Source organism: Ostrinia furnacalis, unplaced genomic scaffold (genome assembly GCF_004193835.3).
Source record: "Ostrinia furnacalis isolate ACB-3 unplaced genomic scaffold, ASM419383v2 OfSCF0154, whole genome shotgun sequence".
In the NCBI taxonomy this organism is placed as follows: Eukaryota; Metazoa; Arthropoda; class Insecta; order Lepidoptera; family Crambidae; genus Ostrinia; species Ostrinia furnacalis.
In genome coordinates, this window is record NW_021130393.1 from 155,765 (window position 1) to 227,853 (window position 72,089).

The 72,089-nt window shown below is 36.8% G+C and overlaps 1 protein-coding gene across 2 annotated transcripts; it reads right to left on the reverse strand.

Moving 5' to 3' along the window:
• Positions 1–9,864: 9,864 nt before the first annotated feature.
• Positions 9,865–46,174, reverse strand: LOC114352881 (protein eva-1). 2 transcript variants are annotated; one of them, XM_028304636.1, is made up of 9 exons: positions 45,790–46,174; positions 27,698–27,894; positions 24,052–24,190; positions 16,957–17,103; positions 13,823–13,966; positions 13,215–13,325; positions 12,800–12,832; positions 12,328–12,462; positions 9,865–11,373 (listed from the first exon to the last, which is right to left on the reverse strand). In XM_028304636.1, the coding sequence occupies exons 1-9, from the start codon at positions 45,872–45,874 to the stop codon at positions 10,901–10,903; spliced, it is 1,464 nt and encodes a 487-aa protein (XP_028160437.1). In that variant the 5' UTR covers positions 45,875–46,174; the 3' UTR covers positions 9,865–10,900. The 2 variants fall into 2 exon arrangements, with proteins under 2 accessions (XP_028160437.1, XP_028160445.1); XM_028304644.1 differs by lacking the exon at positions 12,800–12,832.
• Positions 46,175–72,089: the final 25,915 nt, after the last annotated feature.

A 72,089-nucleotide genomic window follows, 5' to 3' on the forward strand; every position in this document is an offset into this window, starting at 1 on the left:
TACAAGCTTTAAACTAATGATTCCCATTTGGCATAAAATGCTGAGAATCCTAGTACTAGTGATACGAGCATGCCAAATTCAGTTACAGTCGTGGTCGCTTACTATGGGCCTCAAAAGAAGGCTCAAGGTCACCCAAAGGGCGATGGAACGTGCTATGCTCGGAGTTTCCTTGCCTGATCGAATCAGAAATGAGGAGATCCGCAGGAGAACCAAAGTGACTGGCATGGCCGCTGGGGCAGAAAGGTTCTAGAGTGGCGAACACGAGCCGGTAGACGTAGCGTGGGCAGGCCTCCCACTAGGTGGACCGACGATCTAGTGAAGGTCGCGGGAGGTACCTGGATGCGAGAGGTGCAGGACCGATCTTTGTGGTAATCCTGGAGGAGGCCTTTGTCCAGCAGTGGACGTCATTCGGCTGAAACGAACAAACGATCCAGAACCACATTGTCGAATGATTCAGAGTTAAACATTTTCTGTGCTCAAAGTAAGGCTACTCTAAACACTTCTATTACAATTTTGCTTAATACCTACCTACTCAATAAGGAAAGTTATATTACTTTTGTTCGATTTTGCCCCGATTCAGATTAGGTAGGTGACTCTATCCTCCCTTAATCCGCCATTCGGCAACGTTTTCACTTTCGAATCTGTAAAGTTTTAATGAAGGGCAGAGCGTTTTGATTTATTTTATGTGAATTGAACAAATTGTATGGTGATAAAAATAAATTGGAGTCTGAAGACGCATTTAAATTAGATTATTTGGTTACGTCCATAACTTAATTAGATGTATTGAAATAAAATGTCCCCAAAGGCATGATATTTATTAGTCTATTAAAGAATTTAAAATATTAAATAAAAATTTATTTAAAAAAATTGTGACTTTATTTTAAATATTGTTTTTTCTTACATTTCACGTTTAAACTATTATTTTACGGTCTTCTGTTTGATCGTGGAACTCTCTTTTTACTTAGAATTTGTGTTTGATCCAAAACCCACACGAACGAAGTCACAAGTACCTGGTAATAAATTGAAACTAAGTACAAAGCTTAAAAACGAATGAGTTCGTGTAATTCTCAGCTTTTTGTAACAGATATTTCTTTATCAGAGGTTACACTGAAGGCCACTGCAAGTTGACCAGCATCTTAACTCGCAACTTTATACCCGACCTCGCGCGAAAGTCTCTGTGAAAAGAACAACAGAGTAGAAGTGAGGGGACCATAATTTTGCTGGGTTATGTGCCGTGCGTGCTTCAGCATAGTCTTTAAGACCTAAGTCTAAGACAGGAAGTCTTAAGAATTAAGATCGTTTAACTTTATTTTTTCTGCTCTTTTGCAATTACTTTAAGTACAGTAGTTTCAAATTGTCTACTAAAATACACGACCACGACCGCTCTGCCAAGAGCGAAACCAACTAGTTAAGAAGAAGAAAATACGCACGGAATACAAGTAGGTACCTACTTATTCAAACCGCTAAAGTTAAGTTACAACGCCAATCATTGTCCTCATCAAACGATTAAATAGAAAATCCTCCGAAAATCTTTTTGGAACAATCAATTTGATTCCACCTTTGATTGGAGCCTGCAACCAAACTGATAACCAATACATAACACTAGTTATATTGTTTCACTTACCTCGAAAATCCTAATCATAATGGAATCTTCAGGTATTTGTCCCATCTGGAACTCGAGCCCAAATCCTCCATCCAAAGGAAGCCAACTCACTCACTCAACTTGTATCTCAAATTACCAATGAAACTCGTATCCTCCCTACACTTACGGCTATTGTCTTTTGCCCTCTTTATTAGTTCAGTTCACAAGCCCTCAGAGATCCCACCTGAGTTCCACTCAATCTCTCACATCACAATAACACATCGAGTATGGCATTTATACAAATGCCGAGCCTTCAATGAACAATAAACATTCCTGTGCCACAGTTTAAAAATTCGCACAGTATTTGACGACAGAATTTAAAGTGTTTTATTTGGATCAGACTGAATTTTATCAGTTTGTGAATGAAAAGTAACGAACGAAAGCATATCAAGCTAAATACTTCTGGCATCTTTTGTAGTCGTAAATGTAGTTGCAACAAACATTTTTAGTATTGGGTGTTTCTAGGTAAACAAGGAATAGGACATAAATAGGAGGATTTATTTTGAGTATCCTTTATTTATTTTTTAGGATATTTTACAATCAAAATATTTTATAAATCTTCTTTACTAAGTGAGAGAATTCTTTGGATGTATTACGGACGTGTATACATATGTATGTGTATGTGAGTAGGGTTCGTACTGAGCTTACGTAACTAACTCAAGAGAGGATAGGTAGGTACCCATTTTTACTAATGATCGAGCCGAGCAAAAATTTCAAAGACAGCCAAAACACTGCCTACATAAATTATACTGTGACATAGATCCTAACTAGAGGTATATGCCTCTCCTAACAGTGATAGTTTCAATCCGACACGGCGCCTGCAGGTCACGTTCAGTCTTTGGGGCACTATTATACCTGAATTCCGGCGTAGGTTGAACAATAGCACGTTTGGGCAGGCTTTACCCTGCTTACTGTGGGTAATTTCTACCAATTATTTTGATAACGACGTATTATTGGCATACAAGGAACATGAAGCAATTCCCAGAAATACTCTTGAGAATTGCGTCATTGCGATGTCAATATTATGGACATGCTCAATTGTCTCTTAAATGTTCTTGTAAACTTACTTAATACTGAATCATAGTACGTTTACGTACTATCGCCAACAGTGTTAACTACCCATTGAAAGTCATGTCATCTCGTTCTATCGCAAAGAATCGCCATTTGATTAGAGCGAGAACAAAAACGGAAATGGATAGTTAACAGTGTGGGCGTGTGTACATACTAATTGATTTGTAATCATACAAATCTATACTAATATTATAAATGCGAAAGTAACTCTGTCTGTCTGTCTGTCTCACTTTCACGCTTAAACCACTGAACCGATTTTGATGAAATTTGGTACAGAGATAGTTTGAGTCCCGGGAAAGGACATAGGATAGTTTTTATACCGGGTTTTGAAACAGGGACGCGCGCGATAAAGTTGTTCTGTGACAGACAAAATTCCACGCGGGTGAAGCCGCGGGCGGAAAGCTAATTACTAATAAGTAGTCCTGTTAACCCCTCATGGTATTGAGATAATAAGGTAATTATGCTAGTGTTACGAGTGGTTTTACCTCAATAGTCCAGCAGCAACGGGTATCAAACCCGCGTTCCTCGGATCTCGATTCGGCCAGTCAGATACCGACGTCATTCCGCTATTGTCAGATCTCGTCCCGAAAATGTTAAATTCTTGAAGCAAAAAAGGTACACGTGGACACAACGAAACAATTTAATTAGTTTATCAATAAAAAATGTATTTTGTCAAGAAAACAAAACCATCAACACTCGAGGTTGATTATTCGGCCGCAGGCAAACAGGCTAATAAATAAATAAGGACAAGAATCCATCCATCCATGTTTATCCTTATTAATAATAGCGTGGGTAAGATAATTAACAATTAAAGTGTATTAAATTCAAGAGCCTATTAAAATAGTAATACAATATATTCATAAACAGTAATAATAATTATTAGCCTAGTTTCGTCTCTTACAAAGGAGAGCTATGAGAGATTAGCCATGTCTGGATTGTTTATTAATTGAGTTACTGAAGAGTTTCATTATGATTAATTTACGATGAAAGGTCGTATTAGCAGCGTACCTAGTCTGTTAGTAAAATATTAAAGGTTTATTAAAATGTTCCACATATTGAAATTACGTGAAAGTTAATCTTTAAGGCTCGTGAATTCACATTGAAGTAGGTAGGTTTTTCAATTTATGTATTACCCACCTACTTTACCATCTAAGCTGTATTACAAACTGTCTGAAGTAGCAGGTGTGTATACCCCGCATTGACAGCATTTTGTTTTCTTATACTTCAATGTTTACAACACAAAGTTTGTATAAACTTATATTAAAAGAAACGCAATTCGTACTTTTGTTTTGACTGAATTTCAGCTTGGGAACAAGTTTCAGTTCTATTGGAACTGTTTCGCGCACAATATTGGATCCCTGAATACATTATGCTAAGCGCAAACCTCGGACGGGTTTAATCTAAGAATTTCTTTCGATATAAAAAACACATTAAGTTTGGAAAGAAGTTACGAATATCTAACCTGTTTATAGACCGGGTGCCCGAGATTTTTACTGCGAGCAAAATGAATCCGATCTCTTTTTAGTATACCACAAAAATATTGGCATATGACTTGCGTGGTGAAGTAGAAATGACACTGAAGCTCGGTTTATGAAACGACTCTCAACTATAAAACTACACTCCGGAATAAATTCAAGCTGTGATAAATCTACATATTATTCAACCAATGCAAATGGCTTGAATCTTCCGAGTTTGAGTTCGAATCGAGCAATGAATCTAAAATATTTTTGTCTAACCTGAATTCAATTTATACTGAAATTTAGTTGAAAAACTTTTTGACAGGAATACGTTTCTTCTCAATTCACTCTCAGTTTTAAATATTTGAAAACATTTTGAATGAAAAATAATGACTCCGCCGCCTGGTCTATAAAGTTTTTGCGCCGTAAATACAAATTCCATGCACACCTGTCTCATTTGCTGTCGCATAAAATTGGATATGAAATTGTATGTTATTATCTGAATAACCTCTCCGCATACATAAGCTAAGGCTATGTGTAGTTATACAGCAATTTGCGTTGTAGTAGTTAGCAAAATAATAGATGCCTATGCCTACTGATGCACCTATATGGCATCTAAATATAAAGGCCCTTATAGTCTGACACCAAGATTGTCTTTCAAGTTCTTATAGCCGATACGATAGAAGTTTCTAATTAATTATAACAGTTCCAGTTCAAACACTCGATATAAGTTACCGGCTGCAAGAGGTAGAACTTTAAAGCAAAATATGCGCAGCGCTAAAAAAACAACCTCCACCGGAAGTTGCGAACTCCATCCGAGCGCGCATCGAGATCGTCACCGAACTTCGAAAGTTCGAACAAAGCTTATGACTTTAGAGTTGTGTACGAACGCGGTGGGAATGATAACGGAAGCAGAAGCAACGGAAGTAACGGAACTGCCGCCAGGGTATCGTTGGAATGGTAACGGAATGGAAGATAATAAAGGATTTATTTGTGAAAGCTCGGCTTTTGACAAGGGTAATCTGCGATTGTTGGTTTTATATTCCGTCTTGAAAATTAAGGGTCAGAGTCATTAAGGGTATTTTTCTTGTCTTTTAGAGTTCCATAAACAACTTTCCGATAATAATACCTACTGGTGTAGTCATTTTTGAGTTTTGTCTTTCAAGTTTGGTAGGACAACTTACTTAAGTAGTACTAATACCGATGTCAATCATTTCAAAGATAGGTATTCCTAATGTCATAATGTCATAATAGCCTTGGAGCTCAGTGGGTCTAGACAAAGTGCAAATTATAATCGCAAACCAGTCGAAAAGTGGTCGAAAAGCCCCTTTTTTGTATGGAGTTTTGACGGATTCGATTTTCGATTCGATCAAAAAGTGCGTTTTGTCTAGGGGGGCTGAACTTTCAAAGTTCAATAAAAACTGTGAGCACATTATTAGGTACTTTAACCAAAATCGAAAAAGTGCCAAAGAAAAAAAAAATAGCCAGAATAAAAAAACATTAAAAACTTAACACCAGGTGCGATTGTGGTCAAATACCTGCCTTGTTATGCATTAAAAAAATAAGACTATAATATAGTAAAATAAATATTATTTACTTTAGGTACTACATGTTGATATTTGTGTTTAATCCCATGTTCCTCTACCTCCTCTAAGCTGTATAAAATATTAAACTAGTTGATAAAAATAAATATCAAAATTTTATTTTCTTCTTGAACTACGTAAACTTATAACTTACTACCACAAACCACTTTATTTGCCGATTCAAAACAAGACAAGAGCTGCTTACGGAACGCAAACGGAACGCTCATGGGCGAGTCCCGGGATAATCTTAAAAAACCAAATGGTGCCTATAACAGTAAATAACTTTCTTTAACGACCCGAAGCTCCCGCGAACTGGATTTGAATCGGCCTCTTATGTAACAAGCCTCGTTGTATCCACATTCTCCTTTGAATTTATATTTTTAACATTCTCGCGACATTTTCGATGCCGGAAAGGAGTTTTTCCCAACTATTGCTGACGAGCGATGTTTTATGGGTCCGTGGCCGAGTCCCCCAGTGTTCGACGCACCCGTGGTCGACGCCCCCGGTCAGTTAAATTCAATTTGAAGTAATTATGAGAGTCAGGCACAAAAATGTTTATAAACGAATAAATATTTATTAGGCCAGTAGAATTAAACACAAAAATGAATCTAATGAAATGAAAATAATTCCTACAAAAGTTTTTTGTTTCTTACTACTGCTGGTTTTGGGTTAAAATTTTGCTCTCGGATTGTATAAATAGCGTCAAACATGCATAATTAGCTTGTGAAACTTTTTTCGTTCACTGTACTTAGTGCAAAAGCCGAAAAAAATATGATATTAAATTTATTTAAATCGGGGGCGTCCACCACGGGTGCGCCGAACACTTTTTTATGATCACAGATTTTTAAGCGGATAAGATACCTACTACCTACCCTCTAAACATAGTACTAATAGCTTAAGCTTGTCTTTACACTAATTGCTTTTAAAAGAGATCTTTCTGCAATATGAGCTGGATTAGACACAGAAAATAACTTACTAAAGGTTATTTCAATTCCATGCAAAACATACAATTACTTATTGATGATGAAGCTGCCTCCCTATTGCCATCATCTCTTACGAATATTCCATAATACTGGGCCATTTCTTTTGTAATCTGAACTAGGGCATGCAAACCGGTTAACCGGATAACCGAAAAACCGGATAACCGACACAATTTGGAACTCGGTTTTTGTCAGTTATAAATCCGGGTTTTTCGGTTATTTCGGTTTTTCTTCTACGATTTTAGATAATTTAATAACTCATACAAGAGCATGCTTCTTTAATCATATCAATAAAAACAATTATTGTAATGCAATGTNCAAGTACCGGTGAATCGAAGAATTAGGTACTCGATACGGTCCTGTATATTGGTAAGTTTGAAAACGTAACTCTTCCACGTATTGCAACTTGCAATGCTTCGACAAACATTTTCGCTTTCCTGATACATGCATGCCAGTTTATTAACCGACTTCAAAAAAGGAGGAGGTTATATGTTCGACTGTATGTATGTTTTTTTTTTTCTATGTATGTTCACCGATTACTCCGTCAATTGTGGACCGATTTTCAAAATTCTTTTTTTGTTTGATAGGGTAATAATCCACCATTATTACACATTAATAGTCGCCCACACACGAATTTGAGGAAATAAAACAAAACCGCTAACATGACGCTTCAGATTCCCGCCAAGAAGTCCTGACCAAAGGTTTTGCTTTGCTAATGAGCGAAGTATCCTATTGTTGATCTCTTTATATTTGATTTTTAATTAAACTATTCAATTGATCTCACAATATTATGTTCAAAACATGTAACTTCATCTTGTCAAACTAGAATATAAAAGAAATAAAATGATTTTTATTATAATTTGCAGCATTTTTATTTACTTACAAACAGTCGACCCGAAAAACCCGAAAAAACCGGTTTAGTTCGGTTTTTAAAAATAAAAACCGAAAAAACCGGTTTTTCCAAACCGCTCGGTTTTTGCATGCCCTAATCTGAACATCAATCTCTGTCTATGGTTCATTGCATATCGTTATTGATCGATAAATGTACCTATACAAATAACAATATGGGTACCTTTTAATACCCAATATAGGATAATAATACCCAAATATATAATACCCAACTAAGATTCTGTAACTGTCAGCTAACGCGCTATTTTATATTTGCTTTTAATTAATAAAAATTTTAATATTCATCCATAGGTCAGCAGTAATTATCTAACTTTCGTCATGAAAATAAATAAACAATCACTTACCACTTAGATATCCAAGAGTAAAAATGCTCGTTCTCAGCATCATCCTTATAGGATTCAAATTCCCGACCTGTCTAAAAATCCCTTGCCGTGCCGTCCCGATAATGTGCACAGTCCCTTATCAAAGAAGGAAGTGCAAGCCATTTTGTTGTCTGTATGCTGATATAATTTAACGACTGTCATTTCTCTATGGTTAAATTTAATACCCCCACCCATGTCAACCAGGGTTAATGACCGCAGTCATGCACATCCCTCATTAAATTATTTTTATGTTCCTAAACACTCCGACACATGAAGCATCTTTTTCATTTGTAGTAGAGGCCATTTTGCAAGACATAGTAGGTCACAAAAATAATATTTTATATGCTGGCGACTTTAATATCAATCGAACCCCGTAAAACTAAGAGACCCCACGTGATATAAACAAACGGTCTATTCGGTATAAACTGGAGTCCACTTTGATCACCATGGTGATCAAATCCAGGTGATCAATGTGGACTCCAAACGACAATTTGGTGTCCTTTGATCACCCATGGATAAGATGACCTGGATGATCAAAGTGGACTCCAGTTTAATTATTATTTTAGTTTCCTTTGATAGCCTATAAATAAACCACACCTCTGAATAGTCACCATAGTACATATCCAAATTGTTTGTTGCATTGTTTAGAAAATATCAAAAATATTACAAAACAAAATATTATGTAGGTACGAGTAAGTACGACGATTGGACATGTGACTATTCAGAGGAGGTGTCATTTATTTATAAGTGATCAAAGGAAACTAAAATAATAATTTAACTGGAGTCCACTTTGATCACCCAGGTCATCTTATCCATGGGTGATCAAAGGACACCAAATTGTCGCTTGAGTCCACTTTGATCACCTGGATGATCAAAGCCAGGTGATCAAAGTAAAATAGACCGATTTTTCAAGACATAACACGTCACACAAAAATAGTATTTTGTATGCCGGCGACTACCCCGTGAAACTATCACCATCAATCCCTTTTTTCAACCGACTTCAAAAAAGGAGGAGGTTCTCAATTCGACCCGTATGTTTTTTTTTTTTTTCTATGTTTGTTACGCGATAACTCCGCCAATTATGAACCGATTTGAACAAATCTTTTTTCGGCGTATAGGTAATACCTCAAGGGTGGTCCCATTTAAATTTAATAATAGAAAAAACAACCCCCAAGGGTGGAAAATTGGGGATGAACTTTTTTATACGCAATATCTCCGCCGATTATAAATCAATTTGAACGATTATTTTTTTGTTGAATAGGTATTATCAAAAGGGTGGTTTCATGCGAATTTGAAGAAAATATTTCACCCCCAAGGGTGGAAAATTGGGGATGAACTTTTTTATACGCAATATTTTTAATTTTTAGTTTTTTTTTGTGTTCACGCATTTGAAGTCGGTTTTTTTTTTTAAAGTTATTAAGTGACCTCTTTGAAAAAAAATCCTGTTATGTGTTACCATAGAGGACACTTACCCTATGGATGGATGGTGAAAACAGGCATTAGAGACCCCACGTTTCGTTTTGTCTCAGGTTTTAGGGAATTGTTTCGTAAATTGTCTGAGGCCTGATTTTTCAATCATCCTATACTGAAACTGTCAATGTGCCAAACTTATTCTCCAGTTAAAATTATCTGGTGATTGAATAATCAGCCTTGGTGAGACTACGAAGAATCCTCTTAAATTAGTACGAGCCGGTGTCTTCTGGGAGATGCCCCGCCAAAAACAAGTCTTGGATTTCATAATTTAATTTGAAACCATGATAATTATAATTTTCCGGTGCATTAATTTGAACTGGTTGTCCCATGTTCTCCTATTATAGCGTTGAAGAATGGATAAAATAAAACACAAACTTTGCAATGTTTTATTAAAAAAACAATACAAAAAGATTACAATTGTTTGTGATTATTACAGAAACATAATAAATGAAAATCATAATTATGTACTACTAAAGTAAGTAACGAAACCAAAGTTAAATGACATAGATTTCACAGATTAGTTTTTTATATTATGTACTTAGATTATAATTACAAATTACATTTGAACAGTATAATAGCTTAAATGCGTATTATTTAAACGTATTATTAATCACAGCTTGTTATATTCATGACGTACGTGCTAGTAGATATTTATTTTTGACAATAATTTCATTATAGAGGTGCGTCTAAATATTTGCAATATTTAATTTAGTGAGATAGAGGAAAGAAAATAGGAAGTTTATTATTTTTCTTGAATCGTAGACTATACATTGATATTATTATTTATAGTTATGTTTACCAGCTGATTTTTACACATTCGTGCTTTGTAACCCCAGAACCTATTGCACAACTGATTCGATTCTACTATCTCTGTCTCTCTTGTGTCAGCGACTTTAGAGTGATAGAGATAGAAAAATTCGCTCAAAGACACATCCATTGTCAATCCTAGTTGACCGTATTTACACATCCTTAACCCAGTTTTTATTTCGAGTCAGCTGATATCTTTTACCTACTTATTTAGGAAAAGAAAAGAACTAAATATTTATATCACTGTAATTTCCACTACTTACAGCCTAACAATATTAACATACAATAAAAAAAACTCAAGCAATATTGGGCGCGAATGAACCGACGAATCAATCAAGTTGTATATTGACACCTGTCACTCTGTCTGCAAAGTTCACAAGCTTGAGCTACGGCTCATTGGCCACATAGAAAACTCACAGATAAGAAAACTTTTTAACAAAAAATCTCCGCAATTTTGCTCACTCGAAATAAAAACTCGTTTTTCGTCCCATTTAGACTTTGTCTTACAATACGAATTACCCTTTCATCCCCTCCTCATATTTACACGTAGAATATATCAGCAGGATCAAAAACAATACGTTCTGGAGGCATCCTCGCTGCCCCCTGGCTCCTGCCGTCACCCATAATATAATTGCGAGTTGGAGTAGGTACCTAAACTCTTTGGACTCCGCACCCTTCCCTCGTCTTCTTCTATCAAGGGTTGAATCACTCTCGGTGGAGGCACGTATTCGTTTCCATACATACTGACTCCAGAACAAGGGTATATAGTTGAGAGGGGCCTCATGGCTCTGATAGAACCCTTGTTCCCTGGACAGTCTCTATACAGAATCATGTCAGGATGTACAGGATCGTAGAAGGTTCCAGAAATGTGGCTGACGTCAATATCATTGTCAATATCTGACGCGCCATCGCTGAAAACGTTCGGTGGTTCCGTAGTGAACATGTCCCCGTTTTTGGAGTGCTCGGACGTTCGCCGAACGTAGTAATAGTAGCGAAACCCAAAGAGAGCGGCTACTAATATTATGAGTATTAGAATACCGATGCCCATGTAGATGAATATCTTCTGTTTTATTTGTGTTTGGGACGATCCTGTAGGAAAAATAGGTATTATTAACTACGGAACTCAGCAGAAAGATAAATACTGTCACGTCTTAAGTAATTGTACTACTAGTGCTATTTCGCAGCGAAACTGAGTGAAAGAAAATTACGTTATAGTTTTCTCTTTTCTGAAATATTTTTTATGAAACGATGCTCTACAAATAATAAGTACGAATATGACTTTTTATGGACCATGACCACTGGTTTTAAAAAGAATGGTTTAATGGTTTTTATTGCATCATATTATTTTTATGTTGAAATGTGATCTAGGCATGCAATATTTGCATATTGTCATGGAAAAACTTATATAAAACACGTTTCATTAAACCGCAACGCGCGAAAGCATTGTGGGAGTGTCATAACATTAATATTGCATCGTCAACAAAACGTTTTAACGCATCACGAAAACTGATAAGTGTGCAATATTTTAAAACCAGGTAATTAACCGTTTTAATCACACTTGTACAACACTATGTTTCAATTACCTACGGCTTAAATACAATATTGGAAGCGAACAATGATTTATTCGATGATTAATATTCGAAATGCATCGTGGACGAGATTTAATTTGTTTGAATGAAATTGATCTCATAACAAATTTATTATTCGGTGGTAACTGAGTTAAATTGTGATTTAATTACGAAAGGCATAAAAACTACAAAGCGCATACTTAGGTATGTCTATCTAACGAGTAAATACTTATCTTACTGTTCAAACTGAATAAAAATAAACGCTTCTTTAGATGACCGTGGCATGATGTCCTACTCCTTCCACTCGGTGGACTTACGATCTCTATTGAAGGTCGTAGGAATCACCTAAATACGGGCATCGCAGACCCGGTCACTGTAGAAATCCTTAGGAGAGGCCTTAGCTTCAGACGTCCGTCTTTTGGTTTAAAATAACTCATCAAACCTGCCTCGTCATGCTTAAAAGAAAAAAGATTACCTGGACCTATATCAGATTCCTTCCTATTCTTCTGGGTCGTCACTTCCGCACTGGCTTTGGTGGTAGTAGCGACCGTCGGTTCTTCAGGCATCGGCAAGGCTGGGTTGATTTGCTCCCACCTTTCGCCTGCCCATTCTAATTTGAAACAGCACATTAGTTTATAGGGCCCCATTGTCACCAAGACACGATCTGATGACAAACTAGGAAAATCGAGGGCGACACTCAAATTTTATAGGCGCGTATTACGTTTTTCATATTACTAATTAACCTGTATTTTGTAGGGAAGATTATTTTACACTTAACATAGAAAAATATTGTTTCAAAATACTGCTCACCTTCATTAGTGGTATCAATGAGGTCTAAGTCAACTAAAAAGCAAATAATAATAATGTTAACAAAAAAATAAAACCGACTCCAAAAAAATTCACTAAAAAGTTAACATGGCAAAATATAGTTTCAAAGTACTGCTCACCTTCAGTGGTGGTATCAATGAGGTCTAAGTCAACTAATAAGCAAGAAATAAATTAATTTAAAAAACCAACTCAAAATGCACTAAAAAGTAATCAATAATTACGTTATTAATTTATTTATTACGACAAAATAATATGAATCGGTGCCGGCATATGTTTTTCTTAACCTTGGAACCGACTTCGAAGGTATCAATCATTGGAAGTATTATAATTATATTAATTTGTCGTATAAAAGTAAATAACATAATTCATGATAGTTTCAATCAAATAATTTTATGGAAAAAGTCTTTTTCACGCTTAACTGAATATTGAATATGAAACAAAACAAAATTGTATTCAAAACATTGGAAATACAAAATCAAAATAAACTTTATTATCAAAATACAAATATTTTATAGAACAGTTAAGCTTGATTACCTGTTTCGTCGAAAAAGTTATCATTGTCAGTTTTCATTTTGTTTTTACCATTCGGTATTTCGTCTTCTTGTAATTTGCTTTCGTGCTTCGGCTTGAGAACACCTAACGGCACTGAAAAATTACTTGAGATTAGTATTTTGGCGACATTTTATTTGTAAAAGTACTAAAGATTAATATTATATTTAGCTAAGGAATTTCTTGTAGTCCTTCAAGCTGCCGCACAATTTATAAACGCAGTAAGTAACACGTGAACAGTTTCGAGAAAAACGCGATCAANACTTTTTAGTGTATGTTTTTTGGAGTCGGTTTTTTTATTTATTATTACATTATTTAGCCGTTACATCTTTGGTTTCAATAGTGTCTTAAATCCTCTTGAGGTTTGTCTAGACACTATTGTTCTCTATTATAGTTGCCATTGCACGTGCCACCAATTGTTATGTGTTTTGGGCACCGCGTTTTACGCCGCGAAATAATTCATTATGGCTGAGTTGCATCACCTAACTTTAACCGTATATGTTTAACGATAACGGGTGTTTTTGCATAGATTTTTGACGTTTGTTAAAGTTACAGATGGTGTAACCCAGCCTAAGGTACATAAATTAACTTACCACAAGCGTAAATAACTTTCAAGTAGGTCCTCGTAGACGAGTTGCATGGCGCACCAAACACCCTATCGCTGGCTTCGATCAGGCACCTTCGCTTCCCATGACATATCTGCATCACGGTGTCAAGGGTATGAGGCGCTATGCATGCTAAAATTAAAACACAACATTTAACTTTAAGACAGAGACTATAAAGTCCTTTATACGTTGTTTTAAAAACAATAAATTAAAAGACTCCGAGCGACAGACAGCAACTGAAATAAATTACGTTCTGAGAAAAGTAAAAAATAATGTTATTAAATTATTTCAAACAAATTATTTTCAATTATAAGAAACACTGGTACCTACATTAAACACTGTAAAGCATTTTAACAGGTATTATTAAAAGATTTATATAGGGTTGTCTTTAAAAACAATAAGGGTTGAATCGCCTCAACTCAACCTCTAGTTTTAAATGGAACAGCTGATTTTTCCTCGTTGAATTTATTTATCCCGTAATATTAGGGTTGTTCATAATCATACGCTGAGCCGTTCCTGGAAAGGACATCATCCACGTTTCATACATTTTTGGTCCAAAATCAAAAGTGCCGGCCAACAAAAAAATGTGCTGTATATTGACAGAATACGTCCGCCTTAGCATTTGTTACTATGGCACCAAAGCTGTAGCACCACTGTGCGTCGTAGTATTTGAGTTCTATAAGTCTGTCTTTTTAACATTTACGATTAGGTAAACTATTTACTAAAACAAATGAAGTATCTTGCCGAAACATGGCGTTTTTAATATGTTCTGGTCAACAGGATGTACTTATTGTGTTCATATACACTGCATACCCAAAAAAATGCACCATGAGTACCTACAAACAATAAAACGGAATGTTAAAACTAGACGCGGCTTATCATTTCTAGGAATTAGACCAATAGCCTTACCCTACCGTCATACAATGGGCACACCGCCGCACCGCACCACAACACCCCTTTTTTACGGGTAAAAATGCGTTGAATCGCATACCTACCCTGCGGGGACAGGCTCAGAAGGACGAGGCATACCCACTAAAAAGACCCCGGTACCCCGTCGCTCGCCCTAAGTGGCAGGAAACTGTGGGTCCTTTGGCAACGATTTCAAAAATCATCCTGTATGATCACTTGTAAACAAAGAAAACGTCATCAAATAATAAATTCATTTATCTATCAAATACACAATTAAATTCCGCGTCTCCCAGCCCCCTTTATCCATCGCAGTAATTTTTCTCCTGTCATAACTACTGTTATTTACCGTTTGTTGCGACGACTTTATTACGGACAAAAACTGAGTTAGTAGAGAGCTGTCAACATCTATTTTGCAGGAAGCAAGGTGCAGACAACAACACAATATGTACATCTTATGTCGTTGAAATAAGAGCGAGTTTGGAACAAAAATGTATAGTCTGATGTGCCGTCGACTGTTTTGCAGGAGGCAGGCGAGCACTATTAGTCAAGCTAAAACATACGCCAGCGACACCTGGCGAACGGCTATCGTTTAAATGTTTCTTGTATGGCCCTGACCGTTTAGTATAGTTATTTGGTAAAATGTCGCGTGACACCTTAAAAACTATTGTAACTGTATTTTTTTTTATTCAATGCGCAATAACTAACGCCCGTATTCACAACCGATGCTTGCTTAATTCAAGCAGAAAATCGAACGCACACCGTTGAATAAAGTTCTTTAATTGGTTCATGTGTCACCATTTGCGTCCACGCGCACTGTGAGAATATAATAGTAATCTTTGTGAATACGGGCGTAAGTTGTGAATTACACTTATTGCATATTATACCCTCTTACTCAAAAACATAATAGAGAAAGGACAGACATACTATTTTCATTCGTCAGTCCCATGTCACGATAACATACAAATCTTTAATTTTTTTGAGGATCAAACCAGTGATCTTTGGCATAAGGATCGAGTTCTGAACCACTACGCCAAATAAAAATCCACATTCAATGAGTATCAAGATAGTAAGAATTTATAATAATAATAATATATTTCCGTAACTTTCACTGCTTCGGTATTGTTATACTATGGGAAGTAGCGTAAGAAGAAATTCCGTGCTCTGTTGTCATACCTATCTATTTTTTTAACTGTTTGTATTTCTTGAAATTAGCGTTCAAATTAAAGATCGCTGTTCCCTTACATAATTTATGCTACGCTCATGCATACATAATAATTATGTTGATCTTTTCATGCGTATCGGTAGGCCGTTTGTAGACATTCGTTTTTTCACCGGACAAACCGTCAAAAACGGATCCTTTGTTTGCTGTTAATTTTCTCGCCGGACCTGTGTCCGATGCATGTGCACATGTTCATTATAAACCATACACCACCGCGAAATCAGATGAAAAAATCGGGCCGTAGTTCGGTCTAAAAAACTAAAGTTTACAAGCGGCCTCATCATTTAGCATACTGAGAATTTGATATGACAATGAATTCGCAATTCTAAGGATTGTAGGCGGCATTGAAATTATTCAAAGCGTTCTGAGAATCTGGGTAAGATTGAACTTGTGATAAGATGTGCCTTTCACAAAATGGAGCTTTTACTTTTTTAGGAATATCGCTGTCGGCTCTAGTAGAGAAGTTGATGTGATTCCAGGGATTTGTCAATCCTATAGCGTACGTCTTTGAAATAGTAATAGGTACTTTTTGAATAAGTTTCCGTCCATAAGTACATGAATAAAACTTTAGGTATACTTATACGGTACTTGAATTGGGCTGGGTATTATTTTATATTACAATAGTATTAATAATATAATTCCAAAATACTTTCATACGATGAAACTGCATTTTAGAGCATACCTACCCCTAGGGACGCATAAATGGGGAACTCTTATCGCTCCAAAGATCGCGGTTTCGATTTCTGCACAATTCAAATATTTTTGTACATAAACATAATAACATTTGTCTGATGTTTTTAGGACTAGGTAGCTTAGACAGTTTTAATGTACACCTACCACACAAAAAATTGACAATCATTAGCAGCGGTAACAGTAAAACTTGAAATATGTAGGTACCATAATTTATGCGGCCATATCGTTAGGAGTCCATCTTTTCCAAATTAGCCCGGGAAGAGGTTTATTCAAACGAAACATAAAGTTATAAAAATCTTACTTTCATTGTGCATTCCAGTCTGATGGCACGTGATTGGTTCGTACGCGTTTCTGCCGTACAAAGCATCGAATATCGCCACTCTTGAGTAAGGTTTGCAGCTCAGCTTGATATGGTCATCTTGACAGCAGGTCCGGCTGCGGAATTCGTCTGTAAAGAAATTTATTCTTTAGGTGACATAAGATAGAGTCCCAATTTGACTATCTTCATCTCTTGAGGGTTTAAGCAGCTAACGTTATAATCGTAGTCTAACGGACTTTTCATTCAGAGCGATCGTTTATATAGATTAACGTGGCTTATTCAGATCGACTACTTGCCCTCGAAGAAATTATTCGTATTTTGCTTCGAGCAGTTGACAATTAGGTGCGTACTAATAAACTATTGAGTGGCTTCTCCTCACTGAACTAGAAAAAGATACATAAAGTGCACCAAAATCAAGATCATTTATACGATATGTAATCTCCTACATGAAAATTGGACCCCGAACCTCACACCGACACCACAACTTAAAAATAGTGTTTAAAAGAGGCCCTAGAAATATATTCGACAATGCCCCTAAATAAAATTCTAATTGAAGATTACAATCAAACTAATTCGCAGATATTACAAAGTTAGAACGATTTTTAATAATTAATACTGCGCTTCATTCCCATCCACAAACAGACAATAACGAACAAAACTGAAACTCATTTCCAATAAAAACACTGGATGCTTATAAAGGCGACAATAACCATCAAAGTAAAGAGTCAAAGAGTTTATTGCTTTGTACTTTATCCGCCATAATAGCCGGGGGCGATGGCAGCGCCCTCTATTATCCAAATGAGTTGTAAAACGAAGGCATAGTCCGGACTGATAAGCTAGCCCAGTGAAATTTGATCTAATCAGGCGACTTACGAACAAATATTACGACAGTGAACATATCTGTCAATGTCATGTCAAAAATAACCAATTATGCAGCATTTGGACCTCCCGTCTACGTATTGCCATCTGGCGGATTTTTTAATCGTGAAAACCCTCATTCGTCGATATCATTCACTCCCAACTCGAACTAGAGATTTTATCAGTCAATAAAATGCAATACAAATATTTAATACTAGCTTTTGCCCGTGGCTCTTCCCGCGTAAAATTCAGTTAGTCACATCGTTATAAATTTGCCTATGGCCTATGCTATATTTCTGTTGAGACAATAATACAGTAAAGTTTCATCAAAATCCATTCAGTAGTTTTTGCGTGAAAGAGTAGCAAACATGCATCCATCTTCCCATCCTTTCACATTTATAATATTAGTAGGCCTAGGCAATCAAAATAGGGCATAAAAATCTAAGTAGGTATGCCGTATATTATTACGGCTACCGCGCGTACAAATAAGTAGGTACATATCACAAAAACTAATATCCTATTTTTTCTACCTATTTGTCTTGGCACAAGACAAATCTTTCTTCTTCAGTCCGCAATAATACGCCAATAATACTGTCCGCGCCAATAATAACTAGTCACAACACAAACAAATAAGCCCGATCAACATTAATACTGGATTGCCTAGACCACTAGTGATGTGAAATGAATAACTTGTCTACTCGTATAATAAGATTATAATCAAGAATGGATATAGTGATTATTAGGCCCAGGATACGCGCGGTCGCGCCACTATAAACTTGGCATTTTAACGATTTGAAACGATAAGCTATTTGATGTCGCAAATCGTCGATAAAATTTTATCATAAGTGCATCCTAGCCCGGAAGTGAAGCAGCAAATCGAATGCACAACGTTGAATAGAGTTCTGTGACTGGTTCGTATTTTACCCTGTGCGTCAACGAGGAATGTGAGACCTCATAGTAATATTTGTGAATACGGGCTTAAGTTACTTCAGTATCTTTTTTTTTTCTATTAAAAATAAATACTAATTTAAGGGCATTATCAAGTTCTAAGAGATCGGACTATATTGTTAATCGTTCATTAAAAACTATTTCAAAATCAAAATAAAAAATATTTATTCAGTTTAGACCCCAAATGGCACTTATGATCTTTTCATGGCGGCTGTTCTGTTTTCCTGTTCTAGCATTCTGGCTCTTCTTGTTTCTCGTAACAAGCGCCCTCTTTTAGCGAAATTAGTAGTAAACATACCACAACCCTTCCCTTCCATTAGACAGCAACCCGAAACCATCAATACGATAAAAGCTAGCGTACGTTTTTCAATTATTCGATAGTGTCCGAACATTGTAGCTCAACGTGTAGGGGAATATTAATGGGGCGGTGCAGACGGGCGTGTGACGGCAGTAAAAACGCAGGAAATGGATGATTTGATGCATGTGGAAGTGAGGGGCAGGTATATTTTTATGAAATGGGGTTTTTTTTAAATAATTTTCGATTTGCTTCAGTTTTTGCCCGCGTTTTCGTCGACGTAGATTTTGACGAAAATGCTAAGCAAGAATAGAAAAGATTCGTTCGTATAAAAATATTGATAACTACATAAACTAGTCATTCCCTCAAAAAGTAGGAGTTGAAGTACCTTTACATAATCAATATAATAGTCACGACCCAGTCGATTCTAAACTGCTCGCTTACGTCCCGCATAAAAAAAACCAATCATAAAAATGACATTTCCGCGTTCCAAATTCAAACCAACATTTTTGCCGCAATATCTGTACTTGGCAGTACTTAACACAAACAAAGGCGTTTCACCCACGTTTCACCCGCCCGTCCGTGCACTAATGAGCGCCGCACCCCGGCACTCCTGGCCGCACCCTCAGGTATGGTGCTCCAGGAATTTATTAACGTGACGTAAATCACACCGATACAGGACCCTCATAAAGGCGCGCCACGGTATCGTCCGGCGATCTCGTGATATTAGGTAAGTGATTTTTAGAGCGCAAGTGATTTTTGATTGGTCACTACGCAACACCGTAGTGACCAATCAAAAATCACTTGCGCACACAATCACAGCTCTATAGCGATGGACAGTGTTAGTGTTGGACAGGCCATATTTTTATTTGTTTCATTTTTTTAGAGTGTGCGTGAATTTCAATTACGATTAAGAGCTGCAATACTTTACAATTATTTTATCATAGTCAATCAATAAATTATTGTGGTGTAGACATATTTAATTTGGTACTTCAATTCAATAAAATAATTTACCTACCTACTTACCTATTTCCCGGCACATTTTCCTGGCATTATAGTCCCTGTGCCCTCTTGGAACTAGTTTATTTCCAGTTCTAACATTTAAGACTTTTGGGTTTGATGAAAATCGACCGGTTTTTGAACCCGCGACACTTCTACCAAATTTTCTAAACTCCTGAGCTGTGGAGTCATTGGTAAAACTGAAGAAATCTACGCGAGCAAAAATTTGTTTTAATGTTGTAGTTTATCTGTAGAAAGTAATGTCGGGACCAAGAAACTGATTTCGAAATATTTTTCACGAGTAAAAAGCTACGCTAGTTAATTCACGCGAGCGAAGCCGCGGGTTAAACTATCTCTGAATAAATAATGTTGTATTCCAAAGATCAACAGTAACACACTGCCAGAACCACCCATAAAGTTACACGCAATACGGAATTTAGCTTCGAGGGCATTACTATTATCAGAGTAAATACAAATGAGTAGGTCATCTTCATAGAAACGCCCGAGCGCGGTTTGTATGTGAGCGCGCGCCAATAAGTATGCGGCGCGCACGCACACACTGACAAAATTCGGGGCAACTCACCGCTAATCACAGCTAAATTTTGTCAGTGTGTGCGTGCGCGCCGCATACGTATTGGCGCGATCACATACAAACNCACCGCTAATCACAGCTAAATTTTGTCAGTGTGTGCGTGCGCGCCGCATACGTATTGGCGCGATCACATACAAACCGCGCTCGGGCGTTTCTATGAAGATAACCTACTCATTTGTAATACTCTGCTATTATCTGGTTGTAATGGCATGGCGCGAGGGTGGCTAAGTGATTTACTTAAGTACCGAGTGATGATAGCGTAAGTTATTTCGCTGTTCGACAGTTCAAGATGACGTGTTGTTAACTTTAACTTTGATACAGCCAAATATTAGGTACTTAATAATAACTGTCTGTGATAAGTAGGCGGAACGGAGGTGGTACGTTTTACACGTGTTTTAGAAATACAATCTTATTTTTCTTGCGTAATTCGGAAGTTAAAAAAATAGTAGGTAGTTATGACGGTACAGAATCCTATTAGATGAGGACTGATGATTTTTTTTCGTATATTAGATGTTGAAGAAAATCGCCACACATATAAAACACATTTAATTTTGACTTTCAATGAAATTTGATGAGTTATCTTCACCGAAATCACTTTGCAAGAATTAATTTTGCCACAAATTCCTCTCCAGCAACAACTTTTAAGTTAACATAAATAAATTTTTCATTAATGACTTCAGGAATGTTTCATATTATCGAGCATTTAATATTTCATGTGAATTTCATGGACCTAATTAGTACTCATAAAGTATTCACAGAACGTTATTGTTTATTTGAGAGTCAGTTATGCCTTTCTGAAGTGCATTTTGCGTAATTATTCCGCGAATCCATCATTCAAACCTTACTCGTAAATGTTGACCATTCATTACGGATTGGCTTCTCAACTACCCAATCCGGCTTACTCGCCCAATTACTCTGTAAATGATCACACGAGCTAAAATCTCTTAAATCGAGCCGGAACGTTCGAATGATCGAGTCGAACGTGGAACGTTAAATCGATGTGGTAATCAAATCGAGTCGGCTGTAATCGGTACAACGGTTGTGGATAGAAGCAGCGTGCCTGGAACGATCTCTATGGTTCGGACTTTGATGTATCCTTTTGCTGGGTCAAATTGCGCTCTTCGGAGCTAGTTTTGCGGTGAAAATTGAGACTTTGAAAGCAATTAGCGACTTTACAAAGGGAGTCGGGCTGTTTGTGTACTTAGTTTTGATAAAACGGTTGATAGCCTAGTTATGCTCTGTTTTTTGTCGAATCTTGTGAAGACAGGATCTAATGTTGTTCCTTTGAAAAGTGTTACTAGAAAATAGGACTGAATTCATTTTATTGATTAAAGTTAAACAAAGACCACCCATTTAATTTATAGTTAGGTTTTACTTTGTTAATTTAGGACTAGATATTTAGTAAATTACACAAAATATCAAATGAAACAGTTTTTTTTTTTCAACTTTAAGCTCTACTTCAGTTAACAATAACTGTGTAAATAGTCCAATTCACTGAATTGAAATTAGTTAGTTTAGTGTAAAGTTAGTCCAAAACTTTTTAAAAATTGTAGCTTTATTCCGATTCGATTTTGTAAAATCCAACTCTCTCTTTTCCCGTAATCGATTCGACGTAATCGCCGACAGTTGCGGACGAGAGCGGTGTGATTAACAAATATGACTTTGTTTAATTCAACTTTAGTTATTAATCCTACTGTCCAAGTTTTATTCCTATCCACAGTTGCTTTGCGAATAGTTATTTTAAAATTCATCGCTCTCGACTATCAGAGTAATCGATTCTTTTAAACCCAACGCTCGTCTCTCGTAATCGATTCGACGTAATCGCCGACAGTTGCGGACGAGAGCGGTGCGATTAACAAACGCGACCCCACGTTTGCGGACTTTGATGTATTCCTTCTGCCGGATTGTTCCCCAAAGCTTCAACTTTCGGGTACATACTAATGATAGGAAATTGTAGGTCGGAGAATTCTGCTGTTGTGTCCGGAATTACATCATATTCTGTCCTGTCGTGTGTCGTGAGTCGTGACCCTTTTTGGGTAATTTTAAAGTTTAAAACTGTTTGAGGTAGAAACAGCAAATCCTGTTTGTCACGGTAATATTAAGCTACGCATAGGTATTACGTTTGTGTACGTGACTGTATTAGGTGTTAAATCCATGTCTCTAATGTTTGAATTATGGTAATTTCGTCTTTAACTTTTCAAAAACTGTCAAAACGCAAACCTAGATTTGTATGGCAAAGATAATATGTTTTGACGTCACTTTTTCCCTGTGTCAATTGATTTACCATTTATTGTTATAAAATCAAATTCAACAGTTAATTAAGAACTAATTAGGTTTCCAGGTTTAGCATTTATTGTTCTTTGAGAGAAGTTGTGTCAAATTATTCGTTAATAGTGTCAATTGCCCAATAATTATTTCTCCAGAACATTTACTATCAATCCCGAGTTGGCGGCTGAGTAGGTGATTATGGCATACACTAACATTAATCATTCGAAACTATTGATACGTATCCGGAAAATATTCCTATCGTGATCAAAACAAAACTAGTGGACGATAACTCATTGTATTGAATGAATAATGGTATGCTTCGGTTAGCTATTCGAGTAGGGTACACGTATACAAAGTTTCTTAATATACAGCCTAGAGTAGACGAGATATCTTTTTTTTAATATCCACAACGAGTAAGCTCTTGGCCTGTATCTCACCTGATGGTAAGTGATGATTACGCCGAAGCGAAGGTAGAAGCGAGCTTCACCCGGAATCCTCAACCACGGAGGAACTCTTACCTCTAACTGCCGGAACACAACAATGCTGTTAACATTGTTGTTATGGCGACAGACTTAGGTAAGATGGTGGTAGCTAGCCAGGCGGACTTAGAACAAGCTCTACCACTACCCAAACCGAACAGAAAAATCTGCCCCCACTGGGAATCGAACCCGGGACCTCTGCGTCTGAAGCAGGTGGTCTTATCACTAGACCATAGAGGCGGTTAAAAGGCGGTCTGATATTATATTGCCTGCCTATGTACTTAGTTTTCACGCTCCACGTTGTAAACTCATAAAAAACAATTTAAAATAAAAATGTATTTAAACAAAATATCACGATCTCAAATTCAATCACTATTTCCATATTTTCAGACTTATAACCCTCTCATGGGATCTTCTCAGGGTGAGTGAAGGGAGAGAGAGTACGAAAGTATGGAATTTTTCTATTTATCTGAAATTTCAGTCTTATACATTATGCTTTAAAATGATGCTCTAGGAAACGTCATTAATATCGGTAGAAAATCCTATGAAAAAGAAATGACTACAATGAATGAAGACACTAAATAAATGAATTTAAATTCACCATAAACTCCAAATTAAGACCTTATTATAATACTCACAAGGTCTGCACTTGTAAGCCACGTCGACGAACTTCCTAGTATGAGGACATGGGTCCTCCAGCCCTGGTCTTGGCTTGGTGCTGAACTTGCATTCCGGTTTCTTCTGGCACGCCTCCACGACTGTTTGTAGCAGCGAGTACTGGTGGGAAAAGATTGTGTTAATAGGCATTTTAGTTATGATGATGATTAATCATCATCATTTCAGTCATAGGACGCCCACTGCTGAATAAAGGCCTCCCCCAATAAAGTGGCTTGATGGGCCTAAATCTTGTGTAAATGTGCTTCGAGGTTCCGTAGTTAGTATAAGTAATAATCGTTATGTGGTAAAAACGTGAATAAAATATACAATAATTACTATTTACTAGAATCGAGACTAAACTTCTAGATTGTATTGCGTGCAAATTCAAGAGTCGAGAGCGGGAAAAAAACAAAAGAGCATCAATATTGCTCGAGCAAAAAGAATTTATTTTTCCTAGTGGCCAGTGTCGCGCGGCCGAGGAGGCAGCCGTGTGCAATCGCATCAGGCATTTAAAAAAAGTAATTTAATATTTTGATAAAAGAAAGAAGGTCAGTATTTAAAACTGTTCATACAAATAGGTATAGAAATTATTCTATCCAATATGTAAGGCATTTTGTTACACTAACCACTAAGCTAGAGAGAAATTGTCATTACTTTATTAATATGTTTTTATTAATATTATAGCGTCAGGCTGCAAGTTTAATAATACATCAAGAGTACAGATGTGCACATTGCACAAAAACTGTCCAATTCACAGGTTTTTGTAATCATTAATGAGGTTTTTATACTCATTTGCATGAGCTATTGTCCAGGACATATTAAAACATTCCCGCGCTGCGGTCAACTTACATTAAAATCTATAGTCAAATTTTACTCTGAAAATTGCTGAAAATAATTAACGAAAACAATGTCGGCTTTGTATTATTTATCCAAAACATAAACTTGTATTACATCATTTTTAGGCTGAGTTGCACCATTACTTTAACTTTGACAAACGTCAAAAATCTGTCAAACTCCAAACAAAAAACACCGGTTAGAGTAGGCGCACACCGTTGATTTTTCGTCGGCCGATAGTTTAGTCGGGCAGTTGATCAGTATGGGCATGTATGGGAGTGCGCACACTACGCCGATTCAATTTGACCGATTCTTCATACAATTTAAAATCGGGCACAACTATCGGCCAACTAAAAATCAACGGTGTGCGCCTACTCTTAGTGTTAAAAGAAAGTGGTGTAATTCAGCCTTAGTTTTTTTGTATATATTTTACACGCAGTAGAGCACGAAACAGAATAAAGCTGAGCTACCTGAGATGAATATAAAATTAAAAGTGGCGGTTAACGTTCTTTTAGGCTTTCTCAAGAAGCCCTAACGTACAAAGCTGAAATAAAAAGAAGTCTGAGAAAGAAATTAAATGATTAAAGTTGGCTATGCTATACCTAACTAATTACTTATCTTACTATCTAATAATGTGTGTATAATTTATCTTTTTACTGTACATTAGACCAAACAGACAATAGGGATGATGACTGGGTAATGAAATAGAAATTCTATTTAGTCCGTCAGACAGAATAAAAAAAATTTGGACTCATATTTTTGATTTTTTTCCATAATCGAATGATTACAGATTATATTGAGTTGAAATGTCGCGTGACGTCACTTTTGAGTAAAAAATCTAGTCAAGCGTGACGTAATGCGCCATTTCAACTCGATGTAGCACTGTTATTATTTAATTATGAAAGAAAATAAAAAATATGAGTCTAATATTTTCTAATTATCTGTCTTTCGGACAAATAATTGAAATTTTGTCATCTAGCCTATTATAAGAAACACGGTTAGTGGGTTAGACAAGTGGTCAGCATCTTTGGAGATAAGAGAGAGTTAAATAAAAAAGATTCTTTGGGTCTTCCATCTTAATACAAGAAATTTGTTTTTTAATTCACGACATCCGTGTAGAGTGTTTTACATACATCGGTTTTTATAGTGTACTTAGCCAGCTCGTCGTAAATAAGGAACGTTACGTCGAAAGAGGGATGCACTTGATAAAATATCACAATATTACAAACATAATCTTGACACAAATCTCCTTTATAATATAAATTAATTTCTTTGCGTTAAAACTCGAGAACGGCTGGAGCGATTTGGCAGATTTTGGTTTTGAATTTATGAGTCCAGGGAAGGTTTAAACGGTTAGAAAACATGGGAAAAATTACGATTTGATTTCCACACAATAGTTAAATAAGGTACAGTCGAGTTCATAAATATATTGGCAATGCCAATATTTCAAAATACTGTAGCGCAGTAATGCAGTCAATACTGGGCTACCGCAAAATGTTTATGAACAGTTTATATTATGATTACATTTTATTAATTATGTTTGAGTTTGTATTTAATTAAATGATCGTTAAAAACGCTAAGACTGGGTAGCACCATCATACTTTAACATTAACAAACGTCAAAAATCTGTCAAACTCCATACAAAAAGCACCGGTTATCGTTAAAGTTAGGTGGCGCAGCTCAGTCTAACAATATTTTGGAACATTGGCACTGCCAATATATTTATGTACGCGTCTGTACATGCCACAAAAGAAGAATATCTTTATCTACGAGTATACCAAGTTATAGGTATCCCCTAAACCGGTCATTACTCACCGCTACGATTACCCCACGCATCCGTGCCGTTTCATTGCATATCAATGAACGGATCCACAGACCGACAGACGACTTTGGCAAGGATCAATAGCTTATCTAAACTGTAATGTATATTGCCACGGATTTACCTACATAATTTAACGGCTGAATTAGCAACTAGCTCCATTTGAATAATGAGTGAAGTTTTAGCTTTACGCTTGTATCGGTCTGGTAGAAAACGAAACGTTAATGTAGAGGGGTAGAGGCTCTTTCGAAGTGCTTCTTCACTTTGGATTATTAACGCAAAGTTAATTTTATCTCTTGTAGAGACTACGACTAGACTAGAGACTACATTTAACTTTATTTATTGTGTCATCTTAGCTTCCTAATTTTAACTGAATCCCTTACATAGGATTGCTTTTGTATGAAGAATTGGAAGAATATTAGGCTCGCATATTTGTAGGAACGATAGAACTGAAAATGCAATGTATCTTTTATTAAATAATATTTATACTTTAACTAATATTACCAACGCCAACACTTAAGTTTGTGAGGATGCGATAGAGATGGATGAAGTAAAGCTATTCACATTTTATCCAGAGTTAATTTCTTTATCCACAATACAATCACGTATTTATTTTGATATTTTGATCGTTATCCAACTCTAAGAGTAGGCGCACACCGTTGATATTTAGTTGGCCGATAAGTAGTTGTGCCCGATTTTAAATTGTATGAAGAATCGGCCAAATCGAATCGGCGTAGTGTGCGCACTCCCATACATGCCCATACTGATCAACTGCCCGACTAAACTATCGGCTGACGAAAAATCAACGGTGTGCGCCTACTCTAACTCTATTGAATTTATAGCCCTATTATCATTATAATAGTAATCTTTTTGACACATAATTTCGTGAATTTTACTAAATGTAATTATTGTGCTTTGTTTGGTAACTATCAGTTAATTAAATCCGACATAATTTTAAAGTTCTATAGTTTTACCTGCATAGTATTAGGCCACAGACAGTTCTCATCATCCTCCACGATGGGCAAGCCTGTGTCGCACATGTAGTTGTTGCTCGCCTTCCCGTACTGAGCCACCTGTATGCTGATGGTGGTGGTGGCTGGACACGCCAAGGCTACCTCGTCATCATCGCAGGATGCCCGCTGCATTAACTTCAGTGTTCCTAGGAGGAAACCTAGAAAAATACACGATAAGTTAATAAAAAAATAACATTTTACATTTTCATTCATCTATAAAATATGGAGGTGACAAAAAAGTAACCTTTTGACTTAAAAAAACTTCTAACTTATCAACTCACTATTCAAGTGTATACGAGTAAACTAGGTGTTCTTAGCTTAGTGACAGAAATAAATCACCCCTCTTAAATACAGATAACGGTACATTAAGAAAAGTCGAGCATCTTATCACGTTGTAATAGACACTATTTTGCCATAAAAATGTACATAAAGTCTTAAGTGCTGTCGACTGTACGATATTAATTAAAACCTAAAACACCGTCTTTTATTTTTTAGTCGCGATAAATACGAGTAAAGTGCTTTTAAATTTGAATTATAGAGCTATGATGAAAATACAAGAACAAAATTCTAAATAGAAATTAAACTTACAGAAGGTAAATTAAGATCTTGTGCGAAACAAGATAGATAATTGTCTTTTATAATGAAGACAGTTTATGACTAAATCAATTTTTGAGCTTTTGGATTCCATATCACAAGAATATGAATAATTATGTATAATTTTCCAATTTCGCATACAAGGTAGGTAAGTCTAATAACGCAGGTCTCAGCTTAAACTGATTGCAATTTAAACGAAATATAAAATACCCAACTTCAAGAACAGTTTCAGAAAAGAAAAAACAGTTTAGTTTATCGACGACTAAAATCGTTCCGTGTACGCTCGAGCTAAGCTGTTTGTCTCCGGGGGTTTGGCCAATATGTTTTATTCGCGCTATTTGTCCGATATTGTCTCGCATCGGTCCCATTGACGTGTAGCGGGTTTCTCTTTGTCTTTGCATTGCTTACAGATATTGATTATGGTGGATTAAGCTATTCTGACATGTCATACTACACATTTACTCATTATATTTCTGAATTCTTATTATTATTTATCTACTGAACTCAATACTGAACAAAGCAGGTTATTTTATATCCTAGGGCAGAGATACTTTTCCTAATTGTCTGAATTTATTAATTGTCTACAATATGTTGTTACGTCAATTAAGGTTTGTATTATTTAATAGAGCTTCAAAAGTACGAAAGGGAAATCTAAAACAATCTTATTTTCGGATAATTGATCATCCAGAAAAACTTAAAAATGTTCAAAAAATAAACAAATTATCTAATACCAAAAATAAACGTTTCAAGTCGTCAGGCCCAAAGGTTTTTTTCATTTCTTCACAAAAAAATAAGTGATTTCAACAAGAAAGTGCTTTTAAAATCTCAAAGCTTTGTCGTACCTAAATGGTGCTCCTAAAATACCTTATATTTTTACACGAATTCTGAGTGTTCATTTAACGTATGAATTACGAGGGACCAGGTGGTAGGACGCTTAATACTCATACTCTAGTACTCTCTCAAACTCTAGTATTGCAATAAAGCATACTTTCTAAGCTGAAAAAAACACTTAACCTACACTGGCCTGCAAAAGTAAGTTTAAGTTCTACACTTTTACAATTTATTTTTTCCTAAAAGGCAGAAATTTTAAAAAAAAAACCTTAAATAGCAAAATTTTTCAGCTTTCTTATAAACTAATAAACTCTTTTTCAAGTCTTTAATTTTGGAAGTATATCTTTTATACCTACCAACTTTCAAAGTTATTGCTATTTTAAAACTGTGATACTTACTTTTGTGCAGGCCAGTGTACCTATGTAAACGTATCAAAATGTGTTGTGACTGGATCATAAATAACGAAAATCTAGGTACGTTTTACGATCTTTTCATTTCCAAGAGTAGACAGCCTAAGCCAACCGATGGCACGGCTCGTCGAGCTGTCGTGATAACAGAATAGCCAGGTTTCAACTTAAACTTGACATTATTGTAATTACTTGGGCAGCTTTTAAATCCTAGTTCAGACTGGATTTAAAACACCATTCTGTATTGTGATGATAAAGAAATGGACAGTTATAAAATTGTGAAAATATTTGGAATTGAAACTGAAAAATGTTATGATTGCCAATGTTATAATTTTTGATAAGATTACCAAGACTTGACGAGTTTTGAAACAATATTATATTTACTGGTACTAAGGTTCAGTAAAATACGTATAATTTCGTAATTATTCAGCCATTTAGTTTTTTTTATTTTTTTTAGTTATTGTTCACAAAAGGATACACATCAAATATAAAGATACAATTGCCAAACTGCATTACAGTTTGTCGGCAATAGTTCTCGTCCTTAGTTTTTTGTTTTCGGGCTCAGTTGCACCAGCCTACTTCAACCGTTACCATAGCAGTAACTGGGTGTTTTTTGTATGGAATTTAATAGATTTTTGAAGATTATTAGAGTTACAGCAAGATGGCGCCACCTAGCCCGAGCATTTATTGTGTTTCCTGCTAATTACTACACTATACTACTTATATCTACTCATGCAATACTTAAAAATTACAACCACCACAGCAAATAATACAGTTCTTGAGCTTAGTTCTTAAGCAACTCACGAAGGCGAGCGAGCCCCACCCGTGTGTGTACGTGTACGTACATGCTTAAGATGATAGTGCATGATAGTGACAAGCCTATTCGTATCTTTTAATGTCAACCAAGCTCGCCTATACTTAACTAAGCCTGTATGAATTGGAAACTCACAAACTATTTATTTTGCTTTGTAGCTATTGCAATATAAGTAGTTAAGCAATTTCACATTATTTAGCTTTCCAATGAAGCATTTCGCTTGTTGGGTGTAGATATTGCTAAGGTAAACCCAACTTACCTAACCAACAACAATATTAACATACAAAAACTTGCAAAGTGCGAGTTGGGTCTGCTTGCAAAGAGTTCCGTATATTTTAACAAAAAATATATTGATACTATGTGATTGATAGACAATTTATTACTTTGGAGACTTAGGTTGGTAGTCGTCAGACACGCGCGATAATCGCGCGGTTTTTGGGTGGTTCTTATTGGCAAGACACTAAGGCTGAGTTGCACCACCTACTTTTACCGTAACTTTGACGATAACCGGTGTTTTTTGTATGGAGTTTGACAGATTTTTGACGTTTTTCAAAATTAAAATAAAATGGTGCAACCCAGCCTAAGATGGTAACCGTGCGGTTACGAGTATATGCAAATAAACGAGAACTGCCCAGCAACCGCGCGAATATCATTTGTCTGAACTAGGCCTTAATCAAATTATCATCAAACACAACATAAAACCACCTCAATATCTACTTTTTCAAGTCATCAAAGAAGTGTTAAAAGAAGAAGGCACCAACCGGCCATTGTGTAAATCATTGGGGGAAGCCTATATTCAGCAGTGGACGTCCTATGGCTGAAATATTGATGATGATGATGAAAGTAGTTTTATGAAAATTACCTGATCAGCCCAGAACAGACGGTGAAACGCAATTGCAACGAAACTGCAACTGCTAGTTACTTTTGAGTGGCATCTAAGTTTCTGCCATAGCGTCTGTTGAGAGACCACACATGACGCGACCAGTTTGAAACTTTCAGTTTCAGTTTCATTCATAAGAATCATCAGAAAGTTGCAGTCTCGTTGCAGTTGCGTTTCAACGTCTGTTCTGGGCCTTAGTGATAAGGGTTTCATTTTTGCGAAACTTTGTACGGGTCCCTAAAAACGAAAGCCAGGATTCAGTGGTTTAATTCAGTTTCTTATGCGGGGCAGTGAATTAATTTCTGCATTCACAACCAACTTTATATTCCCGTTCGCTTCTCTGTTGGGAAAATAATTCGGCTCTCGCTCGCTGTACTATTATTTGAGTAATGCTCGTACAGTCGTCTGCACGTCATACTATACATTTTTGATGAATAAAAAGCCTGTATTACAACGAGATAAGACGCTACCTGTATTTAGTTTGATGTGATTTCGTCCGAACACACAACTTTACTTCTTTACTTCCAAATTACAATACACGCCGATGCCTGTAGCACGGAGTGATCAGTAAAAAGTTGCGTACCTATTGTATTTGAGACAGAGTTTTTTTTATTCAGCTAAGTAGGTATTTGACTGTAATCAAACCAATATGAGATGCAGTCTTCCTAGACTGGTACATATCAGTCCTGTATGTGCCTATTCACTCTCACCTTGAAAAAGCCTGGATTGTAATGCACGAAAAAGACAGTCGCAGACAGTGAATTCCAGTCCATAGCTGTTCGCATTATAAGAGAGTTCTAGGTTCTATACCCTGGTGGGACACAAATTATACATATAAAATCTCTTTTTAGGTATTCGCTTCGAAATTTTCTTATCATATGGAAAACTCAATTCGATTTGAGTGAATGCTGAAATTTAAAGGATGCTCTACACATGGGGACAATTATAAAGTTCAAAGGTCATGATCCTCCACTTTGACAACTATACGGGACCTATTTAGAAGGAGTTCGCTAAAGTAAAGGAATGATATATGACGTAACGCCTACACTGATAATTGTGACGTAAAACAATACATTTCTCAATAACAGCTGATTCTGAATGGATATAAATTTAGCATACATTACAAATTACCTGTCTAAGAGGCTTACGCACTCACGTCTCAATTTATTCCTGTCCAATATGAAGAGAAGACGCAAACTGAATATTGTTGTTGTTATAATAAGACATGTCATAAGGATTATGGTTTTGTTCTATTGTCGTAAACAAGCAGATGACGTTGAAAGAAATTTAAATTCTTTCAAACTAGCATGACAAACGATGAAGAGATGCATATAAAGGAAGGGAAACTAAATTAACTTCTTTATTTTTAATAAATATACCCTAATAGGCCTTGATTACCTAGCTAAGAGTATACGAGTAAATGGCGTACATTTTCTGCTACAAAGCTTGCATCAAAATGAACACGATTTTCATGAGTCTCTCTCTATAATGTCAACCATAACGTCATAACAAGGTAAATAGAATAAAAGAGGGCTTCTATACTTTATTTATGGGTATATTTATACCTATAACGAACGCATGCGAGTTCATGCGAATGACATCAATAGCCTGCCCCACTAATGCCCTCTAGTGGCATTAATATACTATCACAGCTGAGTGCACGAAGGAATAATCTACATCAAGCTTAAAGCTAAATAGGGATTAGAATACTTATAGTTCATTAAAAATACATGCTTAAAAATCATTTTATCAGTGGACGTCTTCTGATTGAAACGAAGGAACAAACGATAATATTTTCAGAACTTTGTAACTAATTATTTTCCTTGTTAAACATTTACTCTAAGAACAGAAAGAAATGTTTACTTTTGTTAATTTAATTACTAAAAACCTACTTCTTTGCCAAAAAACTAAGAATTACTCGTTTATAAAAGTAACGTAACCCTAATTAATATTGGCGCCTACTAAACTTTCCCATTCATTAAAACAAGACAAACGACTGAGGAAAATTCTTTTTAACTTTTCCCAGCATCCGATTTCTTGCAAATAAACAGAATCAACTTCTCTCCCCATACTTCCCTAAGCTGTCCATTAGAGATAAATAAAATGATTAGACGTTTCCATATCTGTGTCATAAAGAAAGTGTATGTGGTAAGTTTCATATCAATAAACGAGTGGTTTTTGTGAATAACTCCTAGACTGCATCCCACTTAACATCAGATGCGATTGTGGTCAAATACATGCCTTGTTATGCATAAAAAAACATATTTAATAGCAAAAATGCCATGAAAAGTCTTAAAGACGGTGGTTACGCAGATGTACGCAGTTTTATTTTTATTTTTAATTCCCAAATAGTTTTGTCTGCAGGTAGAAAACTGCTTGGTTTCCACATCTCTGTGGTCATTCTTGGCGTTTCTGAACGTCAAGCTTTGACACACTTCACCTCTTCACCGTAAGAACTTAAACGCAACGCACATCTTCGCAGTCTCGCGAGTGAAAAAACCGCACTTTTATCTCCCGCAAATCGCATATAACGCACAACGCATTCGCAGCAAACCACCTACGCATTCAAAGCCCAAATTGCTCGTGACCCGAACCCCCTGCAGGGGAAGTGAAGCCGATCCATCTTCATCCCGGAGTGTCCCGGAGCCAACAGTGGTCGAGCTGACGGAAGGGGGCCCGAGATTGGCTCAGAGGTTAGTGGGACCAACTATTTCTCCTCTGCAGGCAAAATCATTTGGGAAACGTAATTTGGACTTCCGATTAAGATCCCGCCTGGTGTGGCTATTTACACGCCACACCAGACGGTTTTAGAATACGAGTAAACTCAAAACTTTAATATTGGATTTTATAAAATCAAAAACATTACCAAAAATCTGCGCAAGAAATAAATTCTGTCAATAGATTCAAAATCGCTTCAAGGAGAAAAGTAAGGTTGAGTTTTTAGCCACTTTGTATGTTACGAACTATTTGACGCTGACTTTGATACAACGCTAGAACGAAGCGATTTAGGATGACAACTGTCACGTTTTCTAACGTGCTAATTCTACTATCATTTCGTTTATTGTGGCATGACGTTCCAAAGATGACAAGGTAAAGAGAATTTAGGAATTTTGTTAAAAGCCGAAAGCTTGGTTCTGTAAAAACAAATGGCGCATGAATTTTGTACGATTTTCTTATACGTAGGCGTATGTACAGACGACGGCACATCAGACTATACATTGTTATTGCAAAATAGACTCTATGATAACTCTTTATGATGCCACAGTATTAAGCTTGATTTGATCTAGACTGTATCTTGTTTGTTAAGATTTAAGAAGTAAAGTGCTGGTTAATGGACAAGTGTGTGTGAATAATTTGTAGGAGATATGTTTATTTTTGTACGAAAGTCGCCGTGGGGAGAGTTGTTTGGTATTTTTTCTTTGAGTTTTTTGTGAATCAACATTAAGAGCGTTTACGCCGTTTGGCGCAAAAATAGTTCTTTTACAACCCGTTACTTACAATCATTAACCAGTTATATTATAAATGTTATAGGCATAAATAATTAGGCAATTTCGTTGTCTAAATAGTTAGTTGAGAAAATATTTCCACTTTAGCGTCAGTTTAGAAAACTGATAAACAAACATTTATATCCGATTGCAAAGATCCTTGGGAAAATAGTTAGTTGAGAATATTATGAGATTTAGACATTTTAAAATAAGAAATTACAAATTCAAACAACGTGAAATACCCAGAAATGAAGTTATTTTTACACCATTATTATTCTTTAATTGAACACAAAAATAGCTTAATAGAATAAAATAACATCTTCTTAAAAATATTTACTTTGAAACGATATAATAATTCGTTGTTATTGTTTTTCTGTAAACATTTGAAAACTATTAAAAAACGCCGCGCGCGAATCATTTCCAATGATGCCCCTTGAAACGCCGCTCTAGACGTAAACGCTCTTAATTTAAGATGACATTGATGAGATTAATTGTGGTAAGGTAAAACTGGCCCAAGATTTGTGCAAAGTTTTATAAGAGCAAAATATTTAATGATTTGTAAGTACTATTCAAATAGTCAATGCAAATAAATAAATTTCAACTTTGACTTTGTTTCTTAGTAGGAACTATTGGCCACATTGTTAACTACCCATTTCCGATCAAGTCGTCTCGTTCTATCGCAGAGAATCACCATTTAATTAGAGTGAGAGCAAAAATGGAAATGAGTAGTTAACACTGTGGCCGATACTCGTAGATATGTACATACATTTTATGAAAACTCAATTGCAAATAAGTAAATGCCTTCAATCACTCAAAAAATTATTAGAATAGTTACTTTTCATCTTTAAATCAACAAAATAATAACTAAAACTAGCATTCAATTAACGAATAATTTTAAAGCAATCCTAACTTCTGTTAAAGGTTCTATCCATGACAAAACAAGGCCTAAATTATGTATCTTTGCATTGTCATGTATAATCCAATCTCCTTTTAAATGAATCCCTCGGTTAATTGATGATTTCACGCAAACACGAGCGTGGCCGAGGCTAGGCCTCTCATATATTAATTAAAAACGTGACAAACGCGAATAGAGCCCTTTTCGTGTCGTAACAAAGTTCCTGGACAAACATATCAGCCTGGTAATTACATATGGAAGTGCTATTCTTCCTGCAAGACAATGTTTTTTTTTATAAAATCAGAGATTAGATTTTAAGGGGAAACTGCTTACTTGAAAATAAAACTAATAAGTGTAGGTATCTATGTTTTAGGAGATTTGTATTTAAGATGCATCTCAAACAAATTTTGGTCAAGCAAAAGTAGTGAGTTTAATTCCTACCTGACGCAGTCTACAAGTTTGTTATTCATTTGTACAATTTGTAGAGGCAGTAAAATTTATCACATCACAAATGATTGTGTGAAGTTTTGGAACAGTTAATATTCGGCATATAAATATCAAGATAAGTGCTCGGATATGAATAGTTTGCAGGAGCTTTTTTCAAAATAAAAGTTTTAGTCATTCATACTTCTCAATTCACGTAACATTTAAACCAAGCAACTCGAGTCACGACAACCTCTCGATAGAGTGTCACTGACAGGTCTTCACGGTCGGTTCACCAATAACAGCCGAGTTGAACGCAGAACGCAGTGCAAACGGCTTGAACTGAGACGTTATCCTTATTCCTCGAAGCGCACCTTTGTTATGTTGCCCTGGTACTTTTTATTAATCTTTGTGGACATGAAATTCAACATTATTATATTAGCAAACATAGGTAACGTGTGCTTCGAGAAATAGGGGAGACCGAGGTGAGTTGTAACAGAGGAGAAATGTGACATTGTCGATTGTTTGTAACTTATTAACTACAAGCGAGCTCGTTTTTAGTTAAATCTTGAGCTAACAAATGCACGCTATTGCGAGTTCGCTGTTGTTACTAGGTTTCCAAAAATCTAAAATGTCACAACTCCCTTCTGTTATAAATCACCTCGGTCTCCCCTATTCATAGCGCACGTTACCTATATTTACTAATGAAATATTTTGAACTTTATATTTACAAAGATGAATAAAAAGTACTAAGACAACATAACAAAGGTGCGCTTCGAGTAATAGTTAAGGTGCGCCTTAAAATAGTGCTCTTCGTTATGTGCGGCTCAAAATGCATGCGCTTCAAGGAATATCTCCATGAACTGGCTCATCTATTTGGCCTGCTTCTTTGTGTCGGGTTAGACCCAACAACACCGTAATGTATAGGGTGCAACTTAAGAGGATTTAAATGTTAATAATGTTGGGGACAAATGGCCGACGTCACTGCGATGTGACTCAAATATTAATAAGTATTAACAATTGATGGGGTTGAACAAGCTATTCTGTGTTTTGAAAACTTTCTTTTAAAGGTTTAGATATTGTTTCATGTTGACGCTTGTGTTCTTAGTAATCCAATGTTTACCATAAGTAATTGGCTTAAATATTTGAAGTATCCATTAGCACTTTGTATATCTTTACATGATAATTATATCCCGTTTAAAGTTTACCACTTTAAAATATTTAAATAGTTATTCAACTCAAAACAAACTTAGTTTTTGTTAGAAACAAAACAAAAAAATCATAACATTTTCAATTCATTGCACAAAGTACTAAACAAGCGAGAAACTACGCACCCTACTTTGTTAAATGGAGACGGCTACGGAATCTTAATTTGACCGTAGCAACCGTAGCACTCACTACGAGCCGGTTGCTACGAGCTACGAGCCAAAGGGTTAAAGGTACTAGGATTTCCCGCTAGGTACTTAGTACGCGTAGGTTTCAATAGTATTATGTAGCTTACTATTTATAAATTGAACTTTTTAAGTGAATGAGGATTAAAGGCCGTAGCACATTTTATCAACCCGGAAAGGGATCGCAACGGTATCAACTCGAGGCGGTCAATATTCGTTGTATCCATACTTCAACGCACACTTATCCGCACCGTACCATAATCGCCTCGCCTCACGATTGACAGCGGGCGAAAGGCGATGACAGCTCGCAAAAAGCGATATTTTCACGGTATTTTAACTATCTCTGTGGTACAACTAGAACCAAAATTATACTATTAGATAAAAATATTTGTTACTAAAATATTATGATATTCGGGTACTTTTTGGCCACGGACACGTGAAATTCTTGGCCGGTTGAACAAACCCGATCCCTTAAACATTTATTTATCCATTAACTTTTGCGTAAATAATGTTTAAGTAGGTTTTTTTGATTGATTTAAGTAGGCACTTTTAATATAGTACAAATATAGGTCATAGACAGCAGACCACATTACTGGCAGTCCTGTAATAAACGCATGCGTGCACTCTAATACTCCTTTCCTAATTGCAATAATTAAATGCAAAAAACCGCATTTTGCAACCGGCTTTCACGTTAATAAGTCCGTATATGTGATACTCCTATACATAATATAACCTACTTACTTAAAGTAAAATCCATAAGTAGGATTATGAGCACGAAAACTTTAAATCTTGCTTATAGATGAAAAGCTGGCGCTTCGGGATAATGAGATTATCATCTAACGAAAATACATTGTACATTAACTAGCATGCAGTTTGTCATAATGCAGCAAAGATTAAGATTAAATGCCTGCCTCGTAATAAGACGTTATAAACATTAATAATTAATGCAATTTATATAATCAATCACACAGAATACTCACTGCTTAGCAATAGAAGATGTATTAAGGATCATGCTTAGTGCAAGCACTGTTTTGTTTTTATTAATTAGGGAAATACCTAATTGGCAATTTTTTTTATATCAAAATATATCTATAGTTGTCAGAGCAATAATTATACAAGACAAACGCAGTGAAAAGTTTTATTTTTAATGGATTTCACGGCTCTGCGTTTCGCAAGTTGCAACTAGTTGATAGGTGTAACAGGTCCCATATTGTACAGACGACAGCATATCAGACTTAACATTTTTATTACAAACTAGCGACCGCCCGCGACTTCGTACGCGTGGATCCCGTTTTACCCCCTTCATCTATCATACCTACGCGGTTTAGATTTTTCATACAAATGTTTTTCCCCGCTAACTCCCGTTCCCATGGGAATTTTGCAATATCCTGTTATAACTAAGCTTTTAGTTTACCAAGGTACCTGCATGCCAAATTTCAAGCTTCTAACTTAAGCGGTTTAGATTTTTCATACAAAAGGATTTTCCCGCTAATTCCCGTTTCCGTGGGAATTTCGGGAATTCCTTGTTGTAACTAAGCTTTAAGTTTACTAAGGTACCTGCATGCCAAATTTCAAGCGTCTAACTTAAGCGGTTTAGATTTTTCATACAAAAGGATTTTCCCGCTAATTCCTGTTCCCGTGGGAATTCCTAAGTAGACTATAACCTGCCCAGGAGTATGAAAAATAATTGTACCAAGTTTCGTTAAAATCCGTCGAGTAGTTTTTGTTTCTATAAGGAACATACAGACGGACAGACAGACAAAAATTTTACTGATTGCATTTTTGGCATCAGTATCGATCACTAATCGCCCCCTGATAGTTATTTTGAAAATATATTTTACGTACAGAATTAACCTCTCTACAGATTTATTATAAGTATAGATTCGCCCCTATCACAACTGCATAAGATCTCACAGCGTTTAGCTTGAAGTGCCGTGTATCACGACACTTTGTTAAAAGCAACGGACCGTAGTGTCATTATGTCGCACCGTCTACCGGCACAAAAGAGTGGAAAAGCGCGTATATGTTACGTGTATTTTTTTAACCTACAACGTTGTCCGTACCGGATAAAGTTTCAACCACACCAACGCGTGCAAATCGCCATCGCCGGCGCGATCAATGGCAAATGACAGGTCGCGCGACCCATGACAGTTCACGCGACCTGTCATTTCCCTATGATCGCGCCGTGTTCGTGCCGGCTATGGCGATCTGCGCGCGTTGGTGTGGTTGAAGGATAAGGGAATAAGGTAATCCTAAACTTTACGTTACGTTTTAACTATAAACACCTAATTTAAACAATTACAATTAAATTAGCTGTTACCTCTTAGCAATGGTTTGTTTTTTCGTGGATCACGGTGCTGGTTGTACAGATATAAGATGTACCTGTAACACATTTTGTCAAATCTCTCTGTCCCCTAATAATACAAAATAAACTACTAATAGTTTTGTCAAATATCAAATCCTTGCCTACAGTCTAAAAATCCAACTAACCTACTTAATTACTTAACACGTGTAAATCAGCCTTTAGAGCAAGTTTTCCCAGCAAGATAATTAATTGGAATCCAAGTTATGAGAAAGTTTTTATTGTGAAAATGTAGAGTTCACTGTACTTTCTCTTGTTTCTGAGGGTCACACCCTCGTGTAATATGAATGTAATACCGTTTTTTATGTTATTTTGTTTTTACTTAAATTAGGTAATTAGTATTTTTTGGGGTCAGTCAAAACCTACTATGGTTTGGATTTTATGAACAGAACTAGCGGCCGCCCGCGACTTCGTACGCGTGGATCCCGTTTTACCCCCTGGGGTAGAGTTTCGTAAAATCCTTTCTTAGCGTCATAACATCAACCATGCATGCCAAATTTCAGCCCGATCCGTCCAGTGGTTTTGGCTGTGCGTTGATAGATCACTATGTCGGTCAGTCATTCAGTCAGTCACCTTTGAGTTAATTTTTATATTTAGATTATCGTGTGATTAAATCTAAATTGGTCTAGCTGCTACAAGAAATCAGCCAATACCTTAGTACAAACATAAATAAGTGGGAATTAATCCCGGCTGAGACATAAATCTTAGATCTACCGCTCTCTCAAGTCCAGGTTGGGATCAAACTAGTAGCTTGGAAGATTTTTAGAGGATGAAATGCACAAAGTTTCTTGTTGCTTTAATTAGAACTTGAGCATTATCCTCAGTGAGTTTCAGGTTGCCTAGTTTCGTTCCGTTTTGTTACTAAAACAGAGAGGGGAAAAAGCTAAAAGCCAACATTAAGGGAAGCGAGGTGCCTCTATATCAGCCTTTCCCAAAGTGGGCAATAACGCCCCCTTAGGGAAAGTAGAAAAAAAATCGGGGCGTTGTGTAGCGTGTGACTTGGGGATTTGTAATTTTATCTACTAGAAAGACTCTTAGGCTTCAACCATACCAATGCGTGCAGATCGCCATTGCCAGCGCGATCAAAGGCAAATGACAGGTCGTGCGACCTATGACAGTTCACGCGATCTGTCATTGGCCTTTGATCGCGCCGTGATCGCGCCGCCGATGGCGATCTGCACGCGTTGGTGTGGTTGAAGTTTTAGTAGACACCAACTGAGCTCTTGACTACAAATGGGGGCGCTAAAAAAGAATTTATTCTCTAAGTGGGCAGTAGACAAAATAAGTTGGGAAACCTTGCTTTATATCAACGCCGCGATTGAGTGGCGATGCGCTCGCGTACCAAATGCAGCGAACGTGAGAAGAATGAAACTGGTACGTTAAATGGTATGTTAATTCATAAACTGTAATTAAATTAACATAATGCATAGAAGTGGGGTCGGTATGGGAGTTTAAATCGATATTTTATTAAACATATTAGTGCCTGTATCCGTGCACTGTGACCTAGATTAACCAATGACGTCCATTTCCCCAAAATGATTCGTTAATAACAGTTAAATTTTCCAATAAACTCAAGTATGTAAAAATATTCATACACTGTGTTTCACACAAGTGTATTAGATTACCTTACGCTTGACCTAAGATAAAAACAAAATTATCATAAATGGTCAATAAAGTACGTTAATTTAAAAGTTCCTTTTAAAATATAGACCAACATCTGTACAACGACAAAATATGAGCAATCGCAATTAATTTATTATAATTAATTCAATGCAGTTTCATGGGCCAGTGACCTAATTTACATCTCGCTGCGTTTATTATAAGTTATTGGGCAGTAAACGTGTGTTAAGTATTTTAAGTAACATCTGTGATCGAACTAAATAGATATCATCATCATCATCATCATCATTTCAGCCATAGGACGTGTGGACGTCCTATGGCTATGGCGTGGGGAGGCCTATGTTCGACAGTGGTGTTGAACATAGGCCTCCCCCAATGATTTCCACAATGGCCGGTTGGTTGCGGCCTGCATCCAACGCTACCTTTATGAGGTCGTCGGTCCACCTTGTGGGTTGAATAGAGGTATATAGAGGCTACAAATTATTTGTATTATGACTAAATTCGAAATTCAATATTAAATGCATGTTTTAATAACAACATTTTACAGTAGTGTTTTTTATTATGACTACATATCTTTCATTAAGTATATTTGGACCATGTTTGGACCCAAGAGTCAAGTATGAATCTATGTACGCACTAACATAATTATTTTGTAAGTCACTTGCGTTAAATTGGCAACAAAATCTCCACCATCTTGTACCAAATTAGACCCTCAGCAAACATTGGCCGCAATATTCCCGGAGTCTCGTTAAAACATAATAATATACATTAACTGGCCACCTAAATATTCGTAAACTATTCCAATTCATTACATCTTAACGGGGAGTTAAAGTTTCGTTAACCCACCCCTAGATTTACTTTGCTAGCGATGAAGTTGGCCAAACTTAATTAAACTTTTCTTCTATTATGTTAATAAAGTACCAGACAATAAAAACCGACCGCTTAGTCCGTGTGCCGGTTGTTTACGGAGGATAAAACTGATTTAGCTGTCAATAAACAAAGAGCAAGTACGACTGGCTTAATTTAACTTTCGAGTAAGCACTTAGATGATTTAATATCTTTTTATTACTGAAATTGGCTATTTAACTTTCAATTAGGTTAATATTTTGCTTCGTCTTTACTTCTTTGTGTCGGATTGTAATTTGATTTCTGATTGGATTGTATGTCTGTCAGTTTACGGCCCAATTAATAGCAGTAAGGTCGGTTTTAACATGGTAATTCTGTCCATCCATCACTGGTTCAAAGTCGTCACAGGGACCGCAAAGGCGTACAGTGTGTATCAAAGTGATAGCGATTGCGATTGCTATAGATTCTGAGACACACTGTCACAGTGAGGAAGCAGAGCTACGGGACTATTCTATAAACAGAGTTGCCAATCAATTTTGATGACTAAAGGACATATCATGAGAATGTGGCATCTTGTGTACCATTTTGCTACAAAACTTTCATATGTCGATGGTACTATTCTCATCTTCGTAAACGGTTGGGTCTGAATGATAAGTGACTATCGTGAAAAAGATACATAATAACTTTGGAGGGTTAATCTTGTTGGTATAGGCCAAGACGTAAAAATTGTTTCTGATATTTTGTTTTGATTTTCTACCCTTTTCTAAGACGCATCATTTCAGCGGTATACCAAGAAAGGGTGAATCCTCCCCAAAGAATTTCGATATTAATATTATTTCGGGTAAAATTGCTATGATTTGCGTATAATTTTGCCAAGCCAACAGATAAAGCCGGCCACAGGTTTCCCTTATCCAGTAGCATTACTTAAAGATATTAAGTTAGCTTTCAAATTAATTTGATTCACTTTGTCTACTCAGTCGGATTTCGTAATGCCAAATATCTTTTAAATATTAGCTTCAACCGTATTGCGAGAGCGTCTTATTATGATGGCGAGTAAGGGTGAAGACACATGAGCGTTATTTTTAAGAATATAATTACCGTTTTCTTAAAGCGTGCGGTATGAGTGCTCCTATTTATTGACCATAACATTTTTATCTCAGATTTAACAAATTTTTAAACTTCATCGCAATGTTTTAACATATTTTAAGTAAAACTTCCTCGATTTTTGTTAAGATTGAAGCAAGGATCACTCAATCCATATGGATGTGCATATGCACATTACATAAATGATAAAAGTATTTTGGAATTACCGTTGCGTATTATCTACAAGAAAACAAAGATAAGAGGTCCACCTTTTGCATCAATTTCGTGAAATATTATCAAATTAGTAAGACCGCTAACCGTTTTGTTGTGCTGAAGTGGTGATAAGGCAAGCGTAAACATGTAAAAATATCTTAAAAAACGTCCAATTACCTATAGATTTACAATTTATAATAAGTTTAAATTAAATTCATGTAGCGATATTGAGTTACAAACTTGTCCGCATGGATCTACTTTGTGTGATGTACTTTTCGCTAACTGTTAATTATTTACAAGGTGATGAATTTCTTTTATAACGTTTAGAATACAGGACATAGCAACATCTTTTAATGTTCTGTGGTCTAGAAGGGAGCCACACAATAATCAGCCGTGAGTCGTCGTAGCCGAATGGTAAAGCTCTTTTAGAGCGCTTTCACATTTAGGCGATTTAGCAGCGCGACAAACGCGCGACAGACGCGCTGTCGAAAATGTTATACTATGTGACAGCGGATGCATGCCTTCACATTACAAAAACGCCGCTGCCGCGCTGCTGTCGCGCTACTAACGACCTGATGTGGCTGATGTGAAAGCGCTCTTAAAGCTTTTTTCGTCACTGACGTGGCCGATATAATCACATTTTTATATCGGCCAATCGGTAATTTCATCCCGCAATTAGTATAGTGTGAAATATTTTATTTTGTGGTGGACGATGTTTGTTTTTGAAACATTTTAGAGAATAAAAATAGTGTGTCAATTAAATTAAATAAGTTTGTTAAACAATTTAAATAGTTAACTAAACTATAAATAAGTAAATATTTAAAACTAACTAAACAAACAATTTTTCACTTATTTTATCCTCTCCATGGGTGAAGATACACCAACTCTACTTTAATACTTCTTTTTTCTTTATTTTCTTTTTTTATAAATTTTAACATCTTTTTATAAAAATATTTCTGTTTAACTTTTACTTTACTTTTTATATTTTTATGTAGGTAGGTATAGTTATTCAAACTATAGTTAATTGATGCCTAAATTACATACAAATCAGGTTGGATATCTAGTGTCAGTTACGGTCAGCTTAGTGCCGGTTATCGGGCTGAACTAATACCCTATGACGTATGGAGCGTCGATAAAGATGTCACGGGTTAATTGGCTACAGTTTTACATGTAAATCCATCAAAAACATATTCTTGGAACGAAGTGCAGACGGCGTACCAACAGGAACAGTGTGGCATTCTTATGTTGTTGCAATAAGTGTGATTTTGCAACTGAAGTATAGTAATATGTCGACTTATGTATTTTGCGATAATTTTGCGAATTTTTATCGACCTATAATCTTTTATAACAAAGCAATACAATGTTCTATCACTGTTTCATCAACCCCGTTTAATGCTTTTAATCAATACCAAAATGATTATTTTACAAAAAGTTAAAAACAAATCCTTCACTAATTATGAGAAACGCTGTTATTTTAACACTAATTTATGCTTTATGAATAAGAAAGAGAACTAAACTATAAATAATGATAGTGTTAAACTTAATGAGCTATAACCAACTACTCGTACGTAACAGACATGCACACTGCATAGCCTATCGTGCCCGCCAAAATCTAAATTCAATTAGTTTCAACAACCAAAAAAGTTGGCATCCAACCAAAAAATGAAACGCATGCGCCGAAAATATTCAAAATTTATTTTTATCATGCGCTCGTTATTAAGGAGAGAAAAAAAAAAGTTGAGTCTAGTGTTTGAGAGATAAAAAAAGCTTAACACTAATAAAATGGTGTACTAAACTAGTTAAACGTATCATACAAGAACAAAGTATAAAAAAGTTTTAATATTAACTTAGTCATTAACAAAATTACTTAATTAAGCTATAAAAAGTACTAAAACTGAAGGAAACAATAAATTTGAATAAGTATCTTAACAATAAGTAATTAATCGGTCTTTCATAACCCCAAATACTTATCGTTGTCAAAATAATTAATCAAAGTGCATCAACTCTAATGAAACTAGGACATGTCGACATTAAAGGCATCAAAGCGCTGTCATATTGCGCGAAAGACATCTCATTAATTAATTACTGATACCACACTGAATATATTCGTCGCCGCGGCCCTCGTTGTCGCTAACGTTATTAACTTAACGCCATTAGCCGCCAGTCGACGGAACCGCTTGTAATTATGTTTGCAATAAATCGTACAGACCCATATTATCAGAGTTAGAGCAGGAAGGGCTCGGGAAAACCAGCAGGAAGCCGAAGCCGAGCGCGATTACCCCACACACGTTCATAATGACCACGTTATTAAAAAAAGTCCCCAAAAACACTGCGAAACTACACAAAAAAGACTTTAATCCGAGTCATTTCAATAAAAAGTTCAGCACTGGCCGGTAAAAAACACGCCGCCGAAAAAGTTTGATTGCGTTCGGAAACGCACGCGGCTGCCAAAACTTTCCCGCCGCATGTGACGTTTGCCACGTGACAACAACATTCAGTTCCGTTATGTTGGCAGCAGGGCGTGTGGCCACAATGACTCCGGACGTTCGACTGACGCGACCCGACGGCACAACGCCATACGACTATTGGTCACGACTGAGGGCGAGCCCATCAATTTAGCTTGACGTTTCAATGAAAACCCCCTTCTTTTTTCCCCGGAGAGAAATTACGGAGTTTCGTCGGGGTATAATTAAAAATGTGTATCGATTTCGAAGATATTAAACTTCAGTTTGTGTTTTAACTGGAATAAAGTGAGTTGGAAGTAATAATAACTTACTTTTAGCGCGAAAGTTTTAAGCTTTATCCGAGCGTTATCTGCTTCTTGCATCAAATATTTCATAAATGGGCTGTTAGAGAGTTGTAATATCTAAAACGGCAAAAAAGTTACGCAGCTACATAATTATCTCTTATCTTATTTACAACTATAAATATTTCACATTCACAGCATGTGTCTGTATTCATTAAAATCGATAACTCTGATAGCACCAATGCAATCACAATCGCTTAAAAATACTCATTAAAAACTAGTGTTGCCATTAAAAAACAATGTTAAATAAGAAACGGTTCCGGCGAGAATTGAAAGCACTTTAAACATTCATATCGAGGAAAGCACGGTTGTTGCATATTTATTTTTTAATGCCCTGCCTCACTGTTTACATTTTCGAACTAGGTTGAAATTAATAAAATCCATTTTCCACTGGAAACTGGTTTTTCAACGCGATAAGACGGCGGGCAAGAAAAAATGTAAAGAACTGGAACGTTTCATTTCTGTATTGGAAACTCGAATTTATAGTGAGTCCGAATAGTTATTACAGAGTTAAACTACGTTCAAAGAGAGGCAAAACCCGGACACAGGGTTTTCTTATGAAATTATTTGATGTTGACATATTGCGTACCAAACTTTATCAAGTTGGTCGCAAGTTTTACACAGTTTTCCGACATGCGTAACTTATGTCTAACATTTACGAATACTTTTGGTCAGAACTGAAACTTGCCCTTAATTGAAATATAAGAATTCTTATACATAAATATACCAAAATCGACTTTTAATTAAATCTTTTGATCAGTCCATATAATTTATTATGATTAATTAATTCCGCTTTCTATCCATTGTTCGATTCTTAATTCGGAATGGATGAGTACAACAGAGGACTAAATGAAAATTTCTCTTCATCTTCCGAGAACACGCCATTTGAAGCGTCAATATTGTTGAAATGAGTAAGTTTTTGTATTTTACTTCCTGTGAAATGCGTATTAATTACATTCAATTAAACAAATTTGCCTACGGATAATCGAGACTCATCAAAGATAACACCTCAGAAGATAGCATTAAGGCTAATATTACTTTAGAATCGCTGATATTTGAAATTGCGATCGTTAAGGACACGAATTTTATTAATTTTGTATGTACATATTTAATTGCAGAAGTTTTAATATTTAGGTACCTACTTATTAAATATCGACTACTTTAGTTTTTGTACGCTCGAAAAGTATCAAACTCATATATGGCATTATGGAGTAAAATGTTGAATTTTAGCAGTTACCTGTAACCATCAGTAATGACAAAAAAATCCACCCTTAATTGGAAACTGCACGAATATTATGCATATTTACGCCGCAGCAAAGCGCATTAAAATTAATGACGTGAAAATTTGATCCGGTGTAGGTTGTGTGTCTATGTATATTCCATAGCACACCATAAAGTTAATATACCTAGCGAAATAGAGCAACAAAGAACTAAGCGAACGAGATGTCACTAGCAGCAACTAACACTGTGTGATAAAAAGAGATAATGCCGTCGCGTCAATCACCGTCATGTTAAACAGAACCGTTTTTTGCAACTATTTGACAGTATGTTAGCACTCATTGAGTGATTGAAATGGTGGATGTTTATGAGAAATGGTGCTTCAGGAACGTGGGACTGGTTCGGTGATTGATTATTGGTACAAAACAGTGAAATAATCCTGACCAATGACACACAAACGACATTCAGTGTCATCCAAAATCGGTTTCGTTTGACAGCTCGTGGTTGTTGCTCTATTCAGAAGGAATATTAACTTTATGTAGCATACGCATTTAGAAAAAGAAAATATTGTACCCTCATTTGTTACCTTTTTTTCCGGAATAAAACCCAAACTGATAGGACGTGCGATAACTTTTTGTATTTCTACATATTCGAAGTTATCCAATGGTAGATCGAGTACAATTTTTCCATATTGTTCACATCCAAAGACTACATCCCATTCGATTTTCGTTTCTTTCCGTAACTGGGACTCTACTTACATACAATATCAATATTGCAATACAGCTAAGTGTGTCTCTTATTTACCCTATATTTCTAAGAAAGATGGATGAGTGGAAATTATTTTTAGGAGTAAACCGCCTGAGTTCCTTGAATAGAGACTGTATTGTGAATTATTTACTTGAATAGTGAATATGCCACGCCAACCTGCGTATGCGCACAATTATGTGACAGCTGCAAACAAATGCCAAAAATAAGAAGAGTCATGAAATAAAATAAGTAACATAACCCTTCATCAATGAAATTCCATTTTATAGGCCACTGAATTTTTTTATGAACGATACCTCAGATCTTACTTCAAGTGCCTGGTGGGTCATTTACAACGCTTGACGGGACAATATGTTGAGGATTTGTAATTTCAAGAAAAATTTGAGTAAATGGTTGCTATCACTGACACTTTACGATTTAAAAGAGTTCTTTGACTTGCTGTAGTTTTATTCTTCTTTAGAATCGTCGCTAATATCGTGGTGTTTCTAATTTAATTTTTGTATGCTAATAATTTTAGCTAATCATGTATCGTTCTCACTGTCTGTACCTAACATCTTTATAATACCATGTTTAATTGCAATAAATGATTATGATTATTATTATGATTGTAATTTAAAAAAACACGAAAAGTCGAAGAACGTACATAGTTTGTCTGCTAGCACATATCCTGCAGAACAAAGCAGACATTAGAAATAGCTTGTTCAGTTTAGTTACTGCACTGAGCTGCCTTGGGCGTGAAACAAACACTAGTGCTACAAAGTGGACTTTCCTGGAAGAGAATATCACTTACCCATTAATTTGTATTTTGCCAGGCAATCAAGATCTCTAACTGGTACCCAATAGGTCTTAAGCTAGGAATCTTATCACAAAATAATCTTTGAGACTCTATAAAAAGTTTAAACAAAAAGAGTCCAAATGTTTTTTTGATAAAAGTGATATAATAGGTAAATGCGACCTGTTTGTATATCTCAGCGGTTTATTTTTTGTTAAAGGCTTTTTATATTTTGTTGCATCTAAAACTTCTTCTTGGATACATTCCAGTGATATTCAACGTAACAAGTATGTCTTCTCCCAGCTTTTCTTGAAACGTTAAATAATCACACCTATTACAACTACGTTCGTTTGTTACAGACAAATGACGTCCACTGCTGGAGAAAGGCCTCCCCCAAGGATTTTCACTAAGACCGGTCCTGCTCCGCCTGCATCCAGGCACCACCCGCGACCTTCACCAGTAGGCCTAAGATGCGCGCCGCGATAAGCAGTTGTCACGCCATTTTGTCGAATTTCCCCATACATTTTGACGTCGATAAAAGTTATCACGGCGCACATCTTACCTTTCATCAACCTACCTTTTTTATCCCTAACGCTTCTCGCTCTACGTAACTACGTAAGTTACCACAAATTTTTAACTTGACTTTCTGTTGTACTCACATAACCATAAAAGACAACTCGGAATGCGGCCCTGAGAGCTTTTATATTTCTTTTTCAATAATAAATATTATCTATAGCATGTTATTATATCGGTAAACATAGCATGTTATTAGCCGTGTGGTGACGGCAGAGTAGAATACATTTGTCACCAACCCCTGCTCTTCCCGCACGGGTGATGTCGTAAGAGGCGACTTAGGGACTACACATCAAACAGAGAACGGGCAGCAGCGCTCTCTGAAAAACATCCATCTTTTAAACTGCGATCTCCAACCCGCCTGCCAAGCGTGGGGATTATAGCAAAACCCTCCACTATCGTGGAGGAGGCTCATAGTCCAGCAGTGGACTGTAAAGGGCTGTTGATGATGATGTCGGTAAAATTATTATGGTAGTAATGGGACACCTTTCCGACTACAGCAACTAAAATCTTTGGAGACCATGTCTTTGTGATTTTCCTGGTCATTTTGTTTCATTTCTTGTGACACACATAGCCGCTGCGATGCGGTCTTTACAGTCTACATATTCCCACATTATTAATCCTATAATCCAATGCAAAAAAAAAGTAAGAAGACCCAAATACGACCCTGGCCAGGCGTTTGAAGCTGTACCAATCCAATAAAATGAGATGCCACTTGAAACACAAGGGAGAAATGAAATAAATACCTACACATCCAATATCGACGAGTCACCGACGTGAATTTATATCTCCCAAAGCTACTATTTTGTGCGTGCAAGAGATTTTTTCCCTTGTTGAGTACACAAAACCTTTTCACTTTCATGTCACAGGCAACTCGAATTGTTTCGGCATCCGTTAAAGTATTTGCCAAAGCCTCTCTCGTCAAATCCAACAGTTTCGCAGGATATTGGAATCATAGTTGCGTGTCGTCGCGAAAATTACTGAGCTTACATGTGTAAGAGGACCCACAAAGAAATATAACCCTTGGCACATTGCTTATTGGGTATAATAGCGCGTGTATTAAAACCATAGTGGGACTAGATACAGTAAGGTGGCCACTTCAGTTCCCACTACCTTATCAAGTTGAATAAATTTATTTATAATAAACCCTACTTTACTTATCCGCTCATGTAGACTAAGGCTGAGTGCTACGACAAAAATCTGTCAAACTCCATACAAAAAACACCGGTTAATTGTTATTGTTACAGTTAAAATAAGATATTGCAACTCATCCACAATGTTAATGTAATTAAGCCTCATTAATATTTATGGAGCTACGCTAAAAAAAATTTTTTTTTTCAATATTCTACCATTTTGTCGGCGTGATTAATACATATACATACCTCCACAAAATTACAGCTCTCAAACCAATGCATTAACTCATATCAAGCAGTGCTTTGCAGCACTATTCCCTCAAGATTAAAGCAGTGTAACTTCTGATGGTGCCATTTAATCTATTCCGTGTAAGAGCATGCTGTCAGAGTAAATACAAATGAGTAGGTCATCTTCATAGAAACGCACGGGCGCGGTTTGTATGTGAGCGCGCCAATACGTATGCGGCGCGCACGCACACACTGACAAAATTTTACGTGGATTAGCGGGGAGCCAGTCGGGGTTGCGCCGAATTTTGTCAGTGTGTGCGTGCGCGCCGCATACGTATATTGGCGCGCTCACATACAAACCGCGCTAGGTGCGTTTCTATGAAGATGACCTACTCATTTGTATTTACTCTGGTTTTAGGCAAGCCTCCAATTTCGGGATTACCTCCCCTACGTCCATTATGATACTGTCACCGCTTGGAGGTCTAATTCGGCGCCACTGGGGCGTTAATAGATACGAGAATTATGAGATAACGGTCCACCTATGAATTACGAAACCTTTAGTGGTAACCTATCCAGTTTATTATATTTTATGAGTATATTTTTAGGGTTTCGTACCTTAGAAACCTGTAGCATCACTAGGTCACTCAAGAGCGCATGGATAATGTCTATTTGAAATTGATATCATATACCTACTTAGGAATTGCACACTCTTCAAATTGTCGTCATATACCCCCGGTTTCTGAATTGGGATTTTTAGCTCTCTATCTCTCTTAATTTAAATCGCAATACAAAAAGTGCGCAATGAAAACAAATTGTTTTTTTTATCATCTACATTTCAGTAGCAATTAAGTATACTTTATTGATCCAATACGTCTTATACTCGTCTGTATAGAGATAGATATCCGTATACGATTTATGTGATCTCGTTTACGATATGAAATCCCCATGCTTCGAAAATACATCTCCTGTACATCAGATGATGGACATGCACGCAGCGATTAGGACGTCACACGCTAGACTGACCGCCATTCAGTAAGACATGTCACCAAACATGCCAATACTGTAAGACAGAGTAAGCTGGATCGTAAATTATGATGTACATCAAGGAAACGATCCTTTTGACATGGAAGAAATCCTTTTGTTGTAGTAGGATTGGTAGGTATATTAATAGTATTGGTATGAGGTTGAGAACTCACTACGCTCATCATTTCCCGAGATGTTGTGAGTGTGTGTCAGCAGCACCCACCAAAGTAAAGAAAACAATCAGAAGCCAACAACTACTTCCCAAAGTTCTCCTAAAATTGGGCGATTTTTTAATTTTATTTAATAACTTTTGCCTACGACAGTTAACCACAACATGCGGAATGCTAACGTAAGATGCTCTTCAATATGTTTCAACTTTAGACCCTTTATTTACTTACCCATTAAATTATTTTTTTAGCAACAAAAGTGACCAAATGTCCTTCTTAGAGGTCCGATATAATTTCGTATGGATGGCAAATGGATTACTTAATACGATTTCACACCAAACGTTGATATTGCATATCAGTACAAAATAGGTACTGGTTGAGCCGCGAACATGAGATAGTACGAGTATAAGTAAAACAAATTTATCTGCGTTTTCATATTTTGTTATTATTGCAAAAAAGGTCAGATGCAAGCCTTGATATCCTGACCGTTTGCACCGTAGTCACGTAAAAAACCAGTAACGTTTTTATTAACAACGGCTCAAATTAAAACAACGGAGCAAAAAACGTGCAAGTAGTCGGCAGCATAATAAGCCCGAGCCCCGATATAATAAATGACTTATCTGAATAATTTATTCAACTAATGAAAAGTTTACTTCATTATTGGCTTCCGTATTTATTACGTTTTATTGAATGGATTTGCTGTTTTTCTCTTCGTATATGATGAAGAATTTTCATTGATAGAATATTCTATACGAAATTTATTAATAAACAAGCATTACTTAGGCTCTATATGTGAAAACATGTTAATGGTTAAAAGTTTCCTAAATTGTAAAATTCCTGCAATAAATATGTCCCTATAAAGCAGTGGTTCTTAACCTTTAAGTCACGAGGGACCATTTTACCAAATTTCTGTCTTGCAGGGACCACTTTTTTTTTTCAAAATCCTATGAAAGGGGAGGTCGATTTCTTGCCCACTGTGCGCCGTTTGCGTTGTGTTGACTCGACTCATCACGTCACGTCACTTGTTTTTATTACGATGTCTTCGTGGACCACTTGGAATGCCTCCAGGGACCACCAGTAGTCCTCGGACCACTGCACCGGTTAAGAACCACTGCTATAAAGCCTTGATCTGAAGACATAAATAAGGTACTAATAAGGGTTAAAGACATGCTGAAAACATTGCAACGTACGCGTACCTACCTACCGAGTGGCAAGCCAAGGGGCACATTATACTCGTACCTTTGCGAGATCATGTGCTACGTTGTAAAATTTCATATGAAAGTAAACAATGACTTAAATTCAACGTTATACAAAAGTAGAGAAAACCTTTTCTTTGTGTCTTGGTCCTAATTGATTTTATTGTTACCTGAAGGCTGTCTCTACGTCTGGAAACGTTACTTAGCTGTAATTCTTCTTAAATATTTCATGACTTCTTATTTACATACACAGACATTGAGGCTTATAAAGTAAAATATTTAATACGATCTTTATTCAGGTCACAAAAAAAGGTTTCTGAAAAAGCGAAATTGTTTTGTCGTCCAGATGGTGACTTTATGGCTGAGTTGCACCACCTTACTTTGACAGTAACTATAACGTTAACCGATGTATTTTGTATGGAGTTTGACAGATTTTTGACATTTGTTAAAGTGAAAGTAAGATGATGCAACCAAGCCTAAGTGTTGTGTCATGTCTTCATTCTTCGTGAATATGTATATCACGAGCTGGAAGACGTAGCGTGGGCAGGCCTCCTACTAGGTGGACCAACGATCTGGTAAAGGTCGCGGGAAGAGCCTGGATGCGGGCAGCGCAGGACCGTTCATTGTGGAAAACCTTGGGGGAGGCCTTTGTCCAGCAGTGGACGTCATTTGGCTGAAACGACGATGTATATCAAAATCTCACTTAAAAGTAAAATAACATTCATTGTAATAATAAAAAAAATCTTACATTAATGCGTGGAAATTCTTGAGAGGTCTTTATCCAGTAGTTGACGTCTTCCAGCGGAGAAGAAGTATGCTTCTTTTATTTATTATTTTATTGTTTTATGATAAAAACCTAATGAAGCCTCAAAATCAACAAGACAACGCCAACAAATAGACTTAACTCATGTGTTGCCGTGAAGATTACCAAAGATTTAATTAATAGTAAACCGCTTAAAGAGCATCCCAAAAGCTAACTCATTAGCCAAGACTTAATAGTTTCCAATTATGAGCACGTTGTAGGGCTGTCAACTGCTTTTGATTTGTTAATCGAATAATTAATCGATTTTTATAAGTACATATTCATGGTCAATGAAACAATGACACAACAATTTAATTGAAATGAAACGTTACTTGAATACGTGCGAAAAAATCTAATGAACAGGTTAAAGGTAAGAGCAAATAATTCCGTTTTTAATACTTGGAAAAAGTGTGAGAGGCCTTTGTCCAACAGTGGACGCCCATTAGACTGAAACGAACGAAATAACTTGGAAAATAATTTCATAAAACTGACTTTTCTTTGCGCGCGACGTTACCAGTTCCTTCGTTCTACAATACATAGGTATTTTCGACAAATACCTACTACAAGGATTTAATAAATCATAAATAATCGATTATGTTGTATTCGAGCTAAACCACTTTACGAATCGATTATTGTAAATATCAGTTGACATCCCTAGTCCGTAGTTAGCGCTCCCTTGTGTATACCCGTGAAATCTTACACGCCGAGCGAATTAATGTTGGGATAAACATTTATAAGTTTGCATAAGTACGTTGTTGTTTTAGGTGCTTTCTTAATATTACAAAACTAAGTATTTCTTTACAAGTAAACTAGATTTTTGAAATAAAATCTTTTTAGAACATAACTTGAACTGGTAAGTTTTTGTTTTGATGTCAAAAATTATCTTAGAATTTCTATAACGAGAGATTCTATAACTTTGTTTGTTTGTTTGTTTGGTTGTAATTAATAGACTCAAAAACTACTGGACCCTTTTTAAAAATTATTTCACCATTCGAAAGCTACATTACCCACGAGTAACATAGGCTAAATTTTATTTTGAAAAAAAAAATGGGGTTCCGTAAAATATGTAGATAATGTAGTCCACGCGTGCGAAGCCGCGAACGGAAGGCTAGTAACAAATAAATTGAGTTGTTGGTAACTAAACAAATAGTTTACTGGTAAAGATTATAAAAACAGGTAGATGGCTACATAAAACGTAACGACCTACACATGAAATTGCTTATTATAGATTATATTCATATTTCTTTGGTTATTTGTAAGATTTCATGGCTTACAAATTGTGTTATAAAATCTCCCAATACTACCAATTTCAACGCTTGCTAAAAATAGCAAGGCAGCTCCCAAAACGTTCCTAAACAGAATTGTTAACGTGAATTTTTCTAACCGCGATATTAGTTACAAAGGACATCACGAACAAAGCCACCCACGTTATGGCATTTTAAAAACTAATTTGGGAAAAATACGGTCACGATGGACACGCACGGAGCGTCACGACACAACTTCCATTATTTAATATAATTTGCCACGCATCGCGACCCCCTTTGACCCACCGTGCATTACTCATCGCAGGGGGCAAGGCAAACTACAGTTACGTAATTGGGGGGCATTGCAGTAGGGTTTTTTGTAGGTGCGGTAAGGTATTGTTTTGGCCCAGTGTAGTATCATAACTCATGAGTGAATAATACTATCATCTTTGATCGGTAGCCCAACATTCTGAAATGGACACTGGACCGTTATGGGGTGGGCAATTAACCACTGGAACATTCTTGGATTTTTTTTGCTTAGTTAGATAGTAAGTATAAGAAACGCTCTTAACACAGTTAAAATATTTACAAATTTATTTACGTGACCAACAGGCAAATGAAAAAAAATCACTTAAAATTTTCACAGAAAGTCCGCGCATAGGGGTAAAGGGGAAATAATCTACCATCAGTTATTATTATTCATCTAATTGGAATTTTATTTATTTACTTAAAATATTATAATTTACCTGACACTACGACAACTATACATATTTACAGACCGCCATCGCGCCATAATAAAAAAAATAAAGTGACCACGAAGAGTTGAATTGAGCTTACCGTTCCTACGTTCATAATGTCACAGGGGTAAGTCATATTTGCTAGTTATTTATGAACACATTTGTATAAGTAGAGAAAGATACGCTAATCCTGTATTAGCGTTTTGATGAATTATTTGGTAGTGGAAAATCAAATACGAACTCACGAATCATTATTATTATTAATAGCCTTTTCCCGTGACTTTGTCCACTTATATTTCGATAAAAATTAGCATTGCTCATTAAACTATACATAGGTATACAATACATATGGGAATAACAATAGGATAGATTGAGGTCACAACAAAATGTTACATACTCAAAAAACAAATGGAACATCAATAATTTACCTATCCTTGGAAAATTTTCCATCCATTAGAAAGTATACGTTTTCCGCTTGCCCTTCGAAGTTATTCCACAGATGCTCCGTGTCGGTGAGCGAGTACCTACACAGGAGGAAATTGCAAACATGCAATAATGGCTGACACTTGGCATTATATTCCCCTGGTACAGACGACAGCACATCCAGCAAAGGATCTAAAACAGTTGTAATAAAGCCGTCTTTGCGACGAATTTTACGAATAGTCTGAAGTAGTTTAAATGATATTTCCCATTTTTGCAATATTTTTCTTTACTCCTCCATACCTATTGGCTGTAGAGTGATGTTTAGCCTAGCCTTCCTCGATAAATGGGATATCCAACACAAATATATTTTTTCAAACCAGACCATTAGTTCTTCACATTAGCGCGTTCAAACAAACAAACTCTTCAGCTTGATAACTTCAGTATAGATCCTCCTGGTACTCTTACAGAAAGCAAAGCATCTAATACAGTTGTAATAGAGCCGTCTTTGCAACGAATTTACAGGCTGATGTGGACGACTGTACCCAGAACATCCCCTGTACAGAATTCAACCTTGCTCATGAGAATGTCTGCAAAGAAATAATGAAGGCAATATTACTTTTATATAACACCTCTTTGGAAAGATCTCCCGCCATTTATTTTGATGATGCTGCTAATAGCCAAAGTTTAGGCCAAAGAGGTTCGTAATTCAATTTTGCAAGCAGTCAAACAGAGAAAACTTATTAAAACTACAAAACTACAACAATAGATAGACGTCTACGTTGTTTAGGTGTTAAAGTTTGGTTCTCAAATACTCATAATCTCAGACCCAAGTTCTCAGCATGAGTAGACAAGAAAAAATATATGTATTGATAATACCTATTAAAGTTAAAAAGTTGAGGTAAAATATTTAAAAACTATCCTAATGATGAATTTTTGTGAGTAGGTATTTTTGGCCATCGTTTCGGCCATTCGTTCCATATCATCAACCATATCGATGGCAATTCGTTAACTGCGTGACATCGATCGTTCGTTCGTTTCAGCCAAATGACGTCCACTGCTGGACAAAGGATTTCCAATAACGACCGGTACTGCTGTTCCTTCTTCCAGCAACCTACCAGATCTTCGGAACACCTAATTACATAAGTGCATGACATATATTCCTATAGTATTTTCATGGTAGACAGAAAGAATACGAAATAATAATTTATACTAATATTATAAATACGAAAGTAACTCGGTCTGTCTGTCTGTCTTGCTTTCACGCCTAAACCACTGAACCGATTATGATGAAATTTGGCATAAAGATAGTTTGAGTCCCGGGAAAGGACATTGGATAGTTTTTATCCCGGTTTTTGAAACAAGGACGCGCGTGATAAAGTATTTCTGTGACAGAAATTCCATGCGGGCGAAGCCGCGGGCAGAAAGCTAGTTTAATTATAATTTATAAAATTTTGGAAACGAACATAAAATATACTTGATGAAACTTAACAAAAGCTACATAGTAGACTGTAGAGTATCAAAGTCACACAACAAAATTAATGTTCTTTCGTAAGGACTTTAGCAAATTGAGTAATTCAACTATACGACTTAATTCTCTCTGCGACACGATGATAAATTTTATTCGCGTCTCTAAAGTTTCCGCGCTTACTAAGCCCGAAAAAGGAGATTCTGGTATTTTAATTAAATTAGTGATGGAATGCGTTGTAATTGTTTCATTGCAAAACCATTTCTATCATTTTGCATGGCTTAATGCAAGCCTCCATCAAACTGAAGCCTAAAAAAGAGCACAGTCTTCAAATCCAGCTAAATTGACTTGCATTTATTTATAGATTAAAGGTTAAAAAAACGAAAGTAAAAAAATATGTAGCATGTAAGCTTTTGTCCACGACTGCCTTCGCTTGGGCTTGGATCGATCTCCTTCCTCGATAAAAGGACTATCCAACACAAAATATTTTTTCAATTCGGACCATTAAGTAGTTTCTGAGATAAGCGACACAAACAAACTCTTCAGCTTCATAATGATAGTAAAGAAATAAAATTAAGTGTGGATACTTAAAAGTGCCTCCCCAACCCGTCTGGCCAGCGTGGGGAGTGTAGGCCACATCCTCTGCCTCTGGTAAAGGAGTTGTCCCAAAATGTATGGAGCCTAGGCCCACAACCTGTACACCTACCAAAAAGAAAGGCTTTTAAATGTACAACAGTTTCTTATTATTCAATTTCTTTTAAATGGCTTAGTTTATTCGCTTAAAACAAAAGATTGTTAAGAAAATAGCAATACTCAACCACAAAAACCATCATGGTGGACGAATGTCATTTTGATGACATCTGTCACTTTTGACATTAAGTCGTATCTTGGTGGAGAGTGACAGATGAAATCTGACAGCGACTGACGTTTAGTTAGTCTATGGTTCATCTTTTTTTTTTATCTGACGCCATACGCCATCTTGTGTATGCATTTGAGAATGATAATTCATGAATAGTTTTTGATTTTGAGCGGCTAAATTATATGCTAGATATAGTTATTTATATTTTTCCCTTAATCAGTAGATTTTTCTTGATTTTTGATATGGCGTACAACCTCTGGGCCGAAATTGGGACAACTCCTTTGGAGAGGGTCATGCTCCGGCAGTGGAGGAGACTGAATGACCTGATTGATAATGATGAATGATGATACTTAAAAGTGCAACGCAGTGTACGTAAACAGTGAAGGCGATGGCGCGTAACTGATAAGTAGTTACTGCTAACATGTTCTGATTAAATCTAACCTGTGTAAACAGTCTCCAGGGTGCTTTTTAGCAAGACATCCATTATCCAGGTAATGGTGTTCTACAACTATTTATGAACTAGACGCGACGCATTAAGACTGCGGCGGCTAACGACGCGCTAGATGGAAATTAATTCGAAAAAGTAATTAGAAGAGTCGTGGATGCACTAATGAAATGCTAGCTTATTTTATCACTTAAACCTTTTTAATTTAATAACGTTTAACATAATATCATACACACATCTATAAACATACGTTACATCAATAGACCAAGATTGGTCACTGCCAAATATTCTGATCCACTTTAGAAATTGTAATGTGCTTCGATGACGTTGGTAATCCGCGTTTATTTTGATCCTCTTCTTCTTTTGTCTATTGTTATAGAGTCCTACAGTTGAAAACTCGTCCCCAGATTGACTGTTCCGATCTTTGACCAATGTTTGTCAATCATTGGTGAGGTCACCTAAATCATCAAATCGGCCTCTTTCCAGATACCCTTCTATGATAAAATACAAAGATATGCTGCCAGATACAAAATATTCCTACGCTGGATTCGGCTTTTAAGAAAAGCGGAGTGAAAAATTGGGCAGATCACGGTACAGGCTCGGGGCTATGCCCAAAGCCCGTTGTAGTGAAGACAATGCAATCGATAGAGCGACAGCTTACAGTTTTCATCGGAATAACTTTCCAGATTTAAAGTGCATGGAAAATTAAACATACGACGTTGTTCCCTCGCCGATACAGCTCGGAAAAGAATAATGCACCATAATGTTGAACGCCGCGGAACAAATTCGCTTTCCACATGTTCCCTATTAGATTTTCAAGCAGTATAGCTTTCTTTACACAAGTTTCACGACACATTATGCCATATAGCTGTTTATGGGTAAATACGATACGATACGCCACGAATATCAAGCCAAAGCACTCATTTGGCCACAACCCAGCGTCTCGTCGTGAAAATTAGCCGACCACTAAATGAAGGCCTAAAAAGGGTTTGATCGCAATTTAAAAATCAGCCCAATTGCCAGTGGATTCGGATGGACCGATGAAAACTTAATCAGCGTAATGTCGATTAGCAATTAACCTTTTGATCAAAACGTAAAAACGGTCTGATTCTATTGAATTAACAAAGGAATCGCCTCATCAATACTCTCTGCGTTATTGGGTACCTGTTAGCTTAGGACGATAGGGATATCTATTTAGCCACAGTATAAATATAGGAAAAAGGTCCGCAGGTGTAAACTATACCCATACTTATTACGTCTCGTGGCTTTAGAGCAATATGTAGAGCACATCTCCTTAGAATTTGACGCTTTTCACTGTGTAAAGCCAAAGTCTCATGACCAGATCTGTTCAGAATCGACAATAGGTAAATAATTTTGGTGTCGCACTGCCGATTTGATACATTCTTTCCCCGTCGATTGCTGAGCGCAACTAAATATTGAGCTAGTTGGGCTAGCGGAAATTTCAGTAATTTGTATACTTATAACAAATTACTTACAAAACTCTACTCTTTCATATAACAAATTAATAACCAGTCAAGAATACAGTTTGGGCAAAGCTGAATGCATCCCATATTGCACTTGATTATCATTTATGTCACGCCCCAAGCACACCATAGCGAAACCTATACACGGCACATGTCTCTAAAAGTGTCCTCTAGTGAATATGAGGCTTTATTTAGAGTGAGTTACTGTGTCCTATCTACATTACGCATTTACCCACGAAAGTTTTTGCTAACGTAGGTACCTGCAAAATTAATTAAAACGACATGCTCTGAAAGGGTACCTGATACTTAATTTCTGAGATTTATTTGATTTTGGACGTTAACAAGGTTTGCAAATCAGCTCGTGTGGAGAATATGTGATTGGAGACTTGATTAGCTCGTATGATAATCTAAACAGAAGTCTTGCGAATATAAATTGAAATTAATTGAAACATTAATTAATTCTAAACTTTCCATAATTATTTCTTAACTTAACATAACACACACGGAACACACTACTCTTGACTTTCATAATTTTACTTTGTTTCAACACATTCAAATAAAAAACGTAACGTTGGCGTTGCTTTCAAAAGTGTCATTTAAATGATTTACTTACTTTCAGACCCGGATGTTACATGTCAATTGACAGTTACCTACGAATAAATGTGACATGACACAGTTAACCTAGTAGATTGGATAAATTATGAGGTCACACACAACGGCTTCACGTGGGGTTGTAAAAAGTTACAAATTAGCAAAATAGAGAATAAAAATTAAGTAGTCTGAACCAAAGAGGCATTTAGTAAATGAGTTTAGCTACATTTTAGGATCTACTGGTTAAAAAGAATTTTATGTTATCCCAATTTATGTTAGGTAATGTAATATGAAACAATATCATATGAATTGGTAATGCTTAGTAATTTTCGTGTCCCGAAAAAATACATACCTACGAATATTATACCATTTGGTTTTCACTGTGCAAAACACACTTTTTTGACATGAAAACAAAATATTTCCTTTTTTCTATTTTCAAGACCAATGTCTCACCGTTTGTGCATCGAAGTTAAAGTATAAAATATTACTTAATTCATTGTAAGAAAAACCTTAAAAAATATTCAGAAAATTCTTTCTACTTTCTTCGTCCGTACTTTGCTCAAGTGCAAGTTCGATATAGTTCGATAGCGATACCAACTTCGACATACTAAATTATTCATAGATTCTGCAACAGTTTCTTATAAAATCGGAGAAGTTTGACCTAAAAAACAAAACACTGAACGATACCGTTATGGGCACTTTAAAGTGTAACGTAATGCTTGTAAGAGATGAAAGATTGTATGGAGAATAATTCATAATTTCTCAAGGTTCTTTAATTTCAGCCACATGATGTCGATTGCTGCACAAAGGCATCTCCCAAGGATTTTCATAACGACCGGTAGGAATTGCGCTACCCGCCCGCACCTATTGGGAGTTGGAAGGATAAGAAGCATAAGAGGAGGCACTATCGCAATGAAAAAGTCTGATAAGATGTAGCTTAGCTATGATAAATTATAGTACCGATACTAATTCCTTGTCCATACAACAAAGCGCACTGTATGGCCGCAGCCTTACAAACCCATCAAGGATTGCAGACATCATTTCCGCGGTCACGTTTTAAAATTAAAAGTCCATAAATAACAAATATTTAGTCGCCACAGAAGGTTTTCAGCTCATAATTATTATACCTTCCGTAGGGAGAAGCTCGTGGGACTCTGTTGACATCACTTTAATTAAGCCCGTAAGATTCCCGGGAGCGGCTGAAATTATATAAAAATGTCTTCGCTTAGTTGTAAGAGGCATACACGCGTTTTGATAACTTAATTTCCACTGAGATTGAGATTATACGGCTGAGTATATTTAAATGCTAGCGAGTCTTGAGTCAGAATATAGCTTTCACTTTTTCAGACACATTTAATTAACGCCAAAACAATAAATGTTTGTACATTTGGCACTACTTATGTAAGTGCCTCTTTTCTGTGATGCGTTTTCGTCGATGGATTTTCCCGCGGTCCTATTATGCGGGCTACACGCACGCGGAACGGAAAAACATGTATGAAATAATGAAATGACACCAGTCCGCATGCGTGCCGAAATCCGCATCACAGAAAAAGGCACTAATATTTATAATTATTTACGTTTTAAATAAAACAACTTGAAAAAATCGAACTGCCTAAGGCGGAACTCGAACCTCGAAATACTCGAATTATTTACATTAATTTAGTTAAGCACAAATCAGTTTTTATGTGCTGCCAAAGCCTCTCATGTTACATGATCAAACCCATGCTTCAATGTTTGTGGAGCAGAGTGTTTAACACATCTACTTAAGTAAATTAATATAGAAAGTTACACAAACTAGCTACTTTGGCTAAGTAAACCGCTTAGGTTAAGTACGGGCGAAGGCACATAAGTAAAGCTAAACTTTAGAATAACACGAGTAATGTACTCGTATCTGGTATAGGTGCGATTAGCAACAGGCAAAAATGATGCGCCGACTGTTTTACAATCTCTTTGAAAATGCTAAACATTTTGCTACCAAATAAAAGGCTTGACAAATCACGTTTTGAAGATATCATTTGCAGATTATAAACATAAATCATTGTTGTACTGTCATAAAAAAGAGCGTTCGCAAATAAAAATAAGAGAGAAAATCAAATGTTCGTTATATCGAAGATAAAACTGCTCCCGAGTTCTGATCGACGAGCGGAGTAGGGTTACCAGATGGCCTGGATCAGGATTCCTGACATTTTGTATGTACTCCCGTCAACATCATCATCATTTCAGCCACAGGACGTCCACTGCTGAACATAGGCCTCCCCCTCAGATCAAAGAAGGGAAGCCTCCCCCAATGATTTCCACATCGCCCGGTTAATAGCGGCCTGCATCCAGCTCCTTCCAGCTAACTTTATGAGGTCGTCTTTCAACCTTGTGGGTGGACGTCACACGCTGCGTTTTCCGGTACTTGACCTCCATTCCAGAACCTTGCTATCCAATGTGCTCCTGACTCCTGACAAAATACAAAAAATCCCTCTCCTGTGTCTCCCGATTAAAGTCCCAAAATCTCGAAAAAATCTTTTTTCTCCCGATAATCGGGATATTTGATCTGACAACCCTAGCCCGGAGTAATCTAGGGGAAGGTATCATTTTCAGTTGACCCAATCTTTTCCCGGCTCTAACAAATTACTTGATGGGTAAAAAATATTTTCTTGGGATGGCCTTAGGTATCTGGGTATTTGTTACTTTGTGGGTGCATTTGCCGATATTGTTTTAGGCAGCGAATCTTATAAATTGGAAGTATTTTTGCGGGCTACTAAGTCAGTTTGGTTGGGGTTCGTTGTTTTATAACTGATCAAATATTAACGGAGAAATATTTAGAAATATGAAACTGACATGTTTTATCTTTTACAAATATTGTTGACATTCCACCAGCTCACACAAAGCGTTTTGATGACTTTTTTATAATGCGAACAGCTAGGGACTGGAATTCGTTGCCTGCTACTGTCTTTCCCGAAGACTATAATCCGGGCCTTTTCAAGGCGAGAGTGAATAGGCAGTTACTGGGCAGATATGTACCATCCTAGACTGCATTCCACTTAACATCAGGTGCGATTGTGGTCAAAATACCTGCCTTGTTATGCAAAAAAAAACACTTGTGGCCAGAGATGTTAGTCCTATGCAGGATGTCGGAATACTGAATAGAGTCGCTCGCGCAGATTCGCATGCAGCAATTCAATTATTTAAATTATTTTATTAGTAAATAACGATTCAGGTATAGTTTTATAAAGCCAACTATTTTTATAAATATTTAATCAAAGGGTTAAACTTTTAAAGAGTGGTACAGCATAAAATTTTCACCAACCTGTTATAATATGAATTGTAACTGCTTCGCTAATATTTCTTTAGGTTACAGTTACAGATCTTTATTTGATTGGAAACCATTCCTTCTTTGTGACACAGGTCTGTGATCACAGAATGTAGTCCATGCTTTTCCTGAAACTGCATCTTAGGTTTGGTTACCTGTTCTGTAATATTGCTTGATCTAGCTCTACCAATACTAGTGATGTACCTAACATAAAACAATATCTACGTAACGCTAGGTGCTTCCTCTATGCCTAGCCTAAGTCTTTGATGTGAGTAAATACCTTAAACCTCAGTAAGTACACGATCTAAATTACCTAGCCCTAGCCTATACAGGCAGGCTATACAGGTTGTCTGATTTATTCCTTCCTATTTGAGTGACGAATCGAGAAGCGCAATATGGGCAGGCTTCCCACTCGGTGTACCGACGATCTAGTGAAAGCCATGGGATGTCCTTTGGCTGGAACAACGACTCGCGGTCTGAAATCATCTAGTTTTACCTTATACTTACTTATTCGTTTTCAAGGTCATTTGTAAATAAATATTGTATCTTTGCTTGTGTAAGGTATAAGTTCTAAAACTTACACCAGCATAGTTTAAATAGAAGAATTATAGATACGAGTAGAAAAACCATTGCTCTGTCGTTAATATTCTACAGCTGTCTCTCTCGTTTTGTCGTCACACCCTGTATAGTTAGGTAGGCGGCACATGACATACACACGACGGGTCGACGTGAAATCCTATTGAGTGGGTTCCTTGATGATATGGAGCCTTTGATCGCCAATGAATAGGCGTCGGTATCGGTATAATAGTCGCTCCAACAAACTGATACACCTATCTATGTTCATCTAGTTTTTCCCTGTTTGATGAATCATCTCTTTTTTTGTATTAAGAGTATATTTACATGAAATCCGGATTATTAAGAGAAAAACGTTCAATTAACTTTTTATAAAATAAATGTATTGCATCATTTAAATTGTATTTTTTGCCCAACCTTTTTGATGCGAATTAAAATAAAGCTAGTTCGTCTCTCAGAAGTTACTGAGGAAGTCCCTTACCTGAGGAAGTCTCATAAGCTTACGTTTCAGCCTATATTTGCCTTTAGAATCCGCTTGCGTAATCGGAGTATAATATTTGCGCTCAAACATTTCTGCAGCCATCCCGAAACCGAGACCTGTCTTAACATATCCTCGTGATGTGTTCATGATCGCCGAGTGACCCGCAAGGCCGCATCTGGCAATCTCGCAACACAAACACCGTGGAAGATTAAGGTGGCCACACACCGTTTGTCATGTGTGTTTGCCGCGCCGGCACGGCAGCGTATTGTTAAAATATTTACGCGCCGAACGTTTGCTTAGGATGAGTAGTTTCAACGTCAGCCGATTCGTGGATGCCCATTCACAAACACGATTTCCGTAACACGTTTGCGGTTATAACGGTTTGTCAAAATTGTTACTGTTATCAACTCGGAAGGCACCCTTGTTGGGTTGCGGAACAAACACAACATAAACACGAGGGTTCCAAAGACTGCAGGGAAACTTTTACGTGGAATGTAACTTGAAAACGGTTCCGCCGATTTTAAAGTGTTGTTTGTTGCCAGTTTTTAACAAAAAATTCTTTGTATTTTAATGGTTCTACTAAGGATTGTAAAAAAATACGAGCATCAAAACGTACCTTGAAAGAAGGATCATACGTAATTCGACAGTGGCTTCAGTATAATAGTTATGGGCAACGAAACCCCTTTCTCATCGTGCAGTGTTCTATTGAGTTTTAACAACATTCAAGACCACGTCATACTATTAGCCCCCAGCGGTATTTGAACCCGCAACCACATTGTACCGATATGTGAACCACAAGTTCAGGTTACCATCCCATGATTTGCACTTACCCCGTAAAAACTATAGTAAATAGTAACTGAGCTATATCACAATTTAGTAAGATTCAAATGTTATATCTTGACAATAAAATAGACTACTACAGCTTACACTAGATAAGTCAAGTCAAGCAATAAATAGCAGATCAAATGTATAACGCTGTAAATCCAAACAAAGGAAACCAAACCATCCTGATTCAGGTATTGACTCAGTTATCAGTTAACTCTGCGGTATGTGCAATGACAACAATTATGCACGTACGAGCGTTGTTTTGGGAAACGTTTATTTAGCTTGAATTGGCTAATGCAGCCAGATTTGAGAAAGCTATCTTGTTGTGTAGAATATTATTTCTTCGGGAACGGAACATAATCCTATTAGACACTTGGATAGAGTTTCGTTCAACCTAGTGATATTTTATTAATGAAAGTCGACAAATAGCATTGTTTGTTTGATCTTGAAAATACAATTTCATTAGTGCTAGTGCTGCTATCCGTATTTACGATACTATTGATATAACAGACTCCTTCTTCTACCATGTGTAACAGTCGTTTATATTTTATTGCGTTATATACATACATATATTCACCATTAATTAATTATATAATTTACTTTAATCACTAAATTAATCAAATAGTAATATTCTCAGTTAATCATAATCATAATTTGGAGTCTATAAATGAATCGATTATTTTTTCGACCGTGGCAACACTGCCTCAGTCCGCCATTCGAATTGCGAAACCCGTCGGGTATTGTTGTGCAGCGAGAGTGGTGAAAGTGAAAATAAAGACTATTCTGAAGTTCGTTGTTTTCGTCAAGAACCGATCCTTCTGAGCTTTTTCAGCTCAGAAGTGGGATTACAGCAAAAATATATCGTTTTTGCTACGCCCACAGATCGACACCTAAGGTACGTAATTTTTTTTTCTCTTTGATGTGGAAGGTAGATTGAAATGTTATTGCCTTGTGAAAATCTATTTTTAGACCAAGCAAAATGAATGCAACATGAAAAGCTGACCGTTTACAGTATTTTTTTTTACATTAGATAAATTATTATCACGATACACGACGCCCAGTAAAATGTTATATTTTTCTGGCTACGAAGATATTATTTACTTAGTGATCAACACATAATTGAAATAAATATTTGTGATGTTATTATTTTACTGAGCGTATATGCATTTTGAATGAGTCACATACAGGTAGTATCTTTTTATGTGGAAAATAAATTGAAATGCAGTAACTAAACAGTTTCTTACCTATCAATATTTCATTTCGATTAAAATAGATATTTGAGATGCTATTGGATTGAATTACTTTAAATACCTAGTTCATAATTTTAAAAACATAGTCATTAACAAAAAAATATGTAAGTACCCGTGTTTGACAGTAGTAGTAAAATATGTTACGTACATAAAACGACAGGAAATCTTTTGCTCCGTTTTATAATTAAATAAGCCTCAAAACACAGAAATACAAGAAACCCGTATCGAGTTTCAGATAATGGGAAGCGGCAGTCCTGATGAAAAACGGTGTCGAAGTCGTAGACTTCGAACACCCATACCACCTGGAAGCCCCATACTACCGACGATGGATGCCGATCGTGGTGCAGGGAACAGCGGTGGTATGCGACGAAGCCGGAGCCGCACGAGACACGAGGGTCGAAGTCGGAATCAAAGCCGAAGCCGAAGCCGTCACCGCATCCGGAGCATCCAACGCAGCCGCCTCAGTAACCGTGAGTCATGTCAGGAACTGAATGCAAACCGTAATTCACTTGAGAATAGACCTAGTCGTAGACGGGAAATATGTGATGAATATCAGCAACGCAGCCGCAGTCGCAGTAGACCTAGGAGTAACCGTCCTAGCCGTAGTCATAGTCGTAGAGGAATCGATCGACGAAGTCGTAGTGGTAGTCGCCGTCAAAGGAACGACGAAAATGATGAGTTGCGCGAGAGGCTACGTCTGTTAGAGCAAGAATTGATGAGACAACGTAGCCGTAACGTGACATCGTGCGATATCAATGATTCGAGTCGTCGTCAATATATTGTTTCCCCGTCTAGAATGAATCACAGTCCTCTCAAAAATGACACCGTTCCTGGGAACTCAGATTTCCAAAGGCATAGGGTTGTGGAACCTGCAAATTTCTTTGAAGAGTTTGTTAATATTTTTAAGGGTAGGGATCGTGAATCGTTTCCTGTACTAAATAATGTTCTTTCTGATTTTGATCCGCTTTCTCGAGAACAGACTATTGACATGTGGATAAGTAAAGTAGACGAATGCGCGGAAATCTACAACTGGAATGACAAGCAAACGGTTCACTACGCCCTACCCAAATTAGTAGGACATGCTAAGACCTGGTACCAGGGCTTGCCATCTATTAGGCATTCGTGGGAAGAGTGGAAGACTTTATTACGAGAATCTTTTCCGTCTACCGAGAATTACGCTGAGTTGCTCACCGAAATGCTTAATAGAAAGGCGCGCCCTGGAGACTCTTTAGAATTATACTATTTTTCTAAGATCAACTTATTAAATCGCTGTAAAATATTTGGTAAGCAGGCAGTCGATTGCTTAATATTTGGCATTGAAGACAAAGGGATTCGGTTAAGTGCTCAAGCTGGTAAATTCGATAAACCCGAGGAAACTTTAGAGTTCTTTAAGACAGTTAAGTCTCACCCTAGGGAATACAACGATAATATCAGGAGGGAGGGACCAGGTAGAGATAAGAGGTTCAATAATTCTGCTTCAACTTCGACAAGTACCGCACTAGCTAAAGGCAGTGATAAAACTTTTAGGAATCGCCCGAAAGGGAATGCAGTCTGCTTTAATTGTAACGAAGCCGGCCACATGAGCTACCAGTGTCGTAAACCAATAAACAAATGCGCAGAGTGTAATTTTCTTGGTCACGATTCAAATACTTGCCCTAAAAAGAATCTTAATATCCCTAATAACAGTACGAATACTAATAACAATCTGAACAACGGCAATGCACACGGTAAACCGAAAAATGTTCTTGAAGTATCCATTGATGATGGTAGCAATGACAAGTATAGAGTAGCCATAAAGATAAACGGTGTGATTATCCCCTGCCAGGTTGATCTTGGTAGTCAAGCTACACTCGTTCGTATGACCGATGCGCATAAAATTGGTCTTCAGTGGGACACCGCAGCGGGTCCAATGTTGAGAGGATTAGGCAATATTCCCTATGTACCCATAGGTAAAGCTTTTGTTACAATTGAGATTCAGGATGTAAGAGAGGAACAGGTAGAGGTTTTTATAGTAGATGATTCACTTATAAATATTCCGGTGCTCCTTGGACACAGTTTTACGGAACGTCCTAATCTGAAAATAATAAAAACTGCTACTGACTTACTAATCGAAAGGGCCGATATACGTGATGAGGCTAAACTTCTACTCGTTACGGTTGATGATGTGGAGTTAGGTATAGGAGAGCTTAGCGCAGTTACAGTTGAAGCTAAAACTAATTATAGTGGTAGTATTTATGTCGGAGGTTCAATAAGGGGTAAACCCGACATGGAATACTATTTGTTGCCTGGTGAATATCGAATAACCAACGGAACATGTCACGTTCTTGTACAGAGTTTAAGTACTCAAGTAATTCGTTTTAACAAGGGTGCACTAATTTCTCGAGCTAGGGCAACCTTGTCTCAAAACCGAGTTCTAGATGTGTTGCGGATAAATACGGATTTAGTCAACGACACTGTTTGTAACCAAATCAACATGGGAGAGGGACTTACTGTTAGTGAGAAGGATAAATGTCAGGCTTTGTTATCAAAGTACAAGGGTTGCTTTTCAACAGGGCTGCATGACTTAGGTTATACAACCGTGGCCGAAATGGAAATACTTTTGACCGACACAACGCCAGTTGTATACAGGCCTTACCGGCTTTCACATTCTGAACGTGCCTATGTCCAGGGGCTGGTTGAGGAGATGGTAGAAAATGGTATTGTACGCGAATCTAGCTCGCCTTACGCGAGTCCAATTGTGCTCGTTCAGAAGAAGTCGGGTGAAAAGCGTTTGTGCGTGGATTATCGCGCACTTAATCGACGCACAAAACGAGATCATTACCCGCTTCCGCGAATAGAGGATCTTCTCGACCAGCTTTCGGGGCAGTCACTTTTCACAACGCTTGACCTCGCATCTGGTTATCACCAGATCGCCATTGCTGAAGGGTCTAAAGAGAAGACAGCATTTGTCACGCCCGAGGGGCAATACGAATATAATCGTATGCCCTTCGGACTGGCAAATGCACCTGCCGTCTTCCAACGGGCTATTCATAAAATCCTCAATAAAACTAAGGTACCATTCGTGATTATATACATGGATGACATTTTGATTCCATCAAAAACTTTTGATGAGGGCTTACAACGCCTCGAACAAGTCCTCGGCTTATTGCGAGACGCTGGACTGACGCTAAAAATGGAAAAGTGCAATTTCTTCCAAGAAAAAATAGTTTTCTTAGGTTTTGAGATCGATGAACTTGGCATCAGACCTGGGGAACAAAAGACTCTAGCTGTGTCTAAATTCCCTGTGCCTTGCAACCAAAGTGACGTTCGGAGATTTCTGGGCCTGGCAGGATTTTTCCGCAGGTTTGTCAAGGACTTTGCTCTAATTGCGAGACCTTTGACAAACCTGCTCAGAAAGGATACCGCCTGGCAATGGACAGAGTCGCAGCAAAACGCATTTGACACCTTGAAGAGACTGCTAATAGAGAGACCAGTTTTAGCACTATATGACCATAGTGCCGAAACCCAATTACACACAGATGCGAGTAAGTTTGGCTTGGGAGGTATCCTGATGCAAAGGACCGGAAATAACCCATGGCGACCCGTCTCCTATTATAGCCGTCAAACCAGCCCTGATGAACAAAAGCTTCACTCGTTCGAATTGGAGACACTCGCAGTCATAAGCGCGTTAAATAAGTTCCGCACTTATTTATTGGGTATCAAATTTACAATCGTGTCCGACTGCAACGCTTTACGGTCGACGTTTACCAAACGAGATCTGGTTCCCCGGATATCGCGGTGGTGGATCCAATTCCTCGAATACGACTGCAATATTGAATATCGTCCCGGTGAAAAGATGGCTCATGTTGACGCTTTAAGCAGGGGTGCGATCGTAGACCAACAAGAACCAATACACGTGCTCGATATTCTCAACGTTACTGTTGACGATTGGATTACAACAGTTCAATCCGCCGATGAAGAGGTTAGGCGTATAAAAGAAATTGTTCAGGATCCTGAAACCCCCAAAATAGCAGCTATTCATAAAGAGTATCAGGTCAAAAATGGTCGCGTTTATAGGGTAGTCGAAGACGGGGCACTAAGATGGCTTGTCCCGAGGGGCGTGCGCTGGCAAGTTCTCAAAACCAACCATGATGACGTAGGTCATTTTG

What these genes read in the sequence shown, in the direction of transcription:
- LOC114352881 (XM_028304636.1), bottom strand. Translation starts at nt 45,874, where the DNA reads ATGAACGTGTGTGGGGTAATCGCGCTCGGCTTCGGCTTCCTGCTGGTT. An exon ending in CTCTAACTCTGATAATATGG is followed by an intron (nt 27,895 to 45,789) that starts GTCTGTACGATT and finishes GTATTTTTCTAG; the next exon opens with GTTTCCTCCTAGGAACACTG. An exon ending in GGAATCTGATATAGGTCCAG is followed by an intron (nt 11,374 to 12,327) that starts GTAATCTTTTTT and finishes TTTTTCCTACAG; the next exon opens with GATCGTCCCAAACACAAATA.